The sequence below is a fragment of the Canis lupus genome, chromosome X, assembly GCF_011100685.1.
Source record: "Canis lupus familiaris isolate Mischka breed German Shepherd chromosome X, alternate assembly UU_Cfam_GSD_1.0, whole genome shotgun sequence".
Classification (NCBI taxonomy): Eukaryota; Metazoa; Chordata; class Mammalia; order Carnivora; family Canidae; genus Canis; species Canis lupus.
Window position 1 is genome coordinate 33,763,583 of NC_049260.1, and position 72,089 is coordinate 33,835,671.

At 45.4% G+C, this 72,089-nt stretch overlaps 1 long non-coding RNA gene across 1 annotated transcript; it reads left to right on the forward strand.

Annotated features, from left to right (window-relative positions):
* The first annotated feature begins 24,877 nt into the window (after positions 1-24,877).
* LOC111094765 lies at positions 24,878-46,411 on the forward strand. Its single transcript, XR_005386247.1, has 3 exons — positions 24,878-24,990; positions 26,633-26,728; positions 45,336-46,411. It is a non-coding gene; the product is annotated as an uncharacterized LOC111094765 (long non-coding RNA).
* The last annotated feature ends 25,678 nt before the right edge of the window (positions 46,412-72,089 follow it).

Sequence of the window (72,089 nt, forward strand, 5' to 3'; positions counted from 1 at the left end):
TCCCATCTTGAGATGAATTACCGACTTTCAGTTTTAATTTTTAGTTTATGAATTTGAAGCTATGAATTTCCACATAAAGCCTGGCTCTCGCTGTGTCCTCCAACTTTTGCTATGAAATATCTTCATTCATTGTCACTTGGGTCAAAGTATTTTCGAATTTTTACTGTGATTTCTCCTTTTTACGTAAGCTTTAGAAGTCTAATATTTAATTTCCAAGTATTTGATGATTTTCTAGTTATACATATTTTTATTTTTGTAAAGATTTATTTATTTGAGAGAGAGAGAGAGGGAAGAGGGGTGAAGGGAGAGAATTTTTCTTTTCTTTTTTTTGGGGGGGGAGAGACTTTTTCAAGCAGACTCCCTACTAAGTGTAGAGCCCAACCAGCCAGATCCTACAACCCACGAGCCGGATGGGCCAAAACCAAGAGCCGGATGCCTAACTGATTGAACAACTCAGCTGCAGGGTGTGATCCTGGAGTCCCAGGATCGAGTCCCACATCGGGCTCCCTGCATGGAGCCTGGCTTCTCCCTCTGCCTGTGTCTCTGCCTCTCTCTCTCGCTCTCTGTGTCTCTCATGAATAAATAAAATAAAATCTTTAAAAAAATTCATTTCTAGCTTAATTGAACTATGATCAGGGAACATATTCTAAGTGATTTCAATTGTTTGAAATTTGTATTGATGTGCTTTATGGCCCAGAATATATTTAATTTTGATAAATATCTCATGTACACTTATAGTGTATATGTGTGTATGTGTTACTTTTGTTGTTTGTGTGGTTCAAATCTGCTATATTGTGCCTCATTCTTTTTGCCTGTTTTTTTCTATCAGTTATGGAGGAAAGTAACTAACAACACAGAAATTATAAAAATGACTTAAGTTTCCAAATGAACCACTCATGCCCATGTTTTTCATTCCTGGGAATCCCCTTGGATATGATCCCTGCTTGCCAGAACATATGTATTTGGGAAAGGGTGGTCCAGAGGCTTGCTGGTGGCCTTGGATCTTTAAAAATGAGGAAATCAGGTTAAAAGTCCTCACCAAGATTATGCATTTGTCTGTTTCCTCTTTTTTTTTTTTGTCATTGTTTTGCTTGGTATTTTGAGCTGTGTTATTATATACATGTAGAGTTCTCTTACTTTCCCAGTAGACCGGCCCTTTTTGTCAAATGTCCTTTGTCTTTCATAAGGCTTCTTAGCCTTGAGTCCACTTTATCTGCTATTGTGGTAGCTACGCCAGCTTCTTTTGGTTAATAACGGTTGCATGGTATACCTTTTCCATCCTTTTGCTTTCAACCTTGCTGTATCTTTACACAGAGAGGAAGGGCACTGTGTCAAATGCCTCAAAGAATGTCGGGCTCACTTTAGTATGTTTCCATTCTCTCTGAAATCTTGCCCCTCAAGTTCTGGCCTTGTAGGTAGCCCTGAACAGTTAAGTGCTGTCTCCCCAGGATGTGAGACTTCCAGAAGCTTCCTGGGCTCTCCGGTGTCTTAGTACTTTGTACTTGGCTTCTTAGACTCTTGGCCTCAAGGGTCTTAGGAGTAAGCAGATGCCTCAAGGGGAGGACTGGGTACAGAATGCCAGATCCTCCTTCATGTCCTTCCCTTCTCTCTGGGATCCTGGCTGCTACAGATTGTTTGTGTCCCCCCTCCCCCCCCCCTCCCGCCCCACCACCAAATCCATATGCTGAAATCCTAATCCCCGATGTGATGACATTAGGAGGTTGGGGCCTTTGGAGATGATTAAGTCTTAAGGGCAAAACCTTTGGGAATGGGATTAGTGTCTTTATAAAAAGAGACCTCAGTGAGAACCCTCCCTTTTCACTATGGGAGGTTGCAGTGAGAAGATGGCCGTCCACGAACAGGAAGTAGGTCGGACACCTCACCAGACACCAAATCTGTTGTTGCCCTGATGTTAGAATTCCCAGTCTCCAGGACTGTGAGAAAGAAACGTTTGTTGTTTAAACCACCTACCACTGGTTTTTGCTATGGTAGTCCAAGAGGACTAAGGTACTGGCCTTTCTTTTTTCTTTTTTTATTATTTATTTTTGGGAGAGAGAGAGCACACACGAGGGAGAGAGAGAGAGAGAAAGAGAGGGAGAGAGAGAGAGAGAGACAGCAGGAGCAGGTACAGAGGAAGAGGGAGAAGCAGACTCCCCACTGAGCAGGGAGCTGAATGCAGGCACTTGATCCCAGGACCCTGAGATCATGACCTGAGCCAAAGGCAGATGCTCAACCAACTAAGCCACCCAGGCTCCCCGATACTGGCCTTTCAAGACCTCATTGCTCTGGAAGCTCTCTGAGGCCTTCAATCACATTCTTTGTTTTTCTGTCCCACTCATGCCCTGTGGAAAGGCTGGTCTGCAAACAAACAAACAAACAAAAACAAAAAAACAAAACCTCCTCCAACATTGTCAGAAGTAGATGCCTAGGTGAACATTTTGAATGGTCATTTAACCTGGGTAAGCCTCAGTTTCCTCCTGAGTAAAATGAGGGCATATGAGACATACCTCATGGGATTGTTTTGAGGCTTAAATATATATTAAATAGACTTTGTAAGCCTAAAAAATTATTTGAGCACAAGCTGCTATTATTAAGTCTTCACATGATTGAGGTTGCTGATGAAGAATGGTGGGGGGTATCCATAACGGGGCAGTTTGTTGACGTGGCCAAATCTATCTGGGGGTGTGACTAGAAGTTACTTCTGCTGGGAACTTGAGTTGCTACAACTGCTGAATTTATCATTGTTTGGTGGAACAAGTTACCTCCTTGTGGTAAAATGCCCCAGAATTCCATTCCAAGTACTTTCTTTGTAAAACCTCAAGGCCATCAACAAGGCTTCTGGAACACTCTTTCCCAAGTATGCATCTTTTTGGTAAGCAGGGGTTTGTCTAAAAGGACTCAAAGGATTGTGTGTTAACTATTCTTTGATTAAAAAAAAAAAAGAATTCAAAGGAGTGGAAACTACAAATATACGTGCTTCCTTCTGAGATTTCGGCCCCTATGATTGTTTCTGCCCTGTTCGTTACAATCTTAGGGTTTATCCACCTTCTCCCCTGAGCCAGTTGGGCTCAGCTCAGGTGGTTTAAGAGACTTGCACAACTTGTTGGTCTGTTCTGAGTAAATATTTGCATCGGCTGCAATCCATTCTCTTGGTGGCCTGCCAGTTCTACATTTGCCCACGGTCATGGAACTCTGGCCTTTTCTCCCCACTCAAGGTAAGAAGAAGCCTGGCAGCATAAAGATGCATGTGTCCATCACTTTTTGAGAAGACCGCTTCACCTCTTTCCTGCTGAGTGCTGGATCATAAGACCGGCTTCCAGTTCATTCTGCTTGACATTTGAAATATCATCTTTTCATACCCATTATCATGTCCCAGGATCCTGATGTCTTTTTTGTCTACAGGAACCTCACTGTACCTTGAATCTGGCATTAAGGGATGCACTGATCAGGCCTCAAACACACTTGGCCTACAAATGTTGGCTCACAGGGCTATCAGTGGGATTCAGAAAAAATCACCTATTCAAACCTGAGCTCCAACCCACCTTTTGAATTGGCTAGCATGTTCCTTGCCTGCCCTGATGGAACAGAGCACCAGATACAATGGGGATGAGAGAGAGAAGGAAAGTTCTAGATGCTAAAGCCATGGTTCTTACTTGGGAGGTAGGCACAGCACTTTCAAAATGCAAATTCCATGGGATGCCTGGGTGGCTCAGTGGTTGAGCATCTGCCTTTGGATCTCAGGTCATGATCCTGAGGTCCTGGGATCGAGTCCCACATTGGGCTCTCCACAGGGAGCCTGCTTCTCCCTCTGTCTCTGTCTCTGCCTCTCTCTGTGTCTCTCATGAATAAATCAATAAAATCTTTAAAAAAGATACAAATTCCAGGCTACACCTTAGGTCCACTGAATCAGAACCCAGAGTGGAGGTAACCCTTCCCCTCTCCTCCTTTCTCGACCCAAATAAAAGGCATGGTGTCGAAGCACAGAGGGTTTGAGGGCACTGGCATCTGTGGGTTGTGAGTTGGGTACCATTTTGGTTGTTCCATGGTTCAACAGACAGCCGAGAGTAAAATTAATGGACAACCAAAATCTTACGTACAAGAGGCCTGGCTCATCTACACTATTTATTCACTCTGCATCTGGAAGCAATCGACTTGATCTCTTAAACAACAATTTTTCAAATAGAAAATGAGCTAATGAGAATAGGTGCTTGATAAAAGTTTAGTGCTTGACTGGTTGGTTTTTGTTGTTGATGCCATCGATGCTATCAATGAAATGATGAAGAATTAGGTGTTATTATCTGCAGTACCTTTGGAGGTTCCAGAGGAATACGGGCAGGCTAGTTTAAGGTTGATTTATACCGAACACTTCCTCATTATGCTATGAATCTCATGGCCAAGTTGGTGCCGCTTTTCCCCATGCTCAAAATTCTAGGAATATATGTTTACAATTTTTTAACTCTCTTAGAAAGAAGTTGGGTAATAGGTGCAAACAGGCTTCAAATTCCTGGATCAAGGAAATTTTTAGATAGCTATTCTAAAGAAATAAACTTCTAAATTTTTTTTCTGTATCTGGGATAGTTGTCAACACTATAATATTATATAGATGAGGTCAGGGGTCTTTTTTTGCTCACCATTAAATTCTCAGGATCGCACACAATGCCTGGCGCACAGAAGGTACTCAATAAATATTTGTTAAATGAATGGATTGATAATTAAATGCTACCTGCATGGCTGTGGATAAGTCATTAACTTGTCTTGCCCTCAATTTTCTCACCTATAAAATAACCCTCGGAATGTCAGAAAGAAAAGAGTTAGAGTGGGCGCTGTGATTTGCCCCTCGATCTCCCTTATAGAATGAAGAACCCATTCTTTTAGCAGTTGGAAGTGTTGATAGCTGGCAGCCTTAAGCTGAGCCCCACTTTATGATTGGTCTTAGCTGCACAGAGCCATCCCACTCACCTCGCCCAAGCCCATGCTCTATCTGCAGAGCTTCCTATATCCAACCACTATCTGGCACAAGATATAAGGGCTCGGCCTCCTTGCTCCAGCTCAGAACAACTATGATGAGCCATTTTAGCTCTAGAGCTTTCCAGTGGGGATCAATTGAGGCCTTCACTGGAACTGGACTGTAGTTCAAATTCTTAGTCTGGCTGCCCCTGTTTCTTGCCCCTCCTTTCCCCACGTGTCAATCCCAAGAGCAAGGCCTACTGTATCTTCTGCCTCCTGATCTCTGAGTCTGGCTCCCCAGGAATCCAACCAGAGACAGTAAAACATAGTATATGCTAAATAAAACAGTGGGTCTGGCAGTCAAAGTGAGGCAAGGATCCACTGCAACATGTGGCTATTTCTCTAGAAATAGGCTCTTTTTGAGTCCTAATTAAAGTCCTAAATAAACTCTTGTGGATAACGTCAGGGAAGGAGTTGCAGGAGTGGCCCATACACCTGCATCCGTTCCAGTCAGCATTCCATTATTCTGCTCCCCCACCCCGGCTTTCCAAAGTTTTGCCATAGGCGACTTCACTTTTAGGAAATACCTACATTAGGGTCCATTTTTGCTAACTGAAAGAAATCTGAACAGGACTTTTGTCTTTGCAAAAAAAGGTGAAAGGAAAAATAGTTTGTTTTGCAGTGAGCCCTCAAAGAGCTGGTGTGCACCCCTAGAGCAGTGAGAGCGGCCCCATCAAGCTCCTTCCCCCAGAACTACACTCGGCATCTCAGCATCAAGCTGCAGAGCTTTGAACTATGTCTGTGAGCATCTGTGCTTTGTCTCAATTATTTTGTGCATCCGTTTGCAAGATGTGACCTAAAGTATCAGACAAGCCTAAGGGGTCTGGGAACACCCAACAACGTCTCCATGTAAAAGAACGGTTGGGACGCCTGGGTGGCTCAGTGGTTGAGCATCTGCCTTCGGCCCAGGGCATGATCCTGGGGTCCCGGATAGAGTCCCACATTGGGCTCCCTGCATGGGGCCTGCTTCACCCTTTGCCTGTGTGTCTGCCTCTCTCTCTGGGTCTCTCATGAATAAATAAATAACAAAATTTTTAAATAAATAAATAAAAGAATGACAATTGCTTCTTTGCCTTATGCCATTGTGGTCCTAGGAGGTTTCACAGAGAACACCCTACTCGCAGGTAGGGGGCAAACCCACCATGTCATAGTTTAGAGAGCGGACTTTGGATTCAGACAGCCCTGAGTGCAGATGCCAACCGCCATTCATCAGTGATATGTCCTTCGATGGGCCATCCTTCTTGCCCTCAGTTTCTTCATCTACAAAATGGGGATTTACAGAATCTCTACCTCTTAGGGTTGTGAGGAGAATTAACAGAGAGTTAACTGAGCTGTAGGTACAGCTTGTAGCATGGGGCTGATTAGTGCCTAATAAGAGGAATTGTTATTAGGCTGTGCTCAATGGAAATTTATAACCCGATCTGGGCTGGGGAGTGACCGCAGGGAGGCGGGGCTGGGCTGTGATCATGTGGGGGATTGCAGATCTCTGGTAGACTGAGAGACCCGTGGCCCAGATCCCCCTCCAAGGAAGGACTTCCTGCTGCAGCCTCAGATGCAGGGAGCTCCCTCAGCCCAAGAGCACGCCCTCGACTTTGCAAAGACCCAGTGGAAGGGACAATATATTCCTGACCATTTCGGCCCAACGCAGGAGCACTCTGAGCTCTGCGGGGGAGGAGGGCTGCCTAGGACTCTGTCCAGCCTGCATCAGGGCTCAGCTTCTCCCTCTGCCCAGTCCCCGCATGCCCCCCCCAGCCCCGCCTCCTGCCTTCTGCAGCTGAGGGTCCAGCCCTCAGAAATAGCCTTCACCCTAAACCCCATTTCAGGGTCTGCTCCAGAGACTCCAGCCTGTGACAAAGTCTGAAAGCACAATGAAAGGGGCCGTCTTCAGGCCCCACCCCACAGGCCCCCCTCCACACTTCCTTTGTTCATCCTTTTATCTTTCAATCTTATCCCTTTGTCTGTGTTTTGTACTCTCCCTATTCAGAGCATTTCGTTTTAATGGCCTGTTGTACACAGCTTGTCCACGAGCTGTCAGGTCGTGGCAGAAGCCTATTTAGACAAGTTGTCAGGTTGAACGGGAGAGGAAAAAAAAAATCCCAAATCAATGTGTTTTCGCATGCAATCACACGTGAGCTAATTTATCTGCAGCCACGTTCTACCCCGCCAGTTTGGCATAAGGGTCCTCAGACAAGGGGGCTGCGTGTTGGCTGATTAACAGAGCGATTTTTATTGGGAGAAGGACAACACAATTGTTTTATGGTAATTATCACCATTTGAACCTGCGCACACGCTCCTGGGGGAAGATTAAAGAAAAGGCTCTGTACGGATGATGAAGCAACTCGAAACATGTGCAGGCTAGAGAGGGCTAGAACTATTTAGAATATTAACGTTCTCTACCTCCTGAAAAAGCCCCTGGGAGGCGCCAGATTGGCTAACTTTTTAAACAGCCCTCGTGCCTTATCTGTAGGACTGAACGCAAGTACGTTCCGTTTCTGGAGCTGGGAAAACATGAGGGGAGCTTGCTAGGATGACTCCCCCAGGCTCAGCAGCCAAGTCCACTTCAAGGCTAAGTAAGGGCAGAGCCCGTCTTTCTGAAGGCCAGACCTGGGCCACGAAACATCCTCACGTTTACGCTTCACGAGGACAAAAAAAAAAAAGCCAAAAAACTGAAAGAGAACACACACACATACACACACACCCTCACGCTCGCACTCACACACAGATTTTTTTTTTTTTTTTAGTGACTGTCGTGGCCGTGGTGGTTTGAAACTTGAAACACACCACCAACTACAAAACACTTCCCAGGTGGATTGAAACCTCCGACTGGGAAAAACACAGACTTCGGCATTTTCTTCTTTGATATTTGATAATTCTCTTTGCATTTTTTTTTTTTTTTTTGTCCATCCGCACTGTCTTATCTGAGTTTAGGACAAGGACAGAGTGAGATAAGTCTGTCACCGCAAGGCAAAACAGACAAGCAGAGAGCTGTAAAAATGGTTTGCTAACCAGAATGGGGCTGTTTTAAAGGTTTGTGGCATGTGATTAGCTTAAAAGACTCTTGCTTAAATCGTGAAGAACGGACCCTTTTGGGTCTGCATCTGTATCGGTGGCTAGAATTCGAAACCTGTGGTCCTGGAGGCTGACTTTTGGAAGATCTTCCCAAAAGTCAGCCTCCATTTCTTCTGCTTTTTATTTTTATTCCCTTTTGCAGGTAAGAATCATTAACTGGTTACCTCTCTCCTTGTGGCTGGAGCAGGAGAGTGGAAGGGCAGGAGCGTTTCTGACAATCATTTTGTTAAGAAAACTCAGGCTCAGGAATCAATACAGCTCTCTTCCCCCGCCTCACGAACGAAGAAGACAGATGAAAAGTCTGGAAACTCCCACCCAATTAAGAAATGCTTGCCCCAGAATGGAACATTAGAAAGTTGAGCTGCTAAGAGCAATTTAGAGCCCGCAGCCAGGCTTCTATTCTGCTGCCATTTCTGGAATGTCTTAGAAAGACAGATTTTTATAATTGTAAATTAAAACATTTGACATGCAAATGTAAGAGTTAATTTTTCCCCTTTGTAAGGCCACTGAAAATTTTTGCTAAGGGAGAGAAAATCAATTCTCCATTAAAAGAAGATGCTCAAATGAAACAAGGCATTACCATTTGTTTTGTATTTATGGACTTGGAGGGATGAGCCTGGCAACGGGATATGAAACGAGACATCTCTCAGCTGTGGCTTCACACCTGAGCTCTCTGTGTGTGTGTGTGTGTGTGCACGCGAGCCTGTGCACTCACTCACACGCGTGTGTTTAATCATCAGCTGATTGCTCTCAATTTGACGTGGTTTTCTAGAAAAACAGATTTTGGCCTCCACTTGGTTTCTCTCCAAATCATAAAAGATCATTTCCTTATTCACCAAGTTATATGGGGGATAGCCAGCTAGTGTCAGGCACCACGCTAGACACGAGAAGCAGAGCTACAGCCACAGCCTTTACTCTCAAATTGCAAGCAGTCTCATGGGGGAGCAGACAAAATGGTCGTTGCTGGGCAGTGTGAGGGTAATGAGACCAAATACGTTGACAGAGCTTATTGTCTGCCCGCTGGTAGTCTAAGTACTTACCCATATGAAGTCATTTTATCCTTACAACAACCCGGTGAGGTCGGTAACATTGCGAATCCCAGTTTTCACATGAGGAAACGTAGGAGTTACAGAGAGGTCATTTGCCAAAAAGCATGCAGTGAAGTGGCAGAGCCAGAATTTGAAGCCAGCGGGGTAGATTCAAAGTGTATGCTCTTCACCTTGACACTGGGGATGTGGCACCCAACTGGGGTTGGGTGGGATCGAGGTAGACTTGGGATGGGAAGAGGTGTTCCAGAAAACATGATATAAGGGCCTTAAAAATACTTCTGTTGGCCATTGGCCATTGACTTTTCTGGACTTTTATGGAGTCGGGAAGAATATGCATGGAAATCTAAACAGTGTGCAAGTCGGAAAGCTGACCATAGGGAGAGAGAGCTTCTAAGACATGGCTCCATGGCCATGACTCTACGATGGCAGTGCTGTGGGGGTAGTGTTTCTCTGCCTCTTGTCTTGGAACCTTAGTGCTCTCTGAGATGACAATGGGTGGTCTGCCAACAGGGTGCCAGGATCCAGTACGTTTGGGAAATAAGTTTGGTTCAACAAGGGTGGATGGGTGTCTTCACCTCACATTTGCAAGACCCTTTAGCATGCTCACATATACTGTGAAACTCCAAGAGGAGACTAGAATTTCCACACATTTTCTTTCTTCATAGAAAGCCATGAAGATCTCATGGAACAGGAAGGTTCCAGAGAACACAGTCTAGGAAATGATGTCCTCCAGGAGGCACTGGGCTGAAGCTGGGTGGAACACCGAGGTCTGTTCTGACCCCCTGGCAGCATGAAAAGAGAAGTCCTACATTGGGTGGTGGGTGGTGGGCTTGATGTTTGGTTCCTTTCCCTCTGTCAGTGACCCAGCCCATGTCTGATCACTTGAGTCCTTTCCCTGGCTCCCTGCTCACTGGGTCTCTGGTGGTCTCCTCAAGGTTATGACCTCCTGCCTTACTTCATCTTCTAGGACCTGTGAAGTCAGCATGTTATGGCAGCAGGAGCCAACTTTTCTGGACTTGGCCTTTGAACATGGGGAAACTGTTACTCTTGACGTTCAGTTAGCTTAGCTTCTCCTGCTCGTTTCTCCTAACTAAATCCACCCCTCCCTTCCTCCTTTGCTTTCTCCCTCCCTCCCTTAAACCCTTTCCTCCTTTGACATTTATTATGCACATGCTATGGCAGCCACAGAGCTACAGGTTATAGGGCAGTCGCTCATGACTTCTGGTTCATTTCAAAGTCCTTAACCAACTGGCCAAACTCCAGGCACACGTCTGCCCTCTAACTGGTGGGTTGAGGGGACATAGTTATTGTAAGGGGCATGAGTGAGGGGCCTTGTGAAAGCCCAGATAGGTAACACGTCCTTCACATATGCTTTACAAATCATGGGCATCTTGTGATTAAAGGCATTCTGTGTAGGTACAATTGAAATTCATAAAATAGATCTTAATTTATATAGAATTAACATTGCTTTCATCATTATGGATATTTAAAAGTTTTTCAAAGATTTTATTTGAAAAAAATAAAAAATACCTGGGTAGCTCAGTCGGTGAAGCATCTGCCTTCAGCCTAGGGTCCTGGGATCAGGCCCTGCATCAGGCTGTCTGCTCAACAGGGAGGCTGCTTCTCCCTCCCCCTCTGCTGCTCCCCCTGCTTGTGCTCCCTGGCTCTCTCTCTCTCTCTGTCAAATAAATAAATAAAATCTTTAAAAAATATTATCTTTTTTTAAAGATTTACTTATTTATTTTAGAGAGAGAGAAAGGCAGAGAGAGAGAGAGAGAGAGAACTAGTGGGAGGGGCAGAGAGAATCTCAAGCAGACTGAGCATGGAGCCAGATGAAGAGCTTGATCTCAGGACTCTGAGATCATGACTTGAGCTGAAACCAATAGTTGGAGCTCAACTGACTTTGCCACTCAGGTGCCTCTGAAGATTTTATTTTCAAGTAATCTCTATACCCAATGTGGGGCTCAAACTTACAACCCTAAGATCAAGAATTTCATGCTCCACTGACTGAGCCAGCTGGGTGCTCCCTGTCACTACGTATTTTTAATCAATACAGACTGTGAGTACTATTATCTTATTGGTGCTATGTTTTTTTTTTTTTTTAACATCGAGAGGGAGTCCTTTATCCCACCTAAACCTCAGGCTTCGAAGTCAGCCAAACACTGACTCAAATCCCACTTCGGTCATACATTAGCTGGCTGACTTTGGGGAAGTTGCTTAACTTTTTTTTTTTTAAGTTGCTTAACTTTTAAAACCTTAATTGCTTTACCTGAAAATGGGAATCATCGTATGTGCTCCGTGGGTTTCCGTGGAGATGAAATGTTGAGTATAAACGGTCTACCAAACTGCACAGTTGCTCAACAAATGATTATAGATGTGGTTATGACAAAAGAGAAATGAGAAAAAGGAGGAGGGAGAGGAGGGTGACAGAAAGACACTAGCCAGGACCTGGGCAGAAATAACAGGACCAGAAATACCGAGGGAGATTAAAAACCAGATTCTCTGCCATTACAAATCTCCCGCTGTATCTTTGACTCTTCCGGTTAAGTATAAACCCATTAACCGAAAGAACAGCCCACATACTGCCAAGCGTGCTGCCTGCTGCTGGGGAACACTTGTAATATTTTGGCTACTCCATAGCTGAGCTTCCTTTCTGCGTTCCTAGATGGAGACTGACGGAAGACAAGGAGGTGGACGGCACCCACTGATCAGTGGGGATCTCCAGGGGTGGTGACGTTCAGAGGTGGCGGTGGGTGGGATACTCTCACCGGGCTGGTCTTGCAGCATGACCCTATCTTTGCTGGTGGTCACCAGCTTCTTTTTCTCATCCCCTTACATTTTTGTCAAGTCTGCAAGCTCACCGATACCCTGCCAACGAATTCTCCTTCAACTTTAATTATCTGGGGTCAGTTTCTGGTGTCTGCAACCAAGAGAGCCGCCTGGCACACCCATGATGTGGACTCCACCTCATCTGGCTGGTCTTAGCTGGGCAGGCTCCCAATCTGATGACCAAACCGGATGCTTTCGACACAGCCCCATTCACACTGCAGAGACTTCGCGAATGACGTCCTCGCCTGGTTTCACAGTCTGTCTGCCAGGGCGGTTGGTGGCCGAAGACCCATCATGCCTCACTTCTCTGTCCCTCCGTGTCCGACTGTTTCCAGCTATCCTGTCCCACGGCTGAGTCACCTTTGCGGGCCGCTTCATCACAGAGACGATGACAGCAGTTCAACCCGCGCAGGGGTGGGCGGGTGGAGGGTTGGAGGGTAACTCTCCTTCTTCTGTCCTCTCCTCCCTCCCCACACATACTGCACCCCGGGGATCAGCTCTCCAGGGTGACCTACGGATGTGCCACCCCCAGCACACACTGTTGTTTATTGTGCAAAAGGACTGCCCTAAAATCCCAGTCTCCCTGAAAGTGCTCCACGGATCCCAGACGCCTGCAAAACGCTCTCGTTTTGTTTTCGCATTTCAGATGTTAATTATAAGGAAGAGAATTAGGCATATAAAACAAATTACATTGGCAGCATTTGCTTCACTTGTGCACCACGGGGCCCAGGCGCCCCTAATGAGATGTGACTACAGATCATCGTGCTTCCTGCAAACAGCCAATTGCTTCTAATGTGGCAGAGTCTTCCTTATGTTGCCTGAGAATTAGCCACAGGTGTAGCACTTGACTCGTGGGAGCATCGCCCGCCCAGGGAAGTGTGGTTAGGTCAAGAGCAGCAAGAAGAAGGCGGGGAGGGAGAAGGAGAGAGAGAGGCAGAGCCCCAAGGCTCTCAGAGCCTGCTCATAGTCTCCACTAGGGCTCCTCCTCCCACCACCACAGCTGCCCTAAATAAATGCACAGTCCAAGAGCAACCAGTGTTATCTCTGTCCTTTCCAGAGCAAGCAGTTCTGCAGCTGCCACGAGACGCAGGCAACAAATACTGTGTTTTATCAATGCTTAATAATATTAATGTCCGCAGCGAAGAACAAACAGGCGTTCTACCATGGGTCGAAAGCTGTTTGTGGGCTTAATTGGAAAACATTACTTAATGTTTCCCTTAATTAGAATTAATTACAAGACCCTAGTGAAGAAATAACTCCATATGTGAGATTCGAAGACCTCACACTGTGATGTGAAATTTCCCTTCGAGAGTTCACCCCACCAGAAGTACCTCGAGCAACCTGCGGGATATGTACACCTAAATATCCACACTCCTTGTGCGTGCTGATCTTCAGCACAAATGACACTGGCTTATTGATAAACCAAAGCGAGAACCATGACGCTGAGTCTCAGGAGCCAGGGTAGGGAAGTGGTGTGGCTGCCTGGGCCCTTAGTGACGGGGAGAGCTTGGAGTCTTCTCAAGTTCTCCAAGCTTGAGCGCTCTGGGTTTCTCATTTCCCAGCTCCCAGATTCTGTCTTGAGATTGAGAACTGTGAGACACGGAATTGAAACTAATGGCAGACTTTCATTTATTTATTTATTTAAAGAAGGGAAGGGGCAGAGAGAGAGAGAGAGAGAATCTTAAGCAGACTCCATGCCCAGCGAGGAATGAGTCCCAGAGAAATGATGTTCATTGGATTTCCAGCTTTGCTTAGGGATAGTCAGTGCATCTCTCTGCAAAAACAGATTTTTTTTTTAAGAAGCAACGAAGTAATTATTGAGCTAAGTCAAAGGTGCAGTTTCTTTGAAGACAACTATTTGGCAACTCATGACTACGTACTAGTTTGGATGAATCAAACCATATTTTTGCAAAACCGTGTGCACATGTAGATACAGCCACTGTATGCTTTAAGAGTCTCTTGAACCATGTTCTGAAGACTGTAAGTGTCCTGTGATCCGTGAGCATGAGTACAGTAGAGAAGAGGGGAGGTCAATGATTAAATAAGCTTTGGAAATGCTGAAATCAAATAAAGTTATATAGGTTTCTTTATAACAGGATCCTCAGAGCATTGGTCATGCCAACGGCCTTTGTGACTTCCCTGGGACACACTGTTTGCAGTGTGATCTTATTTGATTTTGGAACTCCTTTTCATTGGCATGTCAACAATTCATGAAAGACCAGTGTTCTGGAGAATTAATTTAATATATTTTAGAACACTTTATTTTAATATTTCAGCCGAAAGTCCAAGAAAAACAATCTTAGAAGAAAGAATAAGCTAGGAAAATACGGAAAACTGTGGACTTGGATACATTTCCTGAGTGATAGGATTCAAATTGGCATATGAAAGAATTCGCCATTAAGAATCAGAATAATTGTTAAGTCAGATGAAGTACAATCAAATGATTTCTTATAAGTGGTGAATATAAAACCCAATGATATGTTAAATTTGCTCTCTTTAAAAGAGGTACAATTCCATTTTGCTCTTAGATGATTTTCAAGTTGTATGATTTAAAGGGTTATAGCAAAGATGGATGATTAACAGTGATTTTGTTTTCCCACTTTAATAGCTAGTGAATCTTAATCTATTAACATAAACAGGGATTCTAGTTTCTTTGGGCTAAGAAAAGAATAGTGGGTGAATTTCTAAGTGCATTAGGTACTTGTGGCTGTAGCATTCTTGTTATTATTAACATGAGTTGAGTATGATTTATCCAAGGAAAGTCTGTTTTGTAAGTGACCGTTACATAAGGCTTCCTCTAGAGAACAAAGACGAGCCTTGGAATATAGTTAGCAAGACACCAAACAGAGGTGTACGAATCAGAAGTTCCCAGAATAAGGATATTTCTTACGTGAGTGGTAGATCATTTTCCCCCCACAAGTCATGAGCTCATGTATGCCCATCAACCGAATAGATGCCCTAGGAAGACATCTTAAAGTGAGGACAGGATTTCATTGTGAGCGTAAAGCGTTTTTGTACGTATTGTTAGTAATACCCTCCAAAACTCCATTTCTTATTTGCAATTTGGGTTAACAATAAGGTCTTTGTTCCTCTCTCTTCTTTCCTACGTTGCTGAGTGCACGTTGGCAGGGATGGCAAAAATGGCAGGAGGGGAAAAAAAGGGGGGATTGCAAAATCGGATGGAACAATTAATCGGAAGAGGTACTTCCTGAATGCACTGTAATTTTGTTCTCCAGTAGGAATTTTAAATCTTTATTCTGTGAGTCTTTGCCTCCTGGGAAAAGGAGGTCTCCCTTCCTGTGTTGGTCAGAGCTCCAGTCTGCCTCGTGCCAGCCCATCCCTCATCGTAACGGCGACCGTTATGCTTCTAGTTGAAAAGACACCGGATTTATGCTGTACGGCATGTGCAAATGGGACATGAGACTGCAAAAGCTGATGGATGGAATTCGCAGTAGGCTGTAGGAGTGCTCCATGAGGTGCATGGCAGGTGCTCCCTGGTGGTGCTCACACCAGCCGTGGGGCTGGGGATGGGCTGGGCCACTCCGGGCAGCCCGCACTGCTCAACCTCACTCGGCTTAGCCGTGCTGACACAGGCCAGGGGCAGCTCAAGCTGTTTGGGGCTGTGTGCTAACCACGTCTGACAGACACCTTTGCGACTAGCTCCTGTTTCCTAGCAGTGAAATCTTCACTAGAAAACTGCTCTTCTCTTCCAGAGGAGCCCACATAGGTAAGGCCAGCCTTGTATTTCATATTATAATGAAAGGAGGGTTACATGGCAGCAGGATATTAAAACCATAAATACTATAAAAGATGAGTGTGCAAACACCGATACCTCGGAGAAATCTTTTCTTCTGCCCCAGACTAGGTGAGGACCCTCTGTAATATAATGCCCTGAATTCCTCCTCTGTGGCACTCGCTGGTGTCGTCATGAATTAATGTACTCTTTGAGGAATTCTTTCGTATTGGTCCTCAAAATTTTAATGTTAATTCTATAAGGACAGAGCCCCCTCTGTCTTTCTCCCCAGCACCCAAGGCAAAATGGATTCTAGGCTTGCCCTTGCCCTCCTTCCCCCTCCCCATCCCTTCCCTTCGATTCATGAATAATTTAGTCCCCAAGCCATTAGGTTGGGCAGAACAGGGTAGGTGTCCAGGGTGGAAAGAGGAGGGGGTGTGGAAGCCTAGATTTGGATGTGCTCATTTCGCTTGTGTCCCAGTGTAGGAAACTCTTGGCCTACTCAGCCACTTTGGGAAGGGGGGAGACGGCCATCAAATTATGAGTGCAATTAGACAAAACATCTGTTAGATTGATTTTTTTTTCATTGTTTCAACCAGTTCTTGTGGCATTGTAGAGACAGATCACTAGTTAATTTAGTTTGATGGCCAGTAGTGTCTGTGCTAATTGAATTTTTGACTGGATGTTTGGGAGTCATAAAAAGATATGTATATTTGTGTGTGTGTGCATGCGTGCACACATGCGTATGATGTAGTAGAAAGATCATCACCTTTGAAATCAGGCAGATTCTGCTCTCATCCTCGGTTTCCTCATTTCTAATGTAGGATCAATGAGACATTTGCTTGTGGGGTTGTAGTGATTGTATAAAATAAGCTGTCCGTACTCATTCATTAAGACTCTTGACATCGGATGTTCAGAGACAGGGGTGCTTCATACTTTTTTGTGCCATGGACCCCCTTGGCAGGCCTGTGAAGCCAATGCATTCCTTCTCAAAAGAGAGTTTTTAAGATGCATCAAAAATACATCAGATTAAAAAAGGGAGCCAATTATATTGAAATATAGTTATCAAAATATTAGTAAACACATTTGTGATACAGTAATTGATGTGTTTTATTGATATATTCAACAGCAAGTTCCAGTGACAGGTCTAATAGCTGGCATAATTTTGAAGCACAGATGAGCAGAAGTGATAAATTGAGATATTCTGAACAACCACAACAATACAAACGGATGTGACATTTATCGGTGACAAAGACACAGTCACCGCTCATAAACCGGTGGTCTGTTTCCTACCTCCACGACCAAAGAAAATGCTAAATTTCATTTTTTCCCCCCTCTTCAAATTTGTATTTAAATTCTAGTTAGTTACCACACAGGGCAATGTTGGCTCCGGGAGTAGAATTCAGTGATTCATCACTTCCAGACAGCACCCAGTGCTCCTGAAAAAGCTAAATTTTAATCAGAGGTCAGGGAGCCTAAAGATGGGAACCTTTCCCATCTCAATCCACAGACCTCTGAGTTTGAGGTCCTCCTTGGGTCCCAGGTGCAAACCCCTAGTCTACTAAGGCTGACTCACGCCAGTCTTTCTCCACCTCTCCTCTTCTCCGAGAGTTGGCAAATCAAATCTCCACGTGATGGCTGTGGCCCTTCCTGCCCTCCGGCTGCTGTCACGGGCTTGTCCTCGCCCGGGGATCCTGGAGGCGATGCCGATGGCCCCCTGCAGCCCCCTCAGTATAGGTTAGATGTGCCAGCGTGTGGCCCGGAGGAGCCCGTGTGCGCTCACACAAGGGGAGACCTCTGCAGTGTCCCGAGTGCGTTTCCTCGAGAAGGAAGCAGAGGAGAGCGTGGGCCCGGTGTCCTGGGCACCTTCTAATTCCCATCACGGGCCATGGTGGCCAGGCTTGCTTCTGGGGGAACCCCAGCATTGCCGGGGCCGGCCACTTGCGTTTGGAAACGATCTCCCTGGCCTCCTCCGGCCAGCCATTTGTCCCCTGAACTGTATGCATAATCCGCCCCGAGGAGAAGGCACCTGTTGGCTCAGGCCAATGTCACGGGCGCCTGCCTGTCTTCCCACTGGTCCCCGGAGAGGGCTGCGACCCTGGGTCGTGGGCCAGCCGGGAGAAGCAGGTAGTGCAGGTGGTGCCAGGCCACAGCCCCCACCCCAGGGAGTGGGCGGATGGAAATACGTGCAGGGTACGGGGTGGGGGGCACCATCTCCTGAACCCACGTCCCAAAAGCCAGCCGGGCGTGGTCGTGCCTCTGCTCAAGCATCCCAGAATCCGGGAAGCAAAGAAAAGCCCAGTTTCTATGGAGTTGGGGAATGGAGTGGGGGAGGTGGGCGGCCAAGGAGGGGCGCAGCGTCTTCTTGCTTTTATCACGGGCAGGGGCCGCGTCACACGCTACTGGCGTCCCACGGAGCCCGGGAGGAGAGATCCTGGAGAAGCAGCGCGGACCTTGCCACTTCGCCGCTGCGTTGCTGATTCTGTTCCCTTCTGTGTCCACTTGCTGAGCTTTTCACAAACTCCCTCCCGAAGTGTGGGAGGAAACTAGGTCGCTTGGAGTTGAAAACAAAGACAGGCGCCGGGAGTTTTGTGCTGACTTCTGAGGTGAGCGGCCGTCACCAATGAACCGCCGGGAACGGCCTCCCCGAGGTGGCTCGTTGCCGTGTCACGTAACAGCTCAAAGTGTCCCCTGAGACAGAGCGGGGCTGTTCACAGGCACCAGAGCAATAGGATGGGGTGCTGGGCTTCGCTCTCTGCGAGTTCCCCGCTCAGGCAGCACGAGCTGGTGGCAGTTGCAGGCCTCGGGGTTAGCAGGGAGCAGAGGATGAGAGGATGATGGACTAAAAACCCAGCTTGAGGGACGCCTGGGTGGCTCAGCGGTTGAGCGTCTGCCTTTGGCTTGGGTCGTGATCCCGGGGTCCTGGGATCGAGTCCCGCAACAGGCCCCCCGCAGGGAGCCTGCTTCTCCCTCCGCCTCTGTCTCTGCCTCTCTCTCTCTGGGTGTCTCTCATGAATACATAAATATAATCCTTAAAAAGAAAAAAACAACAACCCCAGGTTGACCCTCAAACGCGTAAATGAGTAATAATGAAGCCCATCAGCCTCCCTGGCAGAAAAGGAATTACACTAAACGCTTAGAATCAGCATGAGGGCTCCTCTCAGGCTGGTTTCCTGATTTTCCTAGTTAGGCCGTAATCTTCCGGCTGATTTTCACTACACGGCGTGGTCAAACTGTGGGCCTCTGGGAACGCCAGTGTGTTTATCTGTGAGATAAACTTGCCCTGACGATAAGTTATAGCTCCACTGGGTCAAGGGCATGTTATGCAACAGACGTGTGGGTCTTCTGTGCTAGAGGAATGGAGAAGGACATTCTGTCCCCCTGATTCTGGGATCCTGCTTCTACTGTTGCCTTTGATCACGTTGTCCTGCTTCTCTCTGTGGGTTGTTAGGTACATATAGAAAGGACAAAGGGATATTTGGCCTGCAGTTTTACCACCCAGAAATTCCCACCTGATGTTCTGTATTTCTTCTCTTTTCTTGGTCTTAGTTGCATCTGTGAAATGATAGATTAGACGCAATTTATTTAATAGCCATTTGTTGAAGGGTATTAGAGAGGCTGATGGAGACCAAGCCTTTGGCTCCTAGTAGCTCGCTGCTCAGTGGATCACTCGGTATGGTCAGTTGGTCGCTTGCCTGTCCTTCCCCACTGGACAATGAGCAACTTGATTGCCCCTGGCAGTTGGGCCCACTTGCTTGGCATTGCCTCCCTGCTTTGGATGACCTTCTCTTATCACACTGCCAATTCCCTAAGCTGAGCACTCAGCACGATGCTTTTCAATGATAATTCTTTTAACCAACAGTTTCAAATCCCTACTTTGCATCGGGCCCAAGGCTGGGCTTTAACATACATTTCCCTCTGTTCTATTCATGAGTATATTGTGAGGGCATGGCCAGTGGCTGGCACACAGGTTGGACAGCAAAAAGGGATTTGGGGCTGGGCGGGACGGGGGTGGGGGGGGAGGCGGGGAGGGTGCTGGATTTAGACTGGGTCTGGGTCCCAGCCCTCTTGTCCAGCTGTGTGGCCTTGGGCCAGGGATTTAACCTCGTTAAGCCTCAATGCCCTCATTTGTAAGATGGATGTAGTAAAAGGCTTGTGATGAAGTGAAATGCTACATCGAAAATTCTGGCATATACTTTGCGTCCCACATATACAGAATGACTGAGTGATTAGAGTCCCTGAAACCAATGATGAATCAAGACTGAATCTTTGGGTCACAGGCCTTCATGCTCTCCCTTCAAATGTGGTCTCAGGAGAGCTTCTGACACGAGCCACTGACTTTCAGGTGTGAGTATAGGTTGACATACTCGCTCCCTCCTTGAGAAACATTTGCATCCTAAATCAAATTTCTAATCATCTGGTTTAAGTAATGTTTCCTATTATTTCAGATGGTTCGCAGTTTCCCCTGGAGCCCATCTGTGAACCCTGAGCCACCCATTAAGAGCCCCTTATGTTTCCACAAGTATTGATTGGGAGGTCACGGAGAAGTAGATAAGAGACTTGTCGGGTAGGATGCATTTTAATTGGAAGCAAATCAGGATACGATTTTAGTAATTGAGGCATGAAGCAATAATCGCCTGAACGCCGGCGGTGCCAGTATGAGTGGAAAGGAAAAACAGATTCCAGAGACCTTAAGTGGTGAGAATTGAGCATCGTGAGGCCCAAGCAGATGTGAAGAGAGAGGAAGAAAGAACAGTGAGTGCAGAGAGCTCCAAGCCTCAAACTTGCATGGGGAAGGTGATGGCATCTCCCTCGGGGGCCATAAGGTGGCAGAGAAGGGAGCTGGCTCTCCGCGGGACATATGCTAAACCTGGCCTTAGCCAGAGTGAATTTGAGGTGGTTAAGAAGCAGCCAGGGTGGGGGTGGGGGTGCCTGGATGTCTACCAGGCAGTTGGAGATACAGAGTCCCCCAGGAAGATGGTTCCCTTCAACACCAACATGGTGATTATGTGATGATCAGGGGGAAAGACTGGGGCCAATACTTGGATTGGGGGATCTTCACCTTTGCTGTAAAGTCAGGGGAACCAGGAAGGTAGATAAAAATGTCTAAGGGAAATTATGCAGAAAAAAATGCTATAGGACCAAGTCCTGGATCTTGAAAACAGCCTAGATTTAGACTAAAAGGAGTTCGGGGGGGGGGGGGGGGGCGGGGGGGGGGGAGAGGGAGAGAGAGAGAAGGTATTATGCCAGAAAGGTGAGCATTTCAGCAGAGAATGGGCCATCCAACCAGGGAAGAACGAGGACACAGGCACATCTCAAAAGACGTGGACAGGTGGAGACCGCGAGGAGGGCCCCTCTTCCTGCTGCTCTTCAGACAACATTTGGGGACTACCGGAGCTGAGCGCCTGCCCAGGAGGAGGGGAGGCCACGCAGGGAATTGTGAGTTGGTTTGAGTTTCAATCTGGATGACTGAGAAAATCGCTGGAGTGTCTGACAGCCTATTAGTGATCACGCTATGTTTTCTGCAACAGACAGATGGGAGCCCGGGATAGAATTGAAGTCCGGTTTATGGGAGAGTTTTGAGAGTTACCACTTTGTATATTTGAGTTAGTGACTATAAAATTCATACCATCCAAGCCATAATAGCTTGAATGCACAAAGGCATTTATTGTCTTCTCTCTTGATGGGTGTATTGATGAGTCCTCCATTACCTTATTTGATTCTACTCACGAGGCGGGTGAGGCAAGTGTCAAAGTTCCCATTTTACAGATGAAGCAACAGGCTTGGAGAGATAAAGGAATATTTCCAAAGTTGCAGAGCTAGTAAGTGGCCTTGCAAGAACCCTAACCTAGGATTTTGGACTCCTGATTCAATACTTCTTCTACACCAGTCCTTCCTCTAAGGGATAGACTTACTATCCCCTTAGGAATCTGTTTTGGTTTATATCTTCCACATTATATAACCCAAGTCCATGGGTTAATGTGCTGTTAATTTTGCTTCTTAATTGTAACGATATAGGAATGTGTTCTGTGCGTGTGTGTGTGAGCGCATGCCCCTATGCACACACTTTGGGCAGGGGACAATTCAAAGAGAATTTTGAAACACAGGCCTTTCAGCATTCTCAAAGTACAGGATCATGTGGCAACCAAAGCATGGACATAGGCAAGTTGGCTCCCTTCCTGTCACCTCAGCTCCTTACCCCTAAAATGAAGGTGATACTATCTTTTTGTAGGGAGGCTGAAAAGATTAAATGGGGTCATTTGTGTCAAGTGCCTGGCTCTCTAATCTTCCTTTTGTAAATCTATGACACAACGTGGCCACAGTCACCAACCCCAGCAGTACTCTATGGAGGGTGGCCCAAGATAATGTCAGGGACACTCGAGCTGCCCAGGTATATCCACTGTGGCCTGGGGCCTAGCTGTCCTCTCAGTCCCTTCTGCAGTCTTGAGGAAAAGCCAGTGAGGGCCAAACTGGGAAAGGCTGATGAAAAAGTGAGGCTTGTTACCTGGCACACCTGAAACTAATGTAACATCGTGTGTCAAATAAGGATTTAAAAAACCCCAGGGCTTGGGAAAGTTATGTGACATGCTCTGAGGGAGAACCTTGTCTCACAAAAGAAGGATTGTTTTAGAAAAATCAGTTACTGTCGCCTAAGAAAAACAGTCAGCAGTGAGGGCTGGGAGCTCCACCCTTTTAGACAAGCGCTATCCAAGGAGCGCCCAGGATTCTGCTCACACAGTGAGTCTGCAAGGCCAGAGAGCACAGGGAGGCTCAGGAAGAGATAAAGAGATAAAGAAGGAACCTGGATGCTGACAACCAGGCCAATGGGCAGGGAGCTGCCCCAGCCCTGGAGAGATAAGATAGACTCCAGAAGGGCCGTCCAAGAACTTCAGGCATTCATAGAAGGGCTGGAAGGAGAGGTGTGTGGGAGGGAAGGATGAGGGGAGCAGAGGCATATGGGAGGCAGAAGGAAGTGGTAATATTTCCATCAGCGCTAGGTAAAATATAACAGATATTCCTGCATGACCTTAAATCTGGATCTGGGAGGCAGTGTTCAAAAGATGAACTCAGAAAACAGTTTGAGTAAAGCAAAGGGTGACCTTCCAAGAAGATATACAGAGAAAGGTCAGCTCCTGAACCTCAGTCAAAACAGCATCCTCATCACATCCTGGTTCATGGCAGGGGCCCAATAATACTTGTTGAAGGAACCAATGAATTATTTTATTTATTTATTTATTCAGGAGACACAGAGAGAGACAGAGACATAGGCAGGGGGAGAAGCTCCCCTTTGGGGAACCCAATGTGGGACTCGATCCCAGGACCCCAGGATCATGACCTGAGCCAAAGGCAGACACTCAACCACTGAGCCACCCAGACGCCCCAAGAACCAATGAATTATGTACACACCTCACACTGGCCACCAGCAGAGAAAGCCTCAGTTTGGTTCACAGGCAGGGTGAAGGGCTGGGCCAGCCCTGCCAATTCTGCTTGAGCCAAATGTAACCATGTGCCAAGAAAGAAATGACTTAGAGAAACTGAAATGAGCACCATGCCCTTCATATCACTCATCTTCGAGTGAATTAAGTCTCCCGGCTATGGTGGTCTTGACAGAGGTGGGAAATACACGAGGTAGGGTGGAGTGGGGTGGAGAACAGGATAGTCCCCTTCTCCTATCAAAATTCTCCTTTGCAGAGTGACCGATCAAATATGGTGTCAGTTTACATCTGTGATTCTTCTGGGGGCGTCTGCATTTGGGGTATCTTGCCATGAAAAGAAAAGTGTGTCCCCTGCTAAAGAAGTTTCTGACATCAGGAGGCAGGTTGGGAAGGTTTTTGTGAAGAGCATAGGAGCTTCTGGAGTCTTGGAGGATGGCCGTTGTCACCCACTGTACCCTTGTTACAGCTGGGCCTGGTTAGCACCCCTGTGATATTCTCTACACCCTAGCAGCCCTGAGCACAGCACATGGATCTTTCTATCGCCAGCTGTGGCTAGAGAAAGACAGTTCATCTGTCTCCTAACTGGTTAGCTGGGTGAGAATAACCAACTAGAATATAATTGAGAAGGTGCTGAGTCCCCCAGACCAGTCACAGAGTACCTGGGTGCCCTTAGGAGACATAGTGCCTGTCCTGTGATCCGCTCAGTGCCATTCACCCTTCAGAAAGCAGAAACTGTGTGCTTCTAGTTTCTCCTCAACCTCTGGCTTGCCCCGCTCCTTGTGAAGATCTCCTGTCTTTCATTTTAATGGTGTCTAGAGCCTGTATCAGCAATTTTCAAGCCTGGTTATACACCAGAATCAATCAAGAAACTTATACAGGGCAGGTAATAATAGTTCACGCTGATTACGTGCTGGGCACTGTTCTAAGGAATTTCTATATATTAATTCATTAATTATCACAACAAGCCTAGGAAAGGAGGACAATTATTATCACCACATTGCAGATTAGCAAACTGAGGCTTACAGTGTTGTAGTCATCTACTCACGGTCCTACAGCTATGATGGGGTCAAGATTCTGAACAAAGAATATGGCTCCAGGGTCCATGCTCTACTACATAACTACTCTACTCTGCTCCCCAGACTTTGCTTTTCAGAGACCCAACACTGACCTCCCTAATCAGGAACTCCCTGGGGGTAAAGCTGGACATTTGTATTTTTTTTAAGCTCCACGAGAGACACTGATATGAACCAACCAAGGAGGCCAGAGTAGCTGGAGCCCAATAGTGAGAGGGGAATTGATAGGAAAGGAGTTCTTAGAAGAAGCCAAGGCAGGGTCATGCAGGGCTTTGTGGGTCTAGGTACAGATTTGTATTTTAGTGTTTGTGAGATGGGACAAGTTGAGATTCTTGAGTAGAGAAGCAACTTGATCTGACTTGCCTTCTCAAAGGACCAGTTTGAAAGAGAATAGACCAGTGGGATGAGGGTGGAACCTATTGCAGTAGTTTAGGCAAGAGACGAAGAGGGCTTGGAGCAGAATCGTAGCAGTGAGGGTGGGCAGAAATGGTTGGTTCTGGAGAGTTTTTGATCTCCTAGTGGATATTTTAAAGCTGAGGGACTGGATGAGCTCACTTAGGAATGTGTGAATAGCTAGAGTGGGCGAGGGACTCAGAGTGTTCCGAAAACTCCGAAGTTTAGGACAGGGAGAGGTGAGGGGACTCAGGGAGGAGACAGAGAAGGAGTGGCAAACGAGATGAGAGCTGTGCCAGAGGTTGCTGAGACGCAGGGCCAGAGAGCTCAAGTGCGGGTCACCGGGTTTGACAACATGGAAATCCCTGGTGACCCGGAGGAGGAAAATTTTGGTGGAGTAGGTGAGGCCTGATTGGAAAGGGATCTGGAAAGACAGGAGCAGAGAATGTAGAGACAGCAAGCTTAGACTTATTTCATGTTCGTTTAACTATGAAATGGAGCAGGGAAGCAGATTGGCAGCTGGTGGTGGCCACCGGGTCAAGAGAGACCATTAAGGGTGGGCCACAGTTCCAAACATTTATATGCAGAGGGTGCTACCCAGTCGAGAGGGGTAATTGATGGGCGTAGGAGAAGCATCTTTGGAACCTCGAGAGCTGATGGGATTCCAGGGCACCAGGGGAGGACGTGGCCCTATGGCATTGTGGGAAGGTCCTGCACAAGGGAATGCGAAGCGGAGGGGAGGGAGGCAGGGAGGCAGGGGTAGTTGGTGGTAGGCTCATGTGGGATTTCACTTTTGATGACTTCAATTTTCTCAGTAAATAAGATGGAAGGCCGTGAGCTGAGAGCAAGGAAGGAGCCTTCTCCTTTATTCTACTATACTGAACAGCCAAGAATTTTAATTTAAAAGCTGTCCTTGCAGGTTTTTCTTTTAGAAACATCAGTTTTCTTTTATAACATATTTATGTGACTTTTTAAGCACAAGCTTTGGGGGGACTCGGCAATTTCAGGCATGCGTGGTCTTTGGGGATGTTCTCTTCATAATCAAAACACCATGCACTGGTCCCAACTGACTACAGACAGTTTTTCTGCTGAAAATCCACCTCCTCTCCCCCAAGGAAACATCAAATAGGGCCTTGTTAACATTAGAACATTAATTCGGAAAAGTAATTCTGTTTTTTCCTCTGGTCTACGGCCATTTTGCTTTTTTATTTTTTTTAGCTATCGATAGCGTTCGTTTCAGAAATCACATAAGAAGTGACTATGAATCCTGCTGTTTCTATCCTTTTCTCTTACATACTTGAAAGATTCTCCTTCAGTTGACCCTCCAGATATCCCTACCTTGTTTTTCTTAATCTAGTGGTTCTCAAACTTGGGTGTGCATCCAAATCCCGGGAGGGCAAGTTCAAACACAGAGTGCTGGGCCTCATCCCAGAGTTTCTGACTCGGTAGGGCTGGGTGGGGCCTGAGAATCTGCATTTCTGACAAGTTCTCAAGTGCTGCTGCTGCCAGCCTGTGGACCACATTTTGAGAACCACTGTCCTAATCAATTTACTCTTTTCTGATAGTTTTTGAGGGAGGGCCGGGCAGCTGTGTGGCCTCTCCCCGGACCCGCAGGAGTGATGGGGTGGATGATGTAAAGGAGGATGGCTGGCCAGCTTGCTCCACCCTTCTCTCTTTCCCATAGAAGCACCTGAGCCACCCCTGACAGAGGAGACCCCGGGCTGGGTGGACCTTTGGTCTCCCCTACAAGCATCTCAGATAATTCTCGTGTCTGTCCTTGCCCGAAAGCAGTCATGACTGCAACATCCCTAGGGTGCTTTCATCTTTCAAGTCCTGATCCCTAAGTGCCCCTTCCCACCCTCGGCTCACACACATCGCCTTCCCCTGCTCAGATCCCTGATCTCTGACTTTCCCCTGTCTGCTGCCACTTGCTCCCAGCGAGCTCTTGGTATAGGATGGATGGGCCTTCATAATAACCCTGGCAGGCAGCTGTGGGGCCAGGGCCTCCCCTTTGAGGCTGGTGTCTCTTTGATTTCTTGACAGATTAGCAGCACATAGAAGCAAAGCCCGCGTGAGAGGCCGGAGTGAAAGGACCAGCTCTCCGCATGACATATGCCTGTAGTACACGGTGACTGGCAGGTACGAGGAAAAGCTATTTGCAGCGCCCAGCAAGCTAGATGCTTGTTCTGAAGAGCCTGCATGGCCTAAAAATACCACAAAGGGTGGGAGGGAGAGAAAGGAGACTTTAGCATGGAATATTTTCAAAAAATTAAAAATAGAAAGGCCTTTGGGAAACGAGAGTCGCCAGTTGCTGTCCCGCTCACCTCCTACAGGGCTTTTAGGATTCCCAGCAGACAGCCAGTAGCCGGCATGACAGGAACAGTGAAATGATTTCGGGGAACAGAGTCAGGCCACCAAGAGACAGATGGCAGAAGCCGGGGCAGAAAGACGCAAGTGCCACGTGGTGAACGGCACTGATTGGCATTGACAATAAGGCGGTCTGGGAATTAATGAGATCCAATAGATGCGGGGTTCACCTCCAATTTGATGAACCACTTTGTCAGGCTTGCTTAACCTCGGTCTCAAATCAGTGAGATTGTAGAGTGTGCAACGAGAGTCTGTCTGATTTTACTCCTCTTCTCGTTAAGCTGCTAGGATGCGCCTTAGTTCTCTTGTGTGGCCTCCTCCCCCCGCCCCCCTCCCTGGAGCCTCTTCATTCATTCTAAGCTCTGGCAGATAAATGATTCGGTTTAGTTTCATTCTTATTGTCTCTCTTAGGAAATGTCTGGATTGCTGAGGTAAACAAATGTCCTCCCCATGAATGAGTTGCCCTGATCAAGGACCTCATATGGAGATAGATCTGGCCCAGCACTAGCAAGATCCCGGGGGGAGGGAAGCTGCAGCATGTTAGCAGGATCTAGAAGGTTTACCTTGCACTTCTGTCTAGTTTTAGGAGGAAAAAGAAATGGCACCTGAGAGGAGACCAGATGTATGCAGAGGAGGAAACTGATTTCTGCCCTCTAAGCAGCATAGCAATTCAGCCCATCAGGATGGACCCAGTTGGGATATGCGGGAAATTGGGCACATGTTCTTGAAAATACACTGTCCTGGGAATACCCAGGGCAGAAGCGTAGGCTGCGGGCACTGGAGGCAATCGGACTCGTTTTCCAGTTCCCCTGTAACAGATGAAGCAGAGGGAACTCTAGATCGATGTTTGCTGATTTCAAACAAATGGGTGATGGCCTAGGTTGGCATTCATGCCAAACTATGAGACTTACTACCAAGGCTGTTGCATTTAGCTGGCATCATTTCAGTGAGGAGTACAGCGAATGTCTTGAGGTACTCTGAGGACTGGCTGGTTATTGCCCCAACAGTGTCCAGGCCATACATTCCCAGCTGTCAAGTTAGCAACTGCATGTGAGGAGTCAGGGCTGGTTCCACCCAGAGAGACAGTTGGCAGGCTACTGTGTCAGCAACGTCACGTACAGAGCATGACCTTAGGCTGCTCTCACAGTCCAGCCCCACCCTGCTCAGCTCTTGGGCTCTGTTATCAGGCCTGTATGTACTCGAAAACCCTTCCTCTCAGAGGTGAATTGTATAGATAAGTTTTAGAGGTTGCTGAATTTCTGTGGAACTTCAACATTTCAGCATGCCCCATATCACGGATATTCTTAAGATGTCAAATGTTGGACCATAGAAGATGCATCAAAAACCACTAGGGGTATATGGAGGGACTTAGATAAACAGATGATCTGGGCAAAAAAACAAAACAAAACAAAACAAAACAAAAACGCTGCCTCTTATGGAGTTGACTTGGAGATGAAAGTCTTGGGGGGAAATTCTAATGTCCTTTGAATGGCTTTGTTGGCAGGGATTCAGGAAGATGGTATCTTGGCTCTAAGTTTTTTAAAGGTATCCCTAAGACTAGGGAAGCATCTAATTTAATATGTTTCAATATTGAAGATTCAGAGAAGCTAACTGACTTTCTCAAGGATCATCACTAGTTTAAGGCCCCATGGTATTAAAATTAGCACCATGGGCTTAGAATGGAAGACAATCTCATAGGTGTTTCCATGGTCCCATACTGCAGTTCCTTTTCATGACTGGATGTCCCTGATTTTAAATGCAGCTATGGGAGCAAGATTAGGGAAGAGAGTGCCATTGAGCACCTTTAGTGCATGGTGCCATGTGCTTCATATACGTTAGTGTGTCTAATTTTTTGACATTCTTTTGGGGTGGATATTAAGATGTGGATTCTGCAATAAATGAAACCAAGATGCAAAGGAGTGGCTAGCCTAACACACTGATTTTTTGGCATATTAATTTTTCTACAAAGACCATGCTTAGTCTACATTACCACACACCAGACTGCCAACCAGATTAGCCCAGAGGGTTCAGTAGATCGGCCAGATCGTGCTCTGGTTTACTGCCAAAGTACAAGAGTTATGAGAAGGGAGATGTCACTGTGGCCTTGATACATAATAGAAGGCTGCACATTCCTTCTTTGCTAATCAGTGAAGCCATAGCAAGATTAAAAATAGAAAGGTTACTAGTATAGAGTAACTGTGACATTAAACCATGTTTGCCTTGTCCTAAGGCCCTAGCTGCTGCTTTCACCCTTCTTAAGTTCACCTGCTGAACGACAGCTTTCTTGAATATTGAAAGGGTTCCTCTAAATATTTGCGGAATGGCTGAATGGAAAAACAAATTCATTTTCAAGGTCCTCAGAGTGCAAAAAAGGGACCAATAGATGGAAATGAAAAGAAGGCAGCTTCAAGCTGAAAGGAAGAACTTTCTAGATAGTGGTTCCAAGTGGCTATGGGATGGGTTGCTTTAGTATGAGCTAAGTTTTCTCCCTCAGACGTGCTTAAACAGAGGTTTGGAAATACTTTGGGGATTTGGCACTGAGTAAATGTTGGATTGGATGATCTCCAGGGGATGTTAAGGATCTGAAAGTCCGGGATCCCTGGGTGGCACAGCGGTTTGGCGCCTGCCTTTGGCCCAGGGCACGATCCTGGAGACCCGGGATCGAATCCCACGTCGGGCTCCCAGTGCATGGAGCCTGCTTCTCTCTCTGCCTGTGTCTCTGCCTCTCTCTCTCTCTCTCTCTCTCTCTGTGTGACTATCATAAATAAATAAAAATTAAAAAAAAAGGATCTGAAAGTCCATGTCATGTGGCACCAAGAGTGAGATGATCAATAGTCAACCAGACCTTTTGACTTTTCTAACTGGTCATTGTGCAACACCTCTGCTTAGTTTGCTCATCATCACCATCAATACTGATGGAAGCTGTAGTGAACCTTAATCCATTTTGAATTGGAAACAGATTTCACTCCTCTCTGAGCCAACTCTGGTCCAGTGTTCAGTGCCAAAGAAGGATTTGGGAGTTGCAACCCAAGCCAAAGGAGTATGTATGGCTCTACTTGAGGCATGTGGGATTTAAAGGGATGAGTAGGTGGAAGCCACAGGAGGCAGAAGTGTCCAAGTCCTTTGGAGATAGTGACTTCTGCTTACTGAAAGTGGCCCAGCTCAGGTCAGCTATAACTGGAACTAGGGAAGGACTCGGATGTGGCATGGGAGGCCAGGTCATCGTCTCTTTCGGTTCTTTTCCAAAGACTCTGGTTTTTAATGAGGAGCCATTTAGAAACAGAAACTTTGCTCCCTGACAGCCTTTCCAGGTGAAGGAAACCCTTCTCTTTTTCACTAAGGTAATGTATCTATTAAAATGAAAGATGTGCTAATCCTATGACCTAGTGATCTACTTCCGCATATGTACCAAATAGAAATTGGGGTTTTATTTTCCAAAAGACACAATTAAAAATGTTTAGGAGCACCTGACTGGCTCAGTCAGAAGAGCACGTGACTCTTGATCTTTGGCTTGTGAGTCCAAGCCCCACACTGGGGGGTAGAGACTTCTAAATAAATAAAAGCTTAAAAAAAAAGACTATTTATGGCAGCTTTATTCATAATAGCTGCAAGCTGCAAATAACCTATAATGTCCATAACAGTAGAACGGGTAAGAGAGTTGTGATGTATTTATACAATGAAATGTCATGCATGGAGGAAAAAGGAGTGGCTGCTGATACATGCAACCTTGATGTGTTTCTCATAGACATAATACTGAGTGAAAGACGTTAGATGTCAAAAAATATGTATTTGTATGATTCCATATATATGAAGTTCCAAAATGGGCAAAAAGTAACCTATGGCATGAAAAGCACAAACAGTAATTCTCTTTGGTGGGATTCAGGCTGGGGATATTTGACTGAGATGAGTCGCAAAGACAATTCGGGACTAGGTAGAAATGTCCCATCTCTTAATCTGATGGTGAAAAAATGTTAAAATCCAGGTAAGTGTGATCTTTCCATTTCACCATATCTACGTCACATCTCAATTAAAAAAAAAACTGGAAAAGAAAGAAAAAGAGAGAGTTTCTTTCCCATGGACACTGGGTTATATTCTAGATTCTGCTGACATTCCATGTCATGGGAAAATATCCCATCCTGTTGCTCTGGTGAACTGGTCCTTGGACAAATCAAAGTACTGGACAGCAACCAGTTATCACCCCAGAGAACATAACACTGCTGAACGGATTTCAAAATGCGCTGAGTCAAATTGGGGCTTCTAGACCTGGGTTCTACTTCCAGGTCTACCACTAATTAGCTGTGGGTACTGGATCTCTTATCTCTTGGGGCTCCAGTATTCTCATCAATACAATGGTGAGTCATTCATTCATTTGATGTTTATTGAATGCCTCCTATGTGTAAGGCCCTGAGCTAGGTGCGTGGGGAGCAGAGGTGAATTAGACTGTCACAGAGTTGGGAGACTCACCTGCCTGATTCAGTGCAGTTAAGGTAATCCTTTACCCCAGGAAATGCATACTTTTGCTAAAGTATAATTCTCAGTCTTCTGTGTACACAAACATTTGCACCTCCTTGGAAAACGGACTCTGTGCTGGGATTTTTTTCAAGTTCAAAAGCACCTGTGGGTGTTAACGTGATATGAATTGAGAAAGATATAACCTAGAGGTCACAAGTCAGACACAACACAGTGGCCCACAGTTTGGGAACTGACTGTGTCTTGTGCCTGGTTACTTTTCCACGTGCCAGAAAGCTACAAAATGACTAAGTCACAAATGCAAAAAGCAAGTTTAGTATGAGGTCCTTTATAGGGAGGTTTAAAACGTGCGAGAGAATGCATTGTCTGTGGGTGCATGCAAGCATATACTAGTGAATGGAACCACCCCTTCCTATAAGTAATATAAAATTGCAGGAGAGCCACGTCTCAGATTGGGTCCCCACCCCCAGCAGAGCCTGAGACCAGGACTTCTGGCCAGGGCATTCATTGAGGGGCGGCTCCAAGGAGTAGGCGGGAAGAAGCAGAAAGAATAAGACAAAGGGAAAAGCCAGGAAAGGGTGCATTCTTGAGGTTGCTGCCTTAGGGTAAAGGGTCTCTAGGGCATTTTTTTTTTTCCCAAGGCTCTGTCGCCTTTGGTCGATGTTTCTTCTGCAGGTGCTCACTGTCCCATATTTGGGTGATGCGCCTGTGAGGTTTGGGGACATGCTTGACGGTTTTGAAGAAAGCTTTGGAGTAAAGAAGCAGAGACCTGAGGGTGGGGGGACGCCTAAGGGTAGGACCCTGCCATATAGCCCAGGGCTAAAACCACAGGTGGGCTGGGGGCATGAGACAATTCAGGGCTGTTTCAAGTTGCCCCTAGGAGAAGAGAGAATGGAAGGGGAGAAAGGGTTACACAGGGAGCTTCAGCTGGGCCTCTAATGTGTTATTTCTGAAGAGAATGGCTAAAGAAAATAAGGCACTATGTGAATCTTCAAAACAGCTGGATGGCATTTGTATGGGTGTTCATTATATTATTCTTGTTACTCCTCTGTATTCTTGAACTATTTCAAAATAAAAAAAAATTAGGCTGCATCAGCATTAATTTGTTTCAGGGGAGCTCTGATTGAATAATTATGCAGAGCAGTAATGTGTCAAATAGTAATACAATTTGCCACTAGTTCTTAAATTAAGTTAATGTACCTAAGTATAATTTCGATGGAATTTGACTAACAAAATACTGAGTTTTATCCAAAATGTCATGGTTTAATTTTTCTTCTAGTTGAGAGATCTCACTTGATAAACTTTCGATTATATTTCCAGTTGTCTTACCAGAGCACTTTGTAAACAGGGGGCGATTTCTCCATTTTCTGGTTGGGAAAGCTGTAACTCAGAAGAATTTTAGTAATTCATTCAAGATCACTCAGCAGTAGAAAAGCAGGAAAACAATGCAGGAGTTGTGCCTTTTTATTTTAATCTGTCGTGCCATCCCTGTTTGACCCGAATCTTTGCAAAATGAGCACCAGAAGCATCTGAGGAGCACACAGTGGGAGTGGGGAGGACTGTGTAGATGTCTAGAGCACACACCCATGGGATTCGGTCAACCTAGGGGCTTGAGGTGGGAGGGGCGGGAGATTACAGTCTCTGCATTCAAGGGGTTTAGAATCTAGCGAAGATATGAATAAACACATCAGTTGTATCTGTGCGTCCGGCTCTCCTGAATGTGAGGAGGGACCCCAGTGGGTTTATGCCTACAGAGCATCAACAGGACATGACCGTGTACCGAATGGCTGTCTGCTGTGGACAGGGACCGTTGTTGGTGGTGTTCATTTCCAGACTAGACTAAGGTTACCTAGCTCCACTCAACCTTTCCTCTGGTTTGTATGCACTGTGCTTTGTTCCCTGGGGTTGACAGCCCCTTGTCCTAGGGCAATTTGTTTGCAGGAGATGTTTTGAAGGAGTGACCAAACTCAAACCAGACAACCGCAATCACAACCACAAAAACCACTACAGTCCCACCTTGAGTGAACTCCCCCTTTGTAAGGTTGCTTTTGAGACTTCATGGCTCCACTCAAGTCAAACATTTCAAGTGCTTGAACTTGGAACTTGGACTCAGAACCTTGTTTTCCGGAAGGAACTCGATCGGCTGTTTAAATGGTCACCCGGTAATACTGCAGAATAACAGCTGCAGACCTCTGGGCTTTTGACACTTATGACTGATGGAAAATGCCATTTGCACCCCTTGATTTACATTAAAAAAGCTCAGCGCAAAATTACAGCTGAAGGGTTTGTTTTTCTTTCTGCCTTTTCTAACTGAATGGCATTTTAATTGAGGCATTCTTGTGGCACAAAGGCGAGTGGCTTGGCCTCCTCTATATTCTTTCCAGACCCGTCACCCAACTCCTGAATGTTTAAATATCCCCTTCAGTCCTGCCCTCCCACCCCACCCCAGGAGCTACACCCGAATTGCCCAAACTGCTCTCCAACAGTTGGCAAACCCAGCCTTCCATTTGGTCTTTGAGTCCTCAGAGCGGGCGGGGTCAGCCCTGGGGAGCTGGGGAGGGTTGCCACAAGACAGCCCAGTTCACCGACAGCACTAAGTCCTCAGTGACTGCTCAGCAGCTCTGGGGGGGACCCTCGGAAGGAAGCTTGGTCCCCTGGGCGGCTGGGTCTTGATCATTTCCCAGTGTTGACGTGGCGTCATTGTGTTTTGATTGTTTGCCTACTTCTTTGGCTACATTCTCTGGCATCTTGGTGTTCCTTAGCTCTCTTGGGCAAAAATAAAAAATTGTTAACCAGGAAAGTACAAGTTCTGTGGCAGATGCAGGTAGTGGTGCCCTGGGGGGTGTCTTCTGGGCTCTCACTATCTGAGCCAATCAGATGGGTTCTTAGTGTATGTCTCTGCCTGAGGGTGTTCTCTGGCCACTGAACCGTGCGTGCATGCGTGCGTGCTGTTCCTGAGCCTGCAGAAGTTAGAGACAGGGCAGAGAGTGGGTTGTAATGATCAATCAGGCCAGAGAGTTAATGCCTCCAGGGCAACGCTGAGCCAGTGAGGGATGAGAAACCGTAGAAGAACCCCCCAGCTTCCTTGCTGGGTGGGTGGGACAAATATAGGGTGTACGCCACAGGTTTTCTCTGGGGCTGGTGGCAGCAAGATTGGGCCCCAGTTGCCTACTTGCTCACACTGATGTAGCTTTATTGGCTTTTCTCCCTTCCCTGCTCATTTCTCCCTCCCTCTCCATGTTTTCTGAGATCACCTCCCAGATTAACCTCTTGGCATTCAAATCTTTGTTCCAGGGTTTGCTTTGGGAGGAACTCATACCAAGACAAGTTTCTGAAATGTCATGCAAATTTGGGTGTAGAGTTGTGAGTGTAAAGAGCTTTCATCAACTTTTCAGAAGCGTCGACAACCCCAGAGACCAAGAACCTGTACCTAACACCTTTTCCCAGGGTTAGGGAATCTCATCTGCTCCTGACAACCAGACATCCAGACATGGAGAGCTTTCTGTGTGCCCCTCACTGCATGCTGCACAGCATCTCACAGTTAAATGTCTACTGCAGATGCCGTCCTGTGCCAGCCAGAACCCGCATGATGACATGAGGGCCTACTCTCTGAGTTTCTGGAAAGCTTGTTGCCTGACGGCACTTCCAAGAAGTGCCTTCAGATGAAGGGAGCCATATCACCCAAGTTCAACGCTGTCCCCCAAGGAAATCTATGACCAATGGTTGGATGATATGGATGAAGTGAGGCCTGGGCCCCTCGCCCCTAGTCAGAGCAACTCACGCGGGGACTTGCTGGTTCCAAAGCTCCCTGTGAGGTGGGCTGAAGCCTCCATTGAGCTATATCACAGCCCAACTTCGCTGCATTCCCCCCCCCCCCCCCCACACACACAAAGAGTCAATCCTGAGAATGCTTTGCAATAAACTCCCTGCACTCTAATTTCCAAACAAAAGTCTGCTTCCTGGGGACCCGGATCTGTGACCATCCAGGAACCTCTCCTCTTCCTTAGCCATTCCCACACAGTGAAGCCCTTAATCAATCAAAACTTGAGTCTTAGGGATCGTGACTTTGGAATGTGACTTGAATGTGCCCATGTCCCCCTACTCCATCCTGATGAGCTCTTCTCAAGGATGGCCTGAATGTCTAAGACAGCCTCCTCACTGCTCCCAGACTCTCCTGCCTGTCTCAAACGCATTCCTCCCATTGAAAACAGAGTGATATTTTTAAGCATAAAACTGGTCTCATCAGTACTGGGCTTATAACCACCCCCCCCAATGGCTCACTATTGTCCTGATGATCAAGTTCTTGAAGTGACTTAGCCGTTCAAGACCTCCACCCCTTTGACACCCCTCCAGCCTCACGTCTCCCCACATCCTGGCGTGTATGCATTGTGCACCAGCCGAAGTGCACTGCTTGCCATCTCTCAAATTTACCACAACTTGGGGCCTTGGGGCCAGCTCCTACCCCACTTACAATTGGCTTTTCCACCTCCACCTAACACACATGTGCATGCACAGGCACGTAACAATGTTGCTCCTATTTAAAAGATTTCCCCCAGGGGTGCCTGGGTGGCTTAGTCAGTGGTTAAGTGGCAGCCTTCTTGGGTTATGATCCCAGGGTCCTGGGATTGAGCCTGGCTCAATCAGGCTCCCCGCTCAGCGGGGAGTCTTGCCTCTCCCCATGTTTGTTCTCTCTCTCTCTCTCTGTCAAATAAATAAAGTCTTTTTTTTTTGAAGAAGAAGATTCCTCCCACCCCAGTGTCCCTGACAGGGGCCTCCACAGCCCCACCTTGGTGTTCCATAATCAGAGCATGCCCTAGGTCAGATTTCCCAGAAGCAGACCCTAAGGTGAGAATTTCTGGGGAAGGCAATTTCCTAGGAAGGATTTCCAGGAATAACCAGCAGGGAACGGGGACACAGGAGATGAAGGGAAGGAAGCTGGGCCAAGATGAAGTATTAAACCAAATCCCCCAGAAGGTAGGTAAAATGATTCTAGTACCAATTTCAACACGTGGGGTTTTCCCTCATGCCAAGCAATTCTCTGCCACCAGCTGGGTGTCCTATAATTCAACTCAATTCTGGCACGGTCTACCTAGAGAGAGCATCAGATCCCACAGGCTGAGGGCTCTTACCGCTCACCCCATCACCCCCCAACTTCAGACACCAGTTGCAAGTCCAGGTTGTCACCTGTGCTTCTGACCTCAGAGGTTTCCAGGGCCCCCTTCCTAGATTTGGTGAATTTGCTAGAGCAGCTCACGGAACTCAGAGAAACATTTTACGATCTAGATCATTGGTTTATTACAAAAGGGGAGAACTTGGGAACAGCCGGATGGCAGAGATGCTTAGGGCCAGGTAGGGGGAGAGGATGAGGAGCTCCCCCGCCGTCTCCAGGCCCACCACTCCCCCCACATCTGCACCTGTTCCCCCACCCGGAAACTCTCCCAATCCCACCTTTGTGAGTTTCAGTGGGAGGCGGCTTTACACGGGCTGATTGATTAAATCATGAGCCATTGGAGACTGAGACAACCTCCAGCCCCTCGCCCCGCCCCCAGGGACGGAAACTTCCAGCCCTTCCACTGAGGGTTCGTTCCCCTGGCAACAGCCCCCAGCCTCAGGAGCTTTCTAGTCGCCTCATTAACATAACAAGAGACAAATTCTAAGGGATTTAGGAGTTCTCTGCCGGGAATGCGGACAACGACCAAATGTAAATTTCTTATTGTAAATCACAGTGTCACTGAGTCCCGGAGCGGGGCTCTGGAGACAGTGAAGGCCACTCTTCAGAACTGTCCCAAACAGGAGACGAGGGAGCTGGAGCCCTTGTACTTTTTTTTTTTTTTAAGATTTTATTTATTTATTTATTTATTCATGAGAGATATACAGAGAGAGAGAGAGAGGCACAGGCAGAGGGAGAAGCTGGCTCCATGCAGGGCCGACGTGGGACTCGATCCCAGGTCCCCAGGATCACGCTCTACACCGCTGAGCCCCCTGGGCTGCCCACCCTTATACTTTAATGTACGTCATACTTCAGGAGCATTTGTACTTGAATGAGTTACTGGGGAAGGGGAAAGGGAAGGGGAGGGGAGAGGGAAGGGGAAGGGGAAGGATAGCCCCCAGGCACTTTTGGCTGTCCCTGATGCAGGTGAATCAGGCTCCTTCAGCCTGGGGACAGTGCACTGACAAAAGGACACAGGTGATCCCTGTGGGAGTGAAGGCCTTGGAGGGCAGGTAGGTGTGTGGTGAAGAGGTCCAAGGGGACGTGGGCAGAGACTAGGAGTGTCTGCTACGGGGCTCCCACCACACTGGGCTGTACGCCTGCTCCACCCCCACGAGGCAGTGAGCTCTTGCTGTCTGGGCCCTCGTGTTCATCAAGGTCAGCCCAGCCCATAGCAGGTGCTCACTAGATGTTTGTGAAATGTTTGTGAGTGAATGGGTGGGCGGATGGATGAATGAATGAATGAAGAACAAATGAGTGGGTGGCTGAATAACATCTACATCCAACAGCTTTGAAACAGGGAACTTCTGTAGTGAGAGCTCCCGCGGATAGGTACCAATTTCCCACATTGGAAAATAATTTGTCTTTCTTGTGAGAGAGGTGTGGCAACATACTTAGAAAAAGAGGATCTTCTTTCACAGGGGCCCAGGAGGAGTGGGGCTTATGCTTCATGCCAACCACATGCTTTACAGGAGTCTCCGCTTTCCCAGCTAGAGAGGCCTGGTGCCCACAGGCAGCAAGAACATTAGGCCTCACAATGAGAAAATAGATAGTTCTGGATGTCTTCAGGTGTGAGGGCAGCCAGGACCCACGGTCTGTTAGCCCTGGAAGGGACTGTGGGAAGTAAACCCGCCACCCTCCTCGTGGCCCTTAAGACCCTGAGTAAATGCATATGAAATATTTTCACCTCCTTTGTGGCTTGTTTTCCCACATCTTTTTTTATAAGTAAATTTTTTGTTGTTTTTTTTTTATTTAAAGATTTTATTTATTTATGAGAGACAGAGAGAGGGAGAGAGAGGCAGAGACAGAGACATAGGCAGAGGGAGAAGCAGGCTCCATGCAGGGAGCCCGACGTGGGACTCGACCCCGGGTCTCCAGGATCAGGCCCTGGGCTGAAGGTGGCGCTAAACCAATGAGCCACCAGGGCTGCCCATGTTTTCCCACATCTTAAAGCTGTCCTTTGAGGGCCAAAGTTTTACATTGCGATGACGTCCATTACTTATTTTTCTTTATGCTCTTGCTTTTCTATTGTCATTGGTAGCTAGGAATTTTTGCTCACCCCGATGTCACAAAGATGGTTTTATTTTTGTCTAGTGCTTGTATTTAGTTTGGCTTTTATATTTAGGTGTGTGATCCATTGCTGAAGCCCTTGACCTCCCCTGAGGGGATTTCCATGCTGATGGCTGGGGGGCGGTGTGCACACACCGTCCGGGGTCCCCTGGGCACCTGGGGGAACCCTCCAGTAGCATGAAGCACCGTGCGCTTGCAAACGCAGAGTGGCACTTCCGAGCCTAGGTGCTCTCAGAAGTTATGTGACTGCTCAGCGGCCATTGGATGGTCCCAAGATTGCGCTTGCATCTGTAAAATGGGCAGAATGAAACCTCTCGTGTGGGTCAGTCGCCAGCAGAAAGAGAGACAAGCATATATAAGAAAGCTCTTGGCTGGTCTGACCCATGGAGGCCGTCACTGAGCAGGGGTTACTGTCACTTCTGTCGCTGCGGCTCATGGTTATGTTGCCTCAGCACTATTTGAATGCCATGCCAATGGCCTGGCCGGAGTTTTTTTGTTTTGTTTTTTGTTTTTTATAAAACTGTGCTGATGGTATGTGTTGATGGCTCTCTGCAAGCTCATTTGAACCTTTTTAAAAATAGGGCCTCTGCTATATTTGGCAGGTCACTGCTCTGGTATGAAGGGACTTTTAGGGCCATGCTGATGAAGCATGGCTCAGGAGTGGCCACCAGTGAGTGATGAGTCAGGACACCTTTGGCATGCTTCTTGGCAATATTTTAAAAATGAGTCCATGCGGGAACTTTCCACTTATTCTTGGGAACAGGCACAGATGGGAATTATGGGAAGGTCTTAGTCTTTGCTCTGACAGATCATGTGGTTGACATCATCTCCTCTGCAGCCCTCCACAAAATCAGATTGTACCCCTAAGTGTAATGAAATAGAGATAACTGGACAGAAGTGCTAATGGGTGTATTTTAAGACTTATAGTTTTTTTTTTAAGATTTTATGTATTTATTTGAGAGAGAGAGAGAGATACAGAGCTCTAGCACGCATACTTTGGGCTGGGGGTAGCTGGGGGAGGGAGAAGAGAGAGAGAGTCCCGAGCAGGGTTGATCTCATGACCCTGAGATCATGACCTGAGTCAAAATCAAGAGCCGGCCACTCAACCAACTGTGCCACCCAGGTGCCCCAAGACTTAGTTTTACACTTTGGATTTACTTTCCTCCTAAACTTTATCTGTGCAGCTGAATACACTTTCTTTCCAGAACAGCTGAAAGTGATGTTTTACGAGTAGGAATTCTGATTGGGTGCCGGATTTGGTTAGTCATGTGTACACAGGGACAACACACAAACCCATTAGTCAAGTTATGCCCCCTTCTGAGCCTCCATGTTCTCATCTGTAAAATGGGGATAATAATAATGCCTTATATATTTGTATGAGGATTAAAGTGGTTACTACAGATACTTTGGAGAGCGCCAGGCACATGGTAATAAGCACTCTAAGTGCTATCTACTATTATTGTTTTCACTTGAACTTGCTTTCTTCCTCCCTCTGTAAGTATGTGTACACACACACGTTGAGTATCTGGGTGAGTGTTTGGGAAGGTCTTATCTGTACTTTAATTTTTTCTTTGATCGACTGAGTGTCTATTTCGGAAGTCCTTAAGTAGTAAGCAACTACCAATTAACAATAGCCAAGATTCCTCTTAATCTTTGTTTTATGTACTAAAATTTTCCTTGTTTCAATGACATTTTGTGGCTTTCCTTCTCCACCCCAAGCAGTTTCTGGAGGGCTTTCGGAAATTTCTGTTGAGTGTTATCATAGGAACTGTAATTCCTGTCACATCCTGGTAAAAAGTACCTCTTCAGCGATCTCAGTACTGTGTGTCCTCCTAGCCTGGCCCCATTCTCTTCATCTGGTCATCCAAGCCTAGCCCTCCTCCGCTCTGAATGCTATGCAAGTGATCGGCCCATGCAAGGAATTGAGGAAGTGGGAAAAGTTTAATTGTGCCCTAGAGATTGGTAGGGGGAGGAGGTCAGTGGTTTGACTCTGAAGTGTTGGAGGAGAGTAAGAGTTCTTACTCCATGCTATGTTCAGGAGAACATGCCCACGGCACTCTGAGCTTCAACTAGGGTCCTCTTACCCTGCCACCCCACCCTGGTTCAGAAGCCACAGATCTCACCAAACACAGAGATGTCCAGCAGGGCTGGCTTCACGGGCCAGTTAGCACACAGCTCCCTGCTCAGAAGTGCCTCGCACTTGGAGTTTAATGCTCCGTGGTGGCCACCTTGGAATTCTTAATAATTTTATCCCTGAATTTGTACTTTGTGAATGCAGTCCAATGGCACCATGGATGACAATGGTGTTGGGTGCCTGGAGTATCAGTTCACTGTGGTCCTGCCTCCTGCTGCCTTGCTACTTTCCAAGGACAGATTCCTGGCTGATTGCCGCCCTGCCTCTACCCTGCGACCACTGCCACCTTCTGCCCTCTGCCCTTGTAGGGGGCCTGGGCACAGGCACAGGAGGAGTTGGGGCTGAGGGTGTGTGCCCTGCCCATGTTGGTGTGGGACATGGCTGTGGCCACTTCTGCCCTGGGCTTGCAGTGCCATGGCTCATTTGGAGGACCCCTAGGTAGGGATAGGCTATGGGTCAGGGTGACCAGTTAAATCATCTCTGGCTGCTTTGGGGGCTTGCTTTTCCCCAAGTCTCATCTGATGCAGAGGGCAAGGAAAGTACCATAAGGTCCCCTCAGTGTGTGAAGCTGCCAGCTGGGCCTGGATGCCTATTGTTTCTATTCATAGTTCATTGGCCAGAACTCAATCCCAAGGACACTGCAAGAAGGAAAAGAAGATGTAGTCAGGTGGGATGTGGAGGCAGGAGAGGTGGGTGCCAGTGGCAGGGAGCACTGCTTATCTCTGCTACATTCCCCAGACACTGTTCTCCTGTTGGTCATGACACCATCCTCCACCTGATCACAAAGGCCGGTGGTCTCACAGGCCCTTGGCCCTTGTCGCTTTATGGCCAATGCCTTCCCAAGCCCTGACGGTTTTATCTTTGCGTTTTGCTTTGACCTGTCCACTTCTCTCCATTCCTGCCCCCACCATCCTGGCCGAAGCTTCCTATTTCTCAAGGATTTCGAACACTTTGACCATGTAGTACTGTAATTCACCAATTTGGAGCACAGGCCCCAAATATGGGTACCTTCTGTTTAGAAATAACATCCATACGCTCTGGTTTCTCTGAATGGTAGGTATGAGCAAAGCTTGATTTCTTTCTATGTCTTTAGAACAATCTAGGTTTGCATTTTTCCTCATGCCTCAATAGATGACCATCATTTCCTGGGATATGGGCCCCTCACACTGATGATCACTGGCCTTGAAACCTGTGAGAGATTTTGAGCTGTCCTTTTGCTTTTACCTTTAGCCATCCCCCTCACCGAACTACCTCCCTGAAACCATACATTCATCCATTCCCAAATAGTTATTGAGACCATTGTGTACCCGCTGCTGTTCCCTGTGATGAGATACATGAGACTGACAAAGTCCCAGCTCAACTTGGAGTTTATTTTGATGACAGTGGTTGGGAGACAGAAATCAACAAAATAAATCTGTTGGGTACTGGTGAGTGCTTTGAAGAAAAACGAAACAGGGAAAGGGAATAGGGAGTGACTAAGGATGGGAATGGCATGGCGCTATTTTAGAAAAGGCTTTGCGGTTGAGGTGACATTTGAGTCCCAAATGAATAGAGGTAGAGAGCCACACAGCAATCTGGGAAGGCAGAGGACCCCGTAAGTGCAAATACTCTGCAGTGGGAACACACACAGCTTGGGCAGGGGACAGCGAGGAGACCCAAGGCTGGAGCGCAGTGAGCAAAGGAGAAGTGGCAGGAGAGGAGGCTGGGGAGCCGCACAAGGGTCAGTTCCTGCAGAACCTTGTAGACCATGGTACAGACTTTTTAATTGTGTTCTGAGGATGGTGGGAAGACACTGGGTGGTATTGAGTAGAGGGAGAGCATAGTCAATTTTACACTTTTGAAGGATCACTATGGCCATTGTATGAACAACAGACTATTGGGGTAGGTAGGGGCAGGGATAGAAACAGGGGGGCCACTTGGAAAGTGATTTCAGAGATCAGGTGAGAAATGATAGTAGGGTTGCAATAGGCTGGTGGGAGTGGGGAGGTGGTCAGATTTGAATGTTTTCGAGGGTGAGGGTTAATTCTGATAATGTCTCCTTCATATTCAAAACACTTCCATGGTGCCCTTGCTCTTAAGAGAAAGTCTCAAATCACTAACCAGGTCTATAGAGCCCCGTCAGGGCCCAGCCTACCTACCTCTCTACCAAGTACAGCACTGCCTCTCAATTCTCTATTCTAGACCTGATTTTTATTGCTCAACCCACATACTGGTCTCTCCACCTGGGAAGTTCTCCCCCTCCCCCTACTTACATCTTACTCTCTTTTCAGACCCCTTCGCCATCATCAGTGCCTCGGGGGACAGTCCTATGACCTTCCGTACTGCTGGATGGCATCTTGAGCCTTTCCGTTCCTTTGTGTGATTGTGGGACCATCTGTCTGCCCTAGCAGACTGCAAGCTCCAAGAAGGCCAGGGCTCTATTGCTCTGGTTATTGTACCTCTTGCCCCAGTGCAGGGCCCAGGCATTGATTGTAAACTCAACAACTGTTGTTGAATAGATATGCAAATGAGGCAGTGGAGATGGAAAAACAGAGATGGTTCTCCCGGAGCAGGAGGGCACACATGAGTCCTTGCCAGGGGGAACCCACCGCAATAGCTCGGGAGAGAGGCAGCACTTTCAAGGGCACCCATTCTTGCAATTGGATTGGTACGGTCTGTGCCCTGTAGTGAATATAAGGCAGGGCGGCGATCCCCTTTGAAGTCACAAGCACTCATAACTTACATTTGACTTGTACCTCGACTTGTGTAGGAACACAGGTGCAATCTAATTTCACTACATAAAATGTCCCATCCTGTCTGGCCTGGAAAACTTGAATCTTTTATTCAATTTCAAGCAGCCTGTTCCCTGCCTGTCACGAGCTCCAGCCTGCCTCAGACTGGGATGTGTGCAGCGGGGAGGGAAAGGCACGGTGATGTCATCTGTCCTCCCTTTTTGTCCTCCCACTGTCTCCTCTGGTCTCTAGCCGCCCTGTTCAGTCCTTCCAGAGTCGATGCACAGGAAGGGGTAGAGGAAGAGGATGGAGCCCCTTACTAGACTCGTGAAGCTGCTACTGGCCGAGGAACTTCCGGGATGTGGAGGATGTTCAAAGCTGACTCTTAGTTTGGCAGCTCTTCTGGTCCCTCAGGAACTTTGCATTGCTGGGAATCTCTCACCTAAGAGGCTGCTCAGAAGAGTCAGCATCCTCTGGCTGGCTCCTCCTCAGCCCCTGGCTTGGGTACAGTCTATACCTTGATGGGATTGGCTGCCCTCCCCTGGGTCTTCTGGGTAGAGTCATCTTGGGACCACTCAATCCAGGTCCCTTCCAGGGTCCACATGAGGCTTGTGGAAATGCACACGCAGCCCAGACCCTTCCAACAGTGGTTCTGTGGGCAGTCACCTCTCTTTATGCTGCGTCCAGCTGCTTGGCCACAGGCTCACACCTTTGTGCTTTTCCATGAGGGAGTCAGATGGCTGCCTTCATGTCCCTGAAGTGATCTCCGTGGTTCTCATAAAGCCCTGACCAGCTGGTGTAAGGTGAAGGGAAAGCACCCCACTGCTCCCCTCTCAGTGCTGGGGACACCAGCACTCCAACCCACTCCCCCACAACCTTCAACTTTGAATTAAGTTGTCTTCACTTGGCTTCTCTTACATGGCAGGGAGTTAGGCAATGTCAGGGGGACCTTATAATTGGTTATCCAGAAAGGGTCACCTTTCTTTGGTGTGTAGTTGTTTTTCTCACCTTGTGCAAACTTTTTTGTGAAGTAGAACATTCATTCCACAACAGGGACAAATCACAAGTGTCTGGCCTGATGAGTTTTCACCAAGTGAACATACCTGAACATTCCTTGCACCTAGTAGTGCCTTCATGTTTCTGCCAGTCATCACTCTTCCCTCAGGGGTAGGCACTGTCCTGCCTTTTTGAACTACAGATTTATTTTGCAAACTGGGAACATTTTGAGAGGGAAAGGGGCCACATGGTACCCGCTTGTCCACAATGGCTGCCATCAGTTCCTTCTCTTTGTGTCTCCATTAAGAGGAGGTAAGCATTTCTTACCCTGTCCTCCCCCACTTGGATCTGGGCTCATCTGTGACTACTTTGACCCATAGAATATTGCAGGTAGGATGCTTTCCCAGTTCTGGGCCTAGACTTTAAGAGGACTGGTAGTTTCTAATTCCAGCCTTGACCCTGAGTGTCCATTAAAAAAAGTTCTGGAGATAGAGGCCGTGCAGAGGAGCAATGGGATGTCAGACATGTGAGTGCAGGAGCCAACCTCAAATGCTCAGTCCAGGAAAACCTTCAGATGACTCCTTCCCCAGCTGCCATCTGACTATAAATGCCGAGATTCTCACCCTTGGATCTTTAAACAGAAAGTCTCTTTGGTCATCAGCTCCTATAACCCAGCCATGTGTAGACAATATGACTCCCTAGAGCAAAACTAGTCACCACATCCCTTTGCCTTTCCTCCAGGTGTCTTCTGCTTCCCCAAGTAATCCTTGACTCCCATTTTATCTACAGATCTTTGGCCTGGAGACCATTCTGTTTTTCTCCCATAAATCAGCGGCAAGTCTTGTTGGCTGGTGGCAATTAAGATAATGAGGATGCCTCGATTGTAATATGGACACCGAACATAGGATAGAATCTGCTGAGAAACAGACAAAAGTCATCCAAATGACAGACCGTGGTATGAGGCTCAGTGATGCCAGACTTCAGCACGGAGACTCAGGGGCAGCTTTTATGAGGTTAAGTGTCATGTCATGGGAGAAGGGCAAATAAAGAGCGCCTGCTGGCTCTACTCTGGCTCTACACTACTTTCCCTCCACCGTCCCTGCCTGGCTGCCAGGCAGCTGCCCCCAGAGTCCTCAAGGGCAGAGGAAACTAAGGAAGACTTAGCCAAGGCTGGATGGGAACCAATGGTAGAATCATTTGTACTCATCCCTTGGAGAAGAGCCATTTTTCTTTTCTGCAAACTAAGGGTGTGGCTTTTCCTTTTTTTTTTTTTTTTTTAAGGCTCTGATGTGAAGTCATAACATCTCTAGGTTTTTACTGTCAGTCTTCCTCTTGGAATTGAGACTTCTTCTTGTGTAACTTTTCTCCCCCCACCCCCCTGCCAAAATGTGTAAAAACTGCAGGTTAACTGTAAGAGAAATATGCAAAAAGAGACAAAGTATTATTGGTAGTTATGGGGCTCCATCCTTCCATACTTTCAGGCATAAGATGTCATATCAATCCCTATTCACTTGTACTATTGACATTCTGAATCTGTGACCATGTCACTTGGAACTTTCTTTTATTTGAACTATAGGACTTATCATTTATCAATATTTACATGCCTGCAGAATGTGGCTGTAACAGGTCATATCCTAGTAGGGGAGCAATTCACATCCAAAGTTCATTTGGCATTTTATCACTGGTTACACTTTCTACAGGGCAAATAAATACTTTGCCCACACTGCATCAATGATTTGAAGTATTGTGATTGCTAAAGGTGCCTGTTGTATCATGTATATTTGTGCTCTAGGATATGTTTCACCTATTTTCCCATTATCTGAAATAATTCCTTCTGAACCTTATCTAAAAGACATGCCAAAAATGTGAACATGGAATAAAGAAAGGGAGAATGAATAAATTGTGTTTCAATGATCTATTGCTATGTAGTAAACTGCTATGAAATTTAGTGCCTTAAAACAACAACGATTTATTATGTTTTATGATCCGTGGGTTGGTGGGACTTAGATGGGTAGTTCTTCTGGTATGTGGTATTGGCCAGAGTCACCCATGTGGCTGCATTCAGCTAATGGCACGGACGGAGCTGGCAATTTGGATGCCTTTGTTCTTCTCCCCGTGGCCTCCTCATGCTATTAACTTGGACTTTCTTACAGCAAAGCGGTCTCAGGGGCTCTAGAGCAGGGAAGTAGAAGGGGCTAGCTTCCTAAGGTCTCAGGCCAGTGCTGTGAAATGAAACTGTATCAATTCTATAGCAAATTATTGGTCAAAACAAGACACAAGGCCAGCATACAATTCAAAGAAACAAGAAATAGGTTTCTCTTCTAAATGAAAGGAACAGCATGTACATGAAAGATGGGAGGAATTGTTGATACCATCTCTAGTAGGAGTTTACCAATAGCAATACAGGGAAAATGTAAGGAAATGGTGAAGGAAATTTAAAAAAAACAAAGCCCCAGAGACTGAGAAAGAAAATATAAGAATATAATAGGGATATTCTTCAAATACTCTTTCCCATGTATATTCCCAACATTTTGCATCGTGTCTGGCATATAGAAGGCCCTTAGTTAATGTTTATTAAACAAATGATTTTGATGAAGCTTCTGTGGCAGAGACTGGCTAATTATTCACCAAACCAATTCCTCTTCTTCCTGGGCACATAAACAGACTTTACTTCCCAGCATGCCTTGTGGTTAGGAGTGGCCTGTCAGTTCTACCTGATGGAAATGGAGAGGAAGCACCATTTTCATGTCTGACCCATAGACATCTCTCAGATGGTATCCTTCATGCTCTCTCCCCCTTCTGGATGGTAACCTCCAGGGTGACCTTGGAAGCCATTTTGAAGATAGGTAAGCAACAAGATGGAAGGAGCCTGGTCCCTGAATCACCACTTTGAAGAGAACCATCTGATCAGGAACAACATTACATGGCTATATATGGGCACTAAATAACCTAGTTTGTGTTAAGCCAGTGACATTTTAGGGTTTATTGGTAACAACAGCCAGTGGTATCTGAACGAACACATCTCTATCTCTCAGGCCTTCTACCGTTTCAAGGGCTACAATCAAGTTCAAATTCCTTAAAACTGATGTTGTTAAGCTCCAGTTGGTATAGTGAAAAGTATATTTGGAACCACAATGGGGTAGGCAGACTTCTAAAAGGCCCCCAATAATTCCTGCCTCCTATAATTCATATCTTCATATAGTTCTCTTCCCTTGAATGTGGACAGACCTAATGACTTGCTTCTAACCAAGAGAATATGGCAAAGATGATGGGAGGCCACTTCCATGATTAGGTTACAAGAGATCATGACTTCCCCTTTGCTAGCAGACTCTCTTGGTGGTGCTAATGAAGCAAACTGCCATATTGGAGAGGCAGGCAAGGCATTGAAGATGGCCTCCATCCAACAGCCAATGAAGAACTGAGGCCCTCAGTCCAACAGTCCTCAAAGAACTAGAGCTTCCCAAGAACTATGTAGATGAGTTTGAAAATAGATCCCTCTGCAGTTGAACCTTGAGGTGAGACCACAACCTAGGCCAATATCTTAATTGCAGCCTTGTGAGAGACTGTGAGACAGAGGACTCAACCAAGCTGTGGCCAGAAATACAACTAATACACTCATATACTGGGCTTTACCTATAATCTATTGACACTGCTGATAACCTTCTAATTTCAAGCAGATCATCTTAGAGATAAACTCATCTTGAATTGTTTTTAGCTCCCACTTGCATTTTTAAAACATGAACTTCTGGAAAGATTGCCCGATTGCACCACTCTGGTTCCCTAATCCATTATTTACTATGAAGGAACTGCTACATGATTGTTTAAAATCTGTTTGGTTTGGTGTTTGAAATTGTTGTAGGAAAATGTCTGTAAGAAGAGAAACAGAGATAGGCAGACAGAACTGAAACATGAGTGTTGAGTTCCAAATGACCTAGGCTAGAGACATCTGGAACATTCTACATCCATCTGAAACACAGAAAAACACCAGATGCTCAAAAAATAACAGGGTAACTCTAGGAAAGTTATTTGTGTGTTCAGCTTGATCAACAGCCTAGTTTTAGGAGATGAATTAAGGTCTGTGGAAAAAGCGTGGAGCAGCCTAGAGGTGAAAGAAAGACAAGTAAGTAAATACATTTGGAAGGTCTGGCAGCAATGGGTTCATAGTCCTTCGAGACACCTGGTGACTGAAGCTGAGGAGAAACTGACCCTACAGATGGAACATGTCCAGTTAGTTCCTGGACATGGGAACCATATCCGTTCCCCTCTTTATAATGGTTCTTTTTTCTGTAGTTCGAAATATTGTTTTGTTTCCCTGTCTCTGTTGAATGTGCTCGGGGGAGGGGAGCTAGAAATGAGGGCCGCATGATTTCAAGAAAAACAAAGGGGGGGGGTGGGATGCCTGGGTGGCTCAGTGGTTGAGCATCTGCCTTCAGCTCAGGGCATGATCCTGGAGTCCCAGGATCGAGTCCCACATCAGGCTTCCTGCATGGAGCCTGCTTCTCCCTCTGCCTATGTCTCTGCCTATGTCCTGATGCCAGAAGGCGTTTGATTGAAAGCCCTTGAATTAACCTTTCTGCCCTTAACTATCCTCATCTAAATAAAGGGATTAAGCTAGTTGAACCTTACAGTCTGTGGTGTTCCTTAAGTTTTATGACTCAATGACTCTTCTGGTGGAGATTTCAGGCCAGGAAAAAAAAAACCACTTAGAATCTTTTCTTTAAAAGGAGAAAGATGCCTCATTGGAGAAAAAGTTTATGATTAACTTGAACGATGATGCTGTAGGGCAAGTTGAAATGACGCTAGATGGTGAGGATTCAACTTAACTGTGCTTTTAATACAATCTTGATATCATTCTTGTTTGGCTAAGCAAAAGGGAACTTTCCCTGTTCTGACAGCTGAGTCTCATCCTAAGAAAAGATCAACTGGAACCAGTCTCTTCCCCAGTGACTTGGCGTTTCTCAAGCGCTGAGTCACTTGGAAGAGACTCAGGGTGCTGAAAATATCCAGTCCACCAGGCTTTGAAATATCAAAGTATCTCTTTAATTGACAGTCATCTGTGAGCAGATCCCAGCATGAGTTCTTCTTCCAAAGAGATTTTGTTGAAGTGTTTGTTGGACCTCTTTATATTACATTACCCATACTCCTTTTAAAACCAAAGTCAAGTTCACGCTCTTTTAATTTTCCCTCAATTTTTGTTTTGACCTCCCCAAACAGCCCACAGTCATCTGATATTTAGATGTATGAAGTCTTTTAGTGTCTATATTCAATTGGTTACCAAGTATTGAACTATTGGCCATACTCGAGGATTTGTTCTTGCTCCTCTTCTTTTTCACTTGGCATACTTCCCATACTTCACTTGGCATACTTGTTCTACCCCTCAGTTCCTTTTACAATCTATATGCAAGTATCTTCTAGATGTGTCTCTCCTGTCACTTATGTTAAACTGCACCTCTGCTTCAATCGCCTGCAGGACTCTCAAACTCAACAGGCCTCAGAGCAGAATTCATCATCTCCCATTCAAGCTCCTCCTTCAGACTTTGGTATTTTGGTGGAAGGCACCCTCATTCACCAGGATTTCACTCAAGACTCTACACCCAATTACTACACTCTGGAAGTTTTCCTTCTCACCATTTCTCATATCTGTCACCTCTCCTTAGCTCCCACTCTTCCTTTTCTATTTCAACCCTTCTAATCTCTGGACTAACATACTGTTACTGTGGACTCTTGGACTTCCCCAGGCCACATATCCCCAGGATAGATGTAAAAATCAGAGCCAGAAAACCTGCCACAAGACTGCCTTTCTCTTGCTTTGCCCCTGACCATCTACTGGAATTCCATATCTCCTCAAATAGGTTCTAAATGGTATCAGTATTCTCCAGGGAGTGTTTCATGCACAGTCTGGAAGCCAGTCTTCTTGGCTCCTCCAAAAGAGTTGCCATTTTCTTATTGTCCTCCTGTAGGTTGCTCTAGTGATTTGCATTGTCACTACTGCAGATATGTCACTGCTGCTCATGACTGCCAATGCCCAAGGCCTTGTCCACTGAGGCCACTGAGGTGTGGCCATTGCTGCTGGTGCCAGAACCCAATTGTTACCCATCCCTGTGGAGGTTGTGGACATCCATGCTGCTGAAGGCCAAGTTCTTGCTGCCCCATGGGTAGTCATGTTCATGAACTGTATACTTTTTAAGATTTTGTTTTATCCTTATTGCTTTCCTCCCTCCCTAGAACTTGAGTATGAATCCATTGAGGTCTACAGAAGGCAATCTGAATGACAAACTGATCTTTCTGTAGAATCATTGCCTTTTCCTTACAATTTTATCCTATTGCACTTGAAAAAAGATGGCACTCCTATTATGTTTGCCCTTAAGGATAGTTATTTTCTAGGATATACTTCAATCTCTCAGATGTACCGTAGCTTGAGCAGCTTCACTCCCTCCCCTAGCTCTCTGAGAAAGCAGGACTAAACCATAGGAAGAACATAGTGTGTGCTCAAGAGTAGGCTGCTGAGAGTTAATAAATCAAACCACAATTTTCTATGTAGATTTTTCAGATGAAGACAGTAAACTTATTGACCAAGCAGCCAAAAAAATTCTTCAGAAGGCTTTGGGACACCAGTCCATGCTTCACACTCTTGCCAGTGTCATTGTTCTACTAAGCAACGCAGCCCATGTTTAAAATTTCTCTGATTAAAATCTCCCCTGACTAAAACCTCCAGTGGTTTCCCAGTGCCTAAAGAATAGCCTAAAGTCTTCAACAAAGTATGTAAAACTCTTTAGAATCTGGTCATAGCCTCCCTCCCTAGCATTGCTCATGGAACCAGAAAAAAGTTCCTGAAACTCAGTGTGTTCCTGATCACTGCGTGTTTGTCCATGAACCACCTATATTATAGCCTAGAGATTAAATACAGTGAACAAAGTGGTGGTTGCCAGAGGGGAAGAGGATGGGGGAATGGGCCAAATAGGCAATAGGGATTAAGAGATCCAAATTCTAGTTATAAGACAAATAAGTCACAGAGATGAAAAGCACAGCATAGGGAATATAGTCACTAACATTGTGATAACATTGTATGGTGACAGATGGTAACTACCATGCCCACGGTGAGCATTGCATACTGTATAGAATTGTTGAGTCACTGTTATGCACCTGAAAATAGTATAACATTGTATGTCAACTCTACTTCAATAAAATTTTTCTTTTTTAAAAATAGAGCATGGGCTACAGGTTTGACAGGTCAAGATTCAAGTCCTGCTTCTGCCTTCACCAGCTGTGTGATTTTAAGGAAGTTCCTTAACTGCTCTAAGCCTCAATTGACATATCTGTAAAATGGGGATAATAATTGTGTCCATCTTGTGGAATTGTGATCAGGAATAAATAAATTATAAGTATTTTCAATTTGCTTCCCCTAGTGTCTCCTAGTCGAGAAATCTCCATTGCTTTTTAAAAAAAAAAATTTAAAGATTTTTAATTTATTTATTCATGAGAGAGAGATAGAGAGAGAGAGAGAGAGAGAGAGAGAGAGAGAGGCAGAGACACAGGCAGAGGGAGAAGCAGGCCCCATGCAGGGAGCCCAATGTAGGACTCGATCCAGGGTCTCCAGGATCACACCCTGGGCTGAAGGCGGTGCTAAACTGCTGAGCCACCCGGGGTTGCCCCAAATCTCCATTGCTTACTTGGCTGGTGAGGTCTTTGCTGGCTATTCAGGATCAGAAGGGTCAGAGAGGAGAACAATAGAACTATCTGTAAGCTCAGGGGAGGTAGGAATTGGGGGGAGAAAGAGAGTAAGACAGCCAGCATGAGGTTAGGGGCCAGAAGGCTGGGGAAGAGGAAAAAGATAAAAAGACAGATTTTGGAAAGAGTGGTATGTGAATGAGATTATAATTAGTCTTCCTGTGTGTTTCATGGTAAAAGTTCCTCCTCACCAACATCTCAAGAGAACTTTGGTGCTTTTAAAGGCTTTTTGGTAATGATTTTTGTTTCTTTTGGATATGCGGAGACGGGGACTGGCCTCAAGGCAATCCAATTTTATTTGCGTTATGCCTGAAACAATCAGGTTACTCAGGGCTATGGGGTAAATGACCAGTTTCTCTCCAGGGGAGCCAAAGTATGATGGAGTTGAATATAATTCATATGGTTTTCTCAATCAGCAATTTGAGAATTGTCTTTATCTTTCTTTTAAAGATTTTATTTATTTACTTGAGAGAGGGCGAGCATGAGTGGGGGGCGGGGGAGGAACAGAGGGAGAGAGAGAAGCAGGCTCCTCACTGAGCAGGGAGCCCCAGGTGGGGCTCGATACCAGGCCTTTGGGATCATGTATGACCTGAGCCTAAAGTAGACACTCAACTGATTGAGCCCTCAGGCACCCCGCATTGTCTTTATCTTTTAACTGAAGAATTCAGAATTAGAGCCAGACTGCCTGTGTTCAGATCCTTACTCTTCTACTTAGTGGCTGTGAAAACTTGAACAAAGTATTCAAAAATCTGTGTCTTAACTTCATCTTTAGAATGGAAAAATAAGAGCTACCCCACAAAAGGTTACTGTGGAAATTGAATGAGCTGAAACATTTAAAGAGTTTGGAGGAGTTCTTGGTACATAATAAGCAGGCCACCGAAGTTAGCTCTTATGGTATTTCTAGTTATTTTTACAAAATAGATAACTCAGTTCAGAGCATAAATATAGGCATTAAATACTAGTATTTACATATTTTTGCTTATATTTATGTATATTGATGTTCATATATTTGTCAATATGTATATTAATGTATACACACATCTGTACATACATATATGCATACACTCACACATACACATACATTCACAGAGAGAGAGAGAAAGTTGGGCGATACTTTGGTAATTAACCCCAAGAGAGATTTCGAACATTTATTTATTCATTCATTCAACAGATATTTGCAGCATCCCTGCGATGATCCCAGACTCTAAACATGTGCATATCAAGTGTTGCAGTTGCTGAGACCGGCACCATCTCAGACCCTAGAAAACACTCAATGTTAACAGAAAAACAGGGAAAGATCTGGGGAGAGGATGAAGTGAGATGATTTGCCCAGAGCCTTATTTTACTGGCATAGTTTTGAATACAGCAGGTCAATCCACTAGCCCTTCATTCTCTCTGCTTCTCCACCTGTGTGATGGAAATGATCACAGCAGCTTCATAAAGGGATTGGGAGGATTTGTGAGTTAAGTATGAACTCTTGCTGGTTCAAGGATCATCCTCTACCTTCCATAAAACAACCTTGATTTTCAGGAAGAGAGATAACGAGAGGGCACATTTTCTATGTGCCTTGCGTAGGTGCTACAGTCACGTCTTGTTTCCCGTTGGTACTCGTTGAGGAGTGCCCTTGGAGCTCCTCTGGCTAGGTCTGTAGTCGAGGTGGGCTCTGTTAGGGGACAAGAAGCTACAATTAAATCTCAAGGGTGAGGATGGAAAAGCAGGGCTGAGAGCCCTGCAAGCTATCCATGTGTTGAGGGCCAGCCCTGCTATTAATGTATATATGCAAGAAGCCCAGTCCCATAGTCCTCTGGCACAGGAGCCCTTTCTTTATCAGCTGATAGCCTGTCTCTTGGTGTGTCTGGTAAAGTAGATTGGAGAGCCCTGTGTACATAGAATTCTTGCTTCTGCACAGTGAGATCTCTGTCACCTTCCAGCCCTGTTTCATTGGGAATCGGGTTCAGCTCTGTGATAGCAAACATGAGAGCTATCTTCGCAGAAACGTGACCGTGGCATCCTCCTGGAAAGATTGCATCCAGGGCAGCACAACCAATGCAATTTCACACCTGTGACGGGTGTGTTATATGGGAAAAGGTGGTCTAGGTAGCATTTGCTTTCTAGTCGTATTAATAGTAAAATAAAGTCGTGGTCTCTCCTCACCGTCAATCAACCCTCCCGCTGTTGCCACTTGTCTGCCTAAAATGAGAATCTCGTCGGTGTTACTGCCTGGCACACGAACCTTCAACAGCTCCCTTTTGTTTTGGAGTTAGAGTTTCTTCATATGGCTCAGCACAGCCTGCCTTTCCCATGTCACCTCCTGCTGTGCCCCCGGTACACTCTAATCTCAGCAACCAGGACAATTTGGGAATTAAGCGAAGCAGTCCCCATGGGGTTCAGACAGTACTTTCGGACTCTTGATTTGAATCCACTGAGCTCTTTGTGCATATTTCTCCCACCTGCAAAATACGGGAAGAATAGTATCATAGGCAACTGGGGAGTAAACAAATTCATGAAAATTAAGTGTTTAGACTAGTACCTGACACACAGCAAGATTAGGTGGCATTGTTATTATTTGCAACAATCCGAATGTGGCATTCTCTTTGAAACCTCTGTGCCTCCACCTGGGTGGCTTCTGCAGCCTGTGATGCCCTCTCTGCCTCCTGTGCCTGGCCTCACTTGGAACACCTCCCTCAGATGGCATATCTTCTTTGCCTCTCTCTGCACATCCCACACTGTCTGACACTTAGCACAGCAGATTATTGCAGCTTTTCAAAAAAAAAAAAACCACCAAAAACAAAAACAAATGTTTTGTCCCCCACAAGACAGTGTCTTCTTTGAGGGCAATGGTTACATTCATTTTCGTATGTCTAAGTGTCAGAAGTTTAAGTGTGAAGCAGGCCTCAAAAATTACTGGTGGATCCATGAATTGAACTTGTATAAAAATGTTCAGAGCAGTGGCACCTGGGTGGCTCAGTGGGTTGAGTGTCCAACTCTTGATGTCACAATCTCAGGGTCATGAGATCGAGCCCCATGTCAGGCTCTATGCTGGGCATGGAGCCGGCTTAAGAGTCTCTCCTTCTTCCTCTGCCTCCTCACTCTCCCTCTCTAAAAAAAAAAAAAAATGTTCACAGCAGCATTATGCACAACGGTGCCAAAGTGGGAACAACCCAAATGTCCATCAACCAATGAACAGATAAACAAATGAGGTCTATCCATACACTAAATATGACTCATATAAACAGGAATGAACTTCTGAAACCTGCTCCAGCATGGATGGACCTTGAAGATATGAGGCTGAGTGAAAGAAGCCAGACACAAAAGACCACATGTTATATGATTCCACTCACATATTGTATGAAATGTCGAGAGTAGGCAAATCTAGAGAGACAGAAAGTAGATTAGTGGTTGCTTAGGGCTGGGGGAGGGGATGAGGGGACTGGGAGGGGTACAGCTGCAGGGTATGCAGTTTCTTTTGGGGGTGATGAAAATGTTCTAAAATTGACTGTGATGGTTGTGCAGCTCTCACTATATGAAAAACCATTGAATTGTGCATTTTAATTGGGTGCAGTGTATGGTATGTGGATTATATCTCAATAAAGCTGTTACCAAAAGAGAAAGAAACAAAAAAAGAAAAGAAAAAGAAAAAAGAAAAAAATTGAACAAATGGGCAAATGAGGGGGAGCACTTTTGGATTTGTGCTGAATGTAGACACATCCAAGAGCAAAAAATTCTTGAGTCACCACCTGCCTGAGCTGGGGGGGCTAGGGTAAAGGTTCCCGGCCTTACAGCCTGTGGCCACATCCCCCTTCTCAAGCACTTATTCCCTCCTTGCCCCTCTAGGCTCTGTACCCACCCCCCCCTCCACTGTTAGTCTCCCCTCTTGTCTCCTACTTAGATTTTCTTTTCCTCAGGACAGTTGACGAGGGACCATTAAGGGATGCTGGGCCATTTGTGGGGAAATGAACATGAGAGCCCAAAGGGACCCTGGAAACATCCTTTTGTGGAAACACGGCTTTACAAGGTCAGGAAGTGGAGGCGCAGAGGGGTCAAGGGCATTGCTGTATCTACCTATCTCCAGGCCAGAATGATCTGGAAGCCAAAACAGGTGGAACCAAATCTCATATTGAATGGCTCACTGCGTATCTGGCGATTTCTGTTTATTCTTTCCCCAGAATGTTTTGGATAGAGATAACATCCCATCTTGTTGCATTCCAATAGATCTTTAAAATGTCCCTTTTTTATGCTTTCATTTTGTTAGTATGGAACACATGATGTAGTAGAGAGACCACAGGATTGGGAGTTTGGAGATCTAGACCCCAGTTCCACTCTGTCACTGCTAGCTGTATGACTTGAGTGAGGCAAATGCCTCCTTGGGGCTCCCTTCCTTCCCTATAATATTAGGGGCTGGATTGCATTACTTCTTTGCTTACGCCCCCGCGTCTCTGTCTATGGTTCTATAATTTGATAACTATAGGTTGAAGTAAAGAGACTGTCAGCTAAGACTGAGAGCTCTTTTCAAGGTAGAGATTTTCTTCTGAAGATACTTGGTGGCTATTGAATCTGACCAGTATGAACAGTTCTCCCACAGCATGTGAGCACAGGAATAATTGAAGAAGTATGTGTTGTTCAAGCTGAGTATCATTATGCTATTTTAGGACATGACTACTATGATAATAAGGAAATAAGAACCAAGATACACTGAAATGAAGACCAGAAATATTCCAGGCGCTGTCGCTTCTCATTTTAACTCCCACAGCATCCTTAGAAGGAAAGTAATGTTCACCCACTGTACAGATGTGAAAACTGATGATTGGAGAGATAGCTTAACTTTCCCAGGGTCACGGTGAATTATGGGTACTATGGGGGGTGTGTGGCATCAAGTCGGCCTGACTCTCTGAGTTGTTTTTCTCCACCCTGTTGGCTTCTGAGAACAGGGCTTTCTAAATAATGGGTCAGGGATGGAAGAGACTTCTTTTTTGGGGTCAAGGTCCCTGCCACTGTCATTACCTCTAATGCTATAGTCCTCTTATGTGATACTTGATCGATTAGGTATGTTCCTTGGTCTCAGCTAATTTCTAATTTGAGATAACTTCTCTGTGGCATTGATTGACCTAGTTTGGCTAGGCAGAGCTTGTGGTTTGCATGGGAGCTGGAAAAAACCCTACCAGATTTCATCATGAATTATCATCTGGAATCCTCCCTTCCGTCACTTGAGGCTACTGGCAATTGTAGACCTAATGTGAGAGCTGCCAGCAGGAGACAGGTAATTTTAATAAGAAGAGACTGTTTCCTGGGGAATTTTCTAGAATTTGAAAGTTTTTTTTCTGAAAGTACCCCAAATCACAACTTTGAGTACACTTTGAGTAGTTCCTGTCACCTGTAGCTTAATCCAGGACTCAGGGATTTCAGGTGACTGTGAGGTTTTTAACATAAACACACGCTATTTTGTGCATACAAGTGTGGTTTTTGAGAAGGGAAAGAATCCATGGTTTTTATCATTCTTAAAGGGATCCATCAACCGAGAAAAGCTAGAACCCCTGGCTGGTTCCCTGAAGCCTTCTCTGACTCCTATTCCTTAGGCCCATTACTCTTGCAGAATTTGTGATTTCTTTCCCCTTTGGGAAAGTAAATCTGGGCCTGCATCAGCCATAGCTCTCCCTCCCACCAGAGGCAGCCTGGTGGTGAAGGATGTTTGAGTCGGCAGATTGTGCGCCAATCCCCACAGCACCACTTTCTTGTGTGTCTGTGGGTAGTTTGTTTAACTCAGGGCTGAAGGTCAGCAGATAAACACAGGTACAGCCTTCCTAGCTGTGAAAACATTAAAATCCTCAGGCTCTGGTTGTAAATGGCTGCTTTCCCATCCTCCTGCACTCCCTTGACTCCCTGTAGGACTCTCTCCTCTTCCAGAAACTAAGAAGTTTTTGTAACTAAAGTCTGATTCTAAGTGTGATTCAAAAGAGCACTGTCGGGGGCGCCCAGGTGGCTCAGTCGGTTGAGCATCCAATTCTTGATTTGGACTCAGGTCACGATCTCAGGGTCCTGGGATTGAGCCCTTGCATCGGGCTTGGTGCTCAGCGGGGATTCTGCTTGAGATTCACTCTCTCCCTCTCCCTTTGCTGCTTCCCCTGCTTGCATACATGAGCTCTCTCTAAATAAATAAATAAATCTATTAAAAAAGAGAGTATACTGGTGGGCTAGGCAAGTGAATATCTTTATAAGATCTAACTTAATGTATAAGTCTTCTTATTGACATATAAAATATGCATTTTATATAGCACATGCTAGCCTATGACATCCAGTGACATCGTACACATGTCCTAGAGGGTCTCCACTTGAAGGTTCTCTCTCAGGCCCTGCTGATGGGGCAGACTGGAAGTGCTGGTGTGTTAGCCCCCTTGGTAGCATCCTTCAGCCAATATTGGATGGGACTTAATTATGATATTATGGCTTCCCTTCTCTTGGGTAGGACAATTATCCATATCATCTCCCAGAGGCCCCTAACAGGGTTGAGCCCTGACTTCCCACTGTGATCATTAATGATCCCTGTATCAACTCTTTTCCCCGATCTGTCTGACTCCCCCACTTCCTAACCAGTGCTTCCTGGGGTCACCTCCCAAATAAACAACGTGCACCCAAATGCTTGCCTTAGGGTTGGTTGGCTTCTGGGGGATCCCAGCCAAAGACACACTTAAAAATAAATATTTACACATATGTTAATGCATACATAATATTTTATAAATGTTGGGAGAAGAAAATTTTTCATATACAATCTCCTCCCCAACATCAATAAAAAGGCAAATTGAGAAATGTGAGATTTAATATTCCACAGTGGGCTGTCAGCAGTTTCAAAGCCCAAAGATGTCTGATAAAACATGTAATTTATTCAACCTCATTTCCTATGATCCTCCAATATTTGCTTAACTGTATTAATACTGTGGGACTCATCTGCCTTAGTTGGAAACCCTCTCCTTAAATTCTTTTTTAAATTAACTAACAAAAACTTCTAACAAAAACCTCTGCCTCTAAAATGTGTATCATCCTATATTGTTTTGTGTTCTGGAAGGGATGGATGGAAGGAATAGCCTCACATTTCTCACAGCATGAGATAGATTTTCCTTGTTACTTTTCTCACCACCCTGTCCACCCTTGATGAACCCACCCTAGCCTTTCCTTAACATCTATCTACTTGCCAGGGAAAGAGATAGTAGTTAACATTTTTCATCCGTGACTGAAGTTCTGCAGTACCCATGGTTGCAGGATACTTTTCAAAATTTGGCCACAGCTACCCAAACCAGCTCATTCCTCCTAGGAAATCCACCTCTAGCTTTTTCTGGCTCATGGGCTGCTATGACATGCATCATACCTGTGCTTTTCTGAAGGAGCCACCAATTTTAAGAAAGAACAACAAGAAAGGGAGCTATGGATTAGATGAGGCTGGGGACTCTACTCTGCATTTTTTTTTACCCTGGAGGTATTCAGGACTGGTTAACACATGGCCCTGCATTGCCCTGACACAATCCAAATGAAAGTCTTGTTTATAGGCTCAGCAATGGCAAGAGTTCTTATAGCTCTGTTTTGGGATACATGCTTATGTGTTTCACAGAGGGAGCATGGGGAGAGAGATGGGTAGTGTATTGGCAGAGAAGAGCCACAATAAATCTCTATTCCTGTCCATCCCTGTCTTATCTCCCATGGTCTATCTCAGACAGCTCTTGCCACATGCTGTGTAACAAATCATCCTAAAACTCAATGGCTTAAAACAATAATTTACTTCTTACATTAAGTGTCTGTGTGTTGGCTAGAGGTTAGCTGATACAGGCTGGGTTCAGCTGGGTTTAGCTCCAGGCTGCCGGCTGGATCCAGCTCTGTTCCTCTTATCTCTAGTCCTCCTTGAGTCTACAGAATATGCATGGTGTGTTCTCTTCATGGTGATGAGAAGTACAAGAGGGAAGGCTCACGTCAAGCCTCTGCTCTTGTCACATCTGCTCATCTCATTGGTCCAAGTCAGTCATGTAGTGAAGCCCATAGTCAAGGGACAGGGAAGTATTCCACCCACCATGAGTTCATAGCAAGGTTGTATACATAGGTGTATAATAACAGAGTAGGAAAAAAATGGGGCCAATGGTTCGATCTATCAAATGTCCTTACTTGGGCACTCCAGCGCTTTAGACAGGTCATCTAATGGCACCACTGCAGTGCCCTGGCATTATGTGTTCCCATTTCCTAATTGGCCACTAGCCTGAGAGGCCAAGGCTAGGCCTTTTTTTTTTAAACTTTGGATCCCCAAGACCTAGCAAAGTACTTAGTACACAGGACCAAAGCAGCCCAACATGAGCACATAGATGCTCAATAAATGGGCTCTTTGGAATAGAATTGAATTGAATTGAAATGACTTGATGAAAGCTTTACAAAATGTGCCTTTTATCCACCCATTAGACATTTTCTCTTTAATACAGTGTGCATAATGTACCTATGAGCTTCATTTGAATCTTCTTTACACTCACAGTAAGATGCAATTTTAAATCATCTATCAGCTAATCTTTCTTTTAAACACGAAATATTTGAATGGCAACATAAAAGAGTAATTGTGAATGTTGACTTTCCCAGTGTAATCTCATTGTTCAGTTTGGCCCCAAATTCTCTCTTGGTTCCCCTTTGGTAAGAACTATCATTCCTCACTCCTTACTAGTCAAAATTCTTCAGCTCATCCTTTTTGTTGTTGTTAAATTCTTTCATTGTGTTAATTCTTTTTTTTTCTAAACCATTATCCTGGTACCTGGTACAAGGATTACATATAATCCATCCACTCCCATCAACTTTGGTTTGCATAATCTGTATACCATTACAAGCAAAACAGCTACATTTGATGAGAGTAGACTATGTGCCAGGCACGCAGCTCCATCCAGATGTGTGATCTCACTGTGTGACAAAGCTGAGGATTGGGTATACCAGGTACCTCCCAAAGCCAGGCTGTCTGACTCTGAGCTCACACAGTTAACTGCTGGCCAGTATTGCTTACAGATCTTTGATCTTCAGAATATTGGCAAGAACATGGACCACGGGCAAGAGGCTTCATCACAAGATCTCTCTGACTTTCTCTGAAACCACGGGAAAAGCATTAGACTCTTGTGAGCCTCGGTTTCTTCTTTTGTAAGGGGGAGCTCTTGCAATTACCTCATTAAGGGAGTTGAATGTGGAAATACTTCAGAAAAGTAGCATCCTGCTCAAATTCTAAGGGATCTTTATTGTCTTCTCTTCAAGTGTTCCTTAAACTCTGGCACCGACCACCCTTCTATCAGAAGTGATTTTGCTTCTTTGTTTCCTCACCACATTTGCTGACAAGGCACATTTGGTCTTCTGTCCTGAGAAATTTCATTTCCCTTGAGCCTACCTATTTGTTTGTTGAACAAATGACACATCACTAGCTATGTCATATTCCCAGGCTTTCTCGATATTTCTTGATTAATTTCCCTCTTGTCCTCATGGCTCTACTGTTTGCCCAGGCTGGCCCCTCAGAAGAGCTGAGGATTGTGTCTGATTGTGTCTGTGCTTGCCAAAACCCAAATGGGAATTTGAAGGTTTTGGGTTGTTTTTTTTTTTTAAAGTTAATATTTAATCTAATTGGCTCCAAATATTTATAATTTTGGAAAGATAGCAGCCTCATTAAAAAAATTTCTTTGACCTAATTATTCAGTCTTATAGTTTCTGTTTGGGGCTTTCATCCCCCAGTTCCTGGGGATATGATGGTGAGACCAAACAACACCATCCTCACCTCCTATGGTTTACAGTCTTACAGCAGGTGTGTGTGTGTGTGTGTGTGTGTGTGTGTGTGTGTGTGTATGATTGAACTGGTGCTAAGTAGTTCCACTTAACTTGTGTTGGCCTAATAAGAAAACCACAACGGCAGACCTTATATGTTAATGAAGCATTTGTGCCGAATGCACATTGCTTGAGCAAAGGTTTCCTAGTAATTGGAAAATAATTTGCAAAGCACTAGGAAAATGTAGCCATTGTTTGACCTGCGGTTGTGTGGGCATAATGTCCCCTCTCATACTTAGTGCTGGTTGCAGCGGAGTTGCAGGAAAACAATATTATCCATTATTTTAAATCAATGTTGTTAATTGGAATTGCTCTGCTGTTATAGTTCTAGTTCCACTAATTTGTAAATGTTTAAGGGCTTCCAGGATGCAGACAAGCTAAAATATGAGGAATCTGTGGTCTTATGTTTGCATGTAATGAGCACTATTTTAATTAAATACTTTTATTCAAGGGAAAAACTTTTCTTCAAAAAGGTCTGTGTGTTACTCAAACTTGAAGAACACTAAAGTTTCAGATTCTCCTCTGAACCATCACCAATAATGATGATGGCGAAGACATAGCCCTTCTCCAGCTCTGCCATCTTTACCTTTTACTGTATAGAATTATATTGTGCATAGTATAGTTACTTATTACTATAAATAATGGAACTACGTGTGCATGTTACTGTATATACATACTGTATTTATGTGCATCCTCACATTTTACAGTATAGAATTACAAACCCCAAAATAGGTGTATGGTACTTTAGGGGAATGTCTTAAGTGATTTTTCATGGAAAATTGACTATGGCTTACACACTGGATTTAGAACCTCCATATATCATGTGGCTCAAGTCCATTTGCCTTTGTTTTAATATAAATTCTTTCTAGTGGGAATGTAAAATGGTGGAATCACTTTGGAAAAGCTTGGCAGTTTCTTATAAAATTAAACATAGCCTTAACTTGAGACCTGGAAACACACAAAGACTTGCTCACAAATGTTCAAGGTGGCTTTATTCATAATGGTCCAAACATGAAACAACTTAAATGTTCATTAGTAAGAGAATGTTCTTAAGAATTCTGCTACATTTCGGGTGCCTGAGTGGCTCAGTCAGTTAAGCGTCCACTCTTGATTTCGGCTCAGGTCATGATCTCAGGGTTGTGAGATCAAGCCCACATTGAGCTCCCACACCGGGCATGGAGCCTGCTTAAGATTCTCTTTCCCTCTCCCTCTGCCCCTTCACCCCCTCTCCAAAAATTCTGCTATGTTTATACAATGAAATACTATCTAACAATGAGAAGGGATAAACTGATGCATAAAACAACATGGATGAATCTTAAGCCATTTTGCTAAGCAAGAGAAGCCAGACACAAAAAGGAAATACTCCATGATTCCATTTATATGAACCCCTGAAAAAAGACAAATCTAACTTGTAGTGACAGAAAGCAGATCAGTGGTTTCCTAGGGCTAGAACGAGTATTAACTGTGAAAGGACATAAGGAAAATATGGAAGATGATGAAAATGTTCTATTTCTTGATTGTGGTGGTGTTTATATAGGTGTATACATTTGCTAAAACTCGTGAACTGTGTGCTTAAATTTTTTTTACATTGCTTCTATCTCACAGGTCGGTTGTAAAGCTGGAAAGCAGTTTCCAAATTAAAAATACACAATATTTAAAGTACTTACCATCAAGACTGATGCCTTTGAAAGATATGCTATGCTTATCCCCGTGGCCCACACGCTGCTGGCATCCCACAGCCTTTCCCTGTTTCAGAAACACGGACCTGGTGCTTACCTGTCTTTTCTCAAGTGATAAAACCAATGGCCAAGGTGAGTCTAGGACCCCTGCCATTTTGCCTCCAGCCTGGTTCCTGGATTTCTTAGCACCACCTTTGTAGATGGCTCTTGTGCTTCCCCAACTAATATCAACTCAGACCTTCAGTTGGCTGCCCTTGGGTCTAAGGTTGAAATGTCCCCCACTTCAATTCAGAGCTGGCACTCAAGGGGTGCTTGTATATGTGCATATGTTTAAGCCTAGATTTTTCATTAGACTAATAGCTAATCTTAATTAATTTCTTACAATTGCCATCCCATACTTGTTTTGTTTTGCGGGAGTCCTTGCACCCAGCATAACTTACTCCACCGTTCCTTGCTGCTAGGCTTGTCTGTGAGCCCAGCTGTAATGGAGGCCGTTCTGATGTTCATGTCCCTTGGTATGGGAAGGTAAACTGCTCTGAGCGTCGTGGGCCATCTTTTTCCTTGCTTGCTGTCTTCTTCAGCAAGGAGGGCTGCTGACAGCTGAGCAGGCTGCCTCATTAGAATTCACTGGGTAAGCTGATTCTCCGTTTAACTGATGAGGGAATTCTTGCACCAAGGGGGTGGGGGAGAGGTTCATTCTGTCAGCTGCTTTCTTCTGGCATTGCTGTCGGGGGAAGGGATGGCTGGTCTACAATCTAAAATGGCCTGTACGGGAGATACCAGGAAACACCAAACCACTCTTCCACCAAGAAACAGTGAAAATCATTTCCAAAGGTCTGCTCATTTCAGCATGTCACAGACACATCGTGTCTTCCCTTTGAAGAGTGGCAACTACACTTTGTTTCCCTCAGAGAATAGAAAGTCTATGCCAAGTTGACACTCTTATTCCTAACAGTTCTTTCTGCGCGGGAATTTGGGTCCTTCCCTAAAGGGGATGGTGAGAGAATGAAGGTCCCAGTAGGTCACACTGAAGCTTTAGCATTCTGCCTGTGATGAGGCCATGGAAGGCTTCTTTCCAGCACTGATTTGTCTGGCATGTTGCAGAGCAAGACCCGGGCTTCTGCTTTAACTTCAAGTATTAAGCTCTAGAGGTCTTCAAGACCATCACGTGAGGGACGCCTGGCTGGCTCAGTCAGTAGAGCATGTGAGTCTTGATCTCGGGGTTGCGAGTTCAAGCCCCACATTGGGTGTAGGGCTTACTTAAAAGAAATAATAAATAAATACAAATTTTAAAAAACACCATCCAGGCAAACCCCTTTGTTTGATGAAGGCAGAAGCCAAGAGTGACATGAATACCCTTCCCCCCACCCCAGTTGCAGAACAGAAGACTCTCTGAGGTCCCTTCTGATCTGAGATCCTAAAGACCACATTCTTAATAAGGAAGGTTGACCCTCTCCAAAGTCACACCACGATGATTCCAGGTTAGACTCTAAAGCAGTTGCTCCTTTGTTCTTAGCTAGGTTTGAGCTGAGTCAGTTTACTCTGATGGTATGGCAAACTGAAGAGCATAAGGACACATGCAAAATGATTCATCCATCCCAAAGGAGATTGAGCTCTTGTCTCTGCATCTCTGAAGGGCTTTGCCCTGTGCTTACAGCTCTTTAGAACAGGATCTATTTTCTCTGAGATGACAGGAGGCATCAAATGGTGGTTTCCTTCAGAAGAGGGAGCTGACTAGCCTATGACAATCCAAGTTGAATCCAGCGTTAAGAGAAGGTTGTTGGAGAGGCTAGTGAAAGAAAAAGAGTATAGGAGATTGCCTTTCTCTTTTTTAAAAAGCCTTTCTTTTCCTTTAACGTTCTCTTTCATTTTTTCCCTTTTATTTTCAAGCTGGAAAAAAGAAACACATGTTGGTTGTAAAAAATTCAGACAATAAAAGAATGCGTTTTCTACCGGTTATGTATTGCTATGTAACAAACCACCGCAGACCTTAGTGGCCTAGAGAAACAGCATGTATTTTGCTTTTGAATCTGCAATTTAGGCAGCCACAACCTGGCTCTGCACCTCCAGATGCCAGGGACCTCAGCGGGGAATGGCTGGAAGGCCTAGGGGCTGGCTGCACATTTCTCTCTCTTTCTTCATGCGGTCTCAAGGCCTCTCCGTGTGGTCATTGCATGTGTGCTTTCCAGCATGACAGCCTCAGGACAAACAGATTCCTTACATGGAAACCAGCTTCCTTGCAGCAAGCTTCCAAAGATATCTGGCAGAAGCTGCATGGCTTCTCATGACTTAGCCTTGGAAGCTCCAGACCATCACCTCCGCTGCCTGCTGCCAAGTAAGTCACAAAGGTGAGCCCAGATGCAACAGACGGACATGGATACCACCTCTTGATGGGAGGAGTAGCAAAGAAAGTCTGACCATCTTCCATCTACCACTCGATCCTACTTACAAATGCTTAATTACATGCCCTAGAGGTAACTTCCATGAACACTAGGCGTGCACTTGAGCATGAGTAGTCGTTAAAAGTATGGATACTACTATTCCAACATGTGGGAATCTATGCATGAGGATCTGGGTTAGATTTTATTTTTCGTTTGTTAGGATGTGGTAAGTAGTGGGAGGGGGCCTGTGCCATACATTCTGTAATTCTGCTCTGGGCTTTTGCTTCTCTCAATCCTACAGCCCTACTTCAACAGGATGGTTCTGGAGTTTTATCCATGGCTGAGCACACACACACACACAAAAATCCACGACGAGTGTTCTCAGTATTCTTCATAAGACATTGACTATCTCAGAGTTATAATCACACATGTCATCACTGTGCTTTGTCCTCCCAGCTGCCCTGCCAGGTCGGTACAGTGGAAGTGCATTGTACCTAATATTATCAACTGATAATACTTCAAGCCCCACTTTTCAGATGAGTTCGGAGAAGTTAAATAACTCATTGATGTCTCTTAACTAGTGCCTGCCAAAGCCCAGCTTCAAACTTTAGTCTGTCTGATACCCAAACCCATGCCCCAAACCCCTTACATTCATCCTAATTGTATAAAAGGAAAAACTAAAGGTCAGGAAGTCATCTGGCCTGATTCATTTCCCAGAGTGGGTGCAACAGGCACAGAAATATGACCGTCCGATTCCGATACTCTAGAGTATTAACCTCTCCTGAGATGTGTTTTGCATTGCCTACAGCGGCAGTCTATTGCTGCTTTCACTTGTGGGAACTACTTCTATAGGCTTAGCATCTTGAGTTATCTAAGTGCAATGGGAACATTACTGAGTGGAGAGAGGACTGGAAAAAAATCCAGTGGAATTTCTAGCAAACTAAAAGAAAAACTGAGAACACCTGGATCCTAAATTTGGAGTGGAACATATATCGTTTAGGAAATAGTTAAATAGCATAGACAGCAACATGATTTCAAGCCACCATGAAGGGTGTTGGTTTTCTTTTGATGGTTTTGAGTTTGAGGCCACTACTTGCTCCATCCTTCCCATTACAAGCTATGAGAAATCTATGGATGCAGCATTGGGCTGATTCTGGAACAAGTCTCCTTTATCTTTTGTCACCTGTTTCTTTGTCATGCTTTGACTTGATTTCTACATTCACATGCTACCAGTTCCCCTCAGATAAAAGCTGGACTGGTTGAATCTCTACTGACAAGTTGAGCCATTGAGATCAGGGAGCTTTCTGGCCCTCTGTTAGCAACTGTGCCATGTTCAGGCCAGGGACCTTTTGCTTTGTTCTGTGTGGACTTCCCCGGCTGTGTTTCCGTTGCCCTCGCTCTTTCCGTCCCTCTGCACTTTTGCTTCAGTCCATGCCGGGCTGGAATAAAGCTCTCAGTGCAGCCACAGTCGATAAAGTCATGAGCTCAGCTAGGCCCTGCTGTGAAATGCTTTTGAAAAAAAAAAAAAAAAGTCTCCTGCCTCTGGATGGGCTACTCATGGCCTTGGCCCATGAATGTCTGCCATTGCTTAAGATGGAATGTGTTTGGGGAGGTACTTTGGACTTTAAGAGAGAAAAGAAAAACTGTAGTCCAGAATACTGCCAGAAGATTTTCCTCCATTATTCATCAATCCTTTCACCTATAGCTTGTTCATTTGTTACTGCATTCATTCAGCAAGCATTTGGTGAGATCCTGTCCTGAGCCAGGGACTAGCTGAATAGGTATTGGGCACACAGGTTCAAATAGGAAATGGTCCCTGGATCCACTTGGGAGCTCAAAGTGCAGTGGTGAGGCTTCTGTATTCCTGCTCTTACATGTTCCTTATTCCTCACTCTTTTTCTCTCCTTCTCTATTCCTGTTGGCTGTTTTATAGAAGTCACCTTGGTCCGGTTCTGCCATTAAATTATCAAATTCATTCTAAATTGCCATTACTGTTTATAAGATGTTATTGTTATTTCAAACCCAGTTACTCCTTATTCATATTATCTTTCCCTTTCATTACCATGTCTGTTTGTTCTTTGTATCTTTCAATCATTTTCAGGATTTTTATTTTATATTCTTCTTCAGACTTTTCTATTATTTCCAGTGGTTGGGCTGTATTCTTCCTCTTTGTTGCATCTGCCAACTATCGCTTATGGTAATTCATTTCCTTGTGTGGCTAGTCATTGTTATTGTTGTTTTTTTAAATGTTATGAATCTATCACTAGCGTTTGTTTCCTTCTGTGGAGGTCCTTGTAGTGTTCAAAGTGATTTCACACTTACCTTTGCCAAGACCATAGGGTCCAGGTCTCCCTGGACCTCTCAGCTTAGGCTTTCTATAACTCAAACATCACATCTACAAGGAATAGAGGCTTAGGTTCTTGACTTTTTCATAGATGGCTCTCTCTCTCTCTTTTAAAAATTTATTTACCTGTGTAAAGGCCAAACAGACAGCAAGTATCTTTATTGCCCTAATGAGCCAGCGGCCAGTGTGATTGTGTTAATATTAGTGGATGGGAAAGATTTCTGAGGCTTTAAGCTTCTGTGTGTGGGAGAGTGTCAGGGCCCCCATCTCAGTCTCTAGGGGCCTATATCTGGGCTGCAGCTTCTGGGGGATTCCACAGCACCAGTGTGAATTTACTGCTCTGGCTTTCATTTCCCCTAACTAATGGGGAATTTGGGGGTTTCTCATTCTTTCAAAGCAAGCTTTGTGCTTTTTTCTTTCTTAAGACTGGGGAAAGATAGTGTCATTTTTAATCTAGACTTTCTATGAGACTTTCTTTTTTAATCTAGACTTTCTCTGAGACTTTCTTTTTACCAGGAAAGTTTTTCTTTTATTTAGTTCACAATATTTTAAAACATATTTTGAGTACCTATAACATTTCAGGCACCATGCCTGTTTGTATATCATCATCACTTGGAGCCTATGTCCTTTTTCCAACATGTTTCATTAGAAACAACAAATTAGAAGATGGAGGGGCCAGTGCTGAGGGAGACAGGTACAATGATACCAGCAGATGGAACTTATTGCCGACAGTAGCAAAGAGGTGAGAAAGGAAGCTATGAAAAACAAGCCCAGAAACAGAAACAAGGATTTTCTAGAACCAAGTAGCATGAACAAGTGAAGCAACACACCTGTATCACACAATTGCATCATCTTCTTACATCACAACACAATCGCTGATGTGCCCAGATGTCCCTGTTGAGGGATCTTCCCTTACTAGAAAGCCTAGCTGCTCTTGCCGCCATATGTTTAAAGCATCTTGGTATCCTATATCAGCTACATAAGGACTGTGAGAATAGGCACGACTAGGGGTGTGGGGATGGGGATTGTGTGCAGCAGTGGTAGAGAAACTTGTCTGGGTCACTAGGGAGAAGATGGGTGCCATATGATCCACTGAGGACCTTTCGGTGGACATGGGTTGTGTTAATCATGTCTGCTCCCCAAATGAATGAGCCCCAGATGTTTCCCATTATCTGGAAACTGGAATTGAATGGGAGACTCATTAGGGGCACTTAGGGTTTTAAAATGAGAAGAGATGAAATTAGGAATGAATATGGATAGTGATATGAAAAGGAGCCCAGGGCAGCCTCGTGGATTCCAAGGAATATGGCAAAGCTGCCATTAAAGTCTCAGGCTGCCAGCAAAGCCTGGGCTGGCAGCTTAAAATAATAGATGAGAGGCCCAGCTTCACCTGAGACCAGAAGCAGCCTTGGCAATTTGCAAATGAACTCTCTTCAGGCAATTGGAACAGGACAGACAGAAGGGGTCAGTGGGGAAAGGAAGAATTCCAGGGGCCAGAGAGTCATTGATCTCAGGGGAGCAAAGATGATACCAGCCAGTGCATTGGCAGCCAGCTAAGATAGTGCTTTCCTTGGCTGGGGGAAGGAGCAGAGAAGGACACTCCAGCTCCAGGTTGCTGCAGAAGACACGGGTGGTGCTATTCTGAGACTGAGTGTCTGGAGACAGTGCTGAGGTTCTTACCCAGACAGAAGTGAAGAGAAAGGGGCCCTGAGACAGTTGGCGACCAGAGTAGGTCGGGTCTAGAGGAAAGTTGAAAGTGAGTGAAGATTATTTCTAGAAATTTCCTTTTATGCATTAGCTTCTGTCTCACAAGGTCCTCTCTTCTCCTTAGCTCTGTCCTCTCAGTTTCTCACTGGCTGTGTTAAATTCCTCCACATCCCCACCACTTGATGCTAACTGTCCTCTCTGAGATTGCCGATGGATGCCAAATCTGGTGGAAATTTCTCAGTGCTCATCTTAGTTGACACTGTGCTGAGATCGGCAGTGGAACTGTAGTTAGTTGAGTAGAGAATGCGAGGTGAAGGTGTGGAAGAGATAAAGGTGTTTTCTGTATTTTCTTCTGAGAGGACACGAGATTTTTTTTTTTTAAGATTTTATTTATTTATTTGACAGAGAAAGAAAGAGCGTATAGGCAGGGGGAAGTGCAGGCAGAGGGAGAGGGAGAAGTAGGGTCCTCATTGAGCACGGAGCTGGATGCGAGACTCAATCCCAGGATCCTGGGATCATACCTGAGCCAAAGGCAGATGCTTTATTTTTTTTTTTATTTTTTATTTTTTATTTATTTATGATAGTCACACACATACAGAGAGAGGCAGAGACATAGGCAGAGGGAGAAGCAGGCTCCATGCACCGGGAGCCCGACGTGGGACTCGATCCTGGGTCTCCAGGATCGCGCCCTGGGCCAAAGGCAGGCGCTAAACCGCTGCACCACCCAGGGATCCCCAGCAGATGCTTTATTGACAGAGCCACCCAAGCGGCCCCTACAAGAGATTTCTTCTATCAGCATTTGGAGAACTGAGACCTCATGGACACTGGGATCTTGAGTTTAGCTTGACTTAGGTGGGGCTGCTTCCTTCCTGAAAACCTTGTCCTGGTGGGAGATGTGAGAAATATAGGGATTCGTAATTATCCTTTCTGTGAGGACAGGACTCAGAGACCACGAGGATAAGTTTCCTCCATCTTCTCAGACCCCAGTAGATATGAAATAGTACCGATTCTTTCTATTGATGCAAATTACTTCTCATTTTTGTCTCTTACCTTATGAGGCAATAAAATTGATATAAATCGTTGAACGTAAGTCAGATTAAGTGATAAGTTATTTTGACTTTCAACTCTAAACTCTGACACTTAACAGGGTAAGCCACAAGGTTAACTGCAGGACAGTTGAAAGTTGAACATGTGAGTTGACAGGCCTATGACACTGAGACCTTTCAACTTATATATGTCCATCAATCCAAAATGATTCCTAATAGCCAGAAAACCTGAAAACAATCAAAATAGCCATCCACAGGTAGATGGATAAGCAAAACGTGATCATTCGTACAATGGAATTCTACTAAACAATAAAAAGGAATGAGCAACTGATAAAACAGCATAGATGGATTCTAAAAACGTTATCTTGACTGAGAGAAACCTTGCACAAGAGTGAATATGGTATGATTCCATTTATGAGACTTTTTTAGAATATACAAAACTAATCTCTGGTGCTTAAAGAAAGTCAGAGCAATGGTTGCCTCAGATAGTTAGAGGCAGGGATTTACTGGGAAAGGATAGGAGGGAACTTTCTGGATGGTGGCCATGTTATTTATCTTGATCGGGGTTTGGGTGGCACTGCTTTATTATTGGAATTCATCAAGTGGTAACTGAAGATGCATGCGTATGTGTGTTTCATTATATATAAATTAATCTCAAGAGGGAAAAACACCAAATATTGAACAACCATTAATGACACACATGTGGATGTATCTGGGAAGAAGTGAAGTGACATCTGCAACTCACTTGTTTTAAAATTTAAATTCAATTCATTACCACATAGTGTATCATTGGTTTCAGAGGTCAGGTTCAATGATTCATCAGTCTTATATAATACCCAGTGCTC